The sequence below is a fragment of the Myodes glareolus genome, chromosome 7 (genome assembly GCF_982192425.1).
Source record: "Myodes glareolus chromosome 7, mMyoGla1.1, whole genome shotgun sequence".
Classification (NCBI taxonomy): Eukaryota; Metazoa; Chordata; class Mammalia; order Rodentia; family Cricetidae; genus Myodes; species Myodes glareolus.
Window position 1 is genome coordinate 58,824,802 of NC_142032.1, and position 69,866 is coordinate 58,894,667.

At 52.9% G+C, this 69,866-nt stretch overlaps 1 protein-coding gene across 2 annotated transcripts; it reads left to right on the top strand.

Moving 5' to 3' along the window:
• The first annotated feature begins 17,603 nt into the window (after positions 1-17,603).
• Tpcn2 (two pore segment channel 2) lies at positions 17,604-47,753 on the top strand. Of its 2 annotated transcripts, XM_048458260.3 has the most exons (25): positions 17,604-17,712; positions 21,346-21,410; positions 22,215-22,291; positions 22,643-22,820; positions 23,793-23,909; positions 26,933-27,039; positions 27,731-27,806; positions 30,908-31,007; positions 31,772-31,837; positions 32,689-32,753; positions 33,260-33,360; positions 33,828-33,909; positions 34,051-34,137; positions 39,058-39,177; positions 39,306-39,365; positions 40,274-40,402; positions 41,134-41,183; positions 42,847-42,946; positions 43,525-43,596; positions 44,158-44,231; positions 44,597-44,678; positions 44,803-44,885; positions 45,401-45,482; positions 46,196-46,290; positions 47,138-47,753. In XM_048458260.3, the coding sequence occupies exons 1-25, from the start codon at positions 17,655-17,657 to the stop codon at positions 47,214-47,216; spliced, it is 2,205 nt and encodes a 734-aa protein (XP_048314217.2). In that variant the 5' UTR covers positions 17,604-17,654; the 3' UTR covers positions 47,217-47,753. The 2 variants fall into 2 exon arrangements, with proteins under 2 accessions (XP_048314217.2, XP_048314218.2); XM_048458261.3 differs by lacking the exons at positions 21,346-21,410; positions 22,215-22,291 and having other exon boundaries at positions 17,616-17,712.
• The last annotated feature ends 22,113 nt before the right edge of the window (positions 47,754-69,866 follow it).

Here is a 69,866-nt window from a genome sequence, read left to right on the forward strand (position 1 = left end):
AGTTGTTCTGTGTGTATTGATTTGGGAGCTGGGTGGCAGGCTCCCCAAAAGAGTAAAGAACCCAAAGTACAAAGAAATAACCAACAACATGCCCATGTCTTTCATTTTTTAATTGTATGTGCATTGGTGTTTTTATACATGTACATCACATGTGTGAGGGTGCCAGGTGAGTGCTAGGAGTTGAACCTGGGTCCTTTCCAATCCCCTGATATTCCTGTGTATTAGCAAGGCTTCTAAATGGATTGTTTTGATTATTTCCTTTTAAAATTCTCTGTGTATGTGTGTGTGTGTGAGCGCATGTGCACATATGTGCTTGCATGCCTCTGTGTCTGTGCCTGGAGATTGCACCTGGGACCTCTGCATTTCTTGTTTTTCTCATTGCTGTGGCGGAGCACCTGCGAGAGGCATCTGAGCAAAGGGGGGTTGTTTAGACTCACGAGCAGGGTCCGATGCGTCTACAAAGTTCTCGATGAGCAGTCATAAGTTAACAACATTTTGCAATGTTTTAGGTAAGTCTACCATTTTGTATTGGGCTGCATCCATAGCTCTCTGTAGGTCGCACACATCCGATAGTGGGTGCAGACCATTGTGGAAGGGCAGGCATGGTGGCTCGAACAGTGGCTTGGTTTGTAGTGCTGGGAGTTTGCAGCAGCTGCTTCCATCATGGCTGTGGACAGGAAGCGAGAGCTGGGGCTGCAGGTGGGGAGAGGCTGAACCTCTCAAAGCCTGCCCCTCATGGTCAATATCTCCCAACAACTCCCCAACAGCACCACCACTTGAGGCCAAAATATTCAAACACATGAACATTTTATATCAAACCCAATAGTTCTCCTGGCCAGCTTTCCAGAAGGATCCTCCTGCGCATTTAGTTGGCAGGATGAGTTGGCATTCTAATCCACTTCTGTTCCTCTGCTGTGGTCTGTGAGTGCCCGTCTCTACAACTTTTCCTTCCCACTAGGACATGTTTTGCTCTCCAAGAGGAAATTCAGCAAAGCTCACAAATACCTTTGGTTGTTACAGGCGTAAGGGCTGAGTTCTGTGCTGGGTCATTATTTGCCAACTTGGTATAAGTAAGAGTCATTGGGAAGAGGGACCCTCAATTGAGGAATTGCCTTCATGGTCTGTTGCCGAGTCTTTGGGGGCATTTTCTTGATTAAGAATTGATCAATTAATGGAGGGAGGGCCTAGCCCACTGTGGGTGGAGTCATTCCCTAGGTAGGTGGACCTGGAGTGTATCGAAAAGATAGCTGAGCAAGCCATAGGGAGCAAGCTAGTAAGCAGCACGCTTCCATAGTCTCTGCTTCAGTCCCTGCCTCTGGGTTTCTGCCTTGAGCTCCTTTCTCAACTTCACTTTATGACAGACTGTGATTGGGATGTGTTAGCTGAAATAAGCCCTTTTTTGCCCAAGTTGCTTTTGGTCAGTGTTTATCTCAGCAATAGAAAACAAACTAGGGCCTGGCAGTGGTGGCACACGCCTTTAATCCCAGCACTTGGGAGGCAGAGGCAGGCAGATCTCTGAGTTCAAGGCCAATCTGGTCTACAAAGTAAGTTCCAGGACAGAGCCAGGACTGTTACACAGAGAAACCTTGTCAAAAAAAAAAAAAAGAAAGAAAGAAAGAAAGAAAAGAAAAAGAAAAAAAGAAAAAAGAAAAAAGAAAAAAGAGAAAGAAAACAAAAACAAAACAAACTAGGAAGAGCAGGCAATGGTGTAGCAACTTCTCTCGCATAGTCACATTAAGTTCATCCACACAACATGGTCTGCCCCTCATTTCATTCCTGTGTGTGATGACACATGAGGTGTAGTGTGGGCCTCAACAACATTACCTGGTCCTCAGTTCCTTGGGACACCATCCATGTGTGCTTTGGGTCTCTTCAGGCCTAGATAAGATGGGGCCTTCTGAGGGAGGAGTCTGAATTCTGCATTCCTGATTGCTCCTGGGAAGTGTTAGCATACGCTGAGTATATTAGGAAACAGAGGACCATCGGAGTTTGACCTGGATTCCTGGAGGCAGAGGCCACTGATTGATGTCATTTCAAGCATAGTGCTGTCCACAGCTGGGGGACAAACTGATGTAGCCATCCTAGCAGGAATGAGATATTCTATGATTGCTTTTCATTGTTATTGTTGTTTTGTTGAGACAGGGTCTCACTATGTAGCCATGGCTCTCCTAGAACTCACTATGTAGACCGGCCTGGCCTCTGGTCACAGAACTGCCTGCCTCTGCCTTCTGCGTACTAGGGCTAAAGGTGTCTGCCACCATCCAGATGAATGAAGATGTTTTAAAGAGATGTCTGTGCCCTATCCTTCAGCCATCAGCTATTGAAATGATGGTGACCAAGAAACTGGAATTTCTCCCAGAGTCTTACATTGGCAAGGGAATGGCTAAAGCCTGGTGCCAGCTGGAGGTGGTGGGAGGGGGCGGGGGGACGACAGGAAGAGGTTGCACACAGTCTGACAACTTGTCAAACCTCTTTACAGCAGAGACTGGAGCTAAGGCGATGATAATGGGCAGGACCACAGCTGGACCAGGACAGTTCAGCTATGCACACCTTCTGCCTTCTAAATATACCCAAGCCTCATATCAGGACCTCAGAGATGAACTTCAAGGGGGCTGCTGGACTCTTTGTCTCTCTTCCCAACATGGCCACATCTTCTTTCTCTGCTTTTCATACTTGTCTGTTTATCTTGCCTATCAAGTGAGGCTCGAGCCTGGTTTGCTAAGGGCTGGCAGGCTCAGGCTGTGACTCTGACACTGAAGATCCCACCTGCCCCAGGCGTGACCTGCATCGGATGGGGGTGGTAAGAACACCCATAGGTGGGATAGCTCTACCGCTATTCCTAAGATAGTATCCCTCCAACCTGTCCCCCAACCAGACAACACAAGCTCAGACAGGTAGCAGTGGCCTCTCCCTCTAGGACAATGGTTCTCAACCTGTGGGCTGTGATGCCTTTGAGGGGTCACAGACCAGATATCCTGCATATCAGATATTTGCATTACGATTTACAACAGTAGCAAAATTCAGTTATAGATTAGCAGCAACAAAGTAATTTTATGGTTGGGGTTAACCACAACAGGAGGATCTGTTTTAAAGGGGAGCAGTTTTAAAAGGGTGCAGCATTAGGAAGGTTGAGAACCACTACTCTAGGAGGTGGTGCTAAATTCAGAATTTTCTCCAGAGTCTCTGTCTCCCCAGCTCCTGACATGCTCACCCTGTGCCAGTGTCCGACAGGCAGTCAGGAACACAGTTCTGGGGCTGACCCAGTCGTCGTTCCTGGCTCCTCCCTCCCCCTCACTATTAGCATCCGACTGTGTGCAGGACTTCCGAACTAAGAACACACTTGTGTGAGGGGAGGGGTTCTGACTTGATGATGCAGACCCTCTCCTCCCATCAACTTTCAAGACAACTGACTTTCCCTATGTCCCCTTCAGTGTCCTCCCTCCTGGATGCTCCTGCCCCACCCTGGAGACTCCTGTCCCTTCAGTTCTCCCTCAGCAGCCATCACATCAGTAAGTTCCCAACTAAACAAGCCATTTGGGTGTCTCCCCAGATTCCCATTACTAGTGTCATGGGTAAAGGAGCCCAAAATAGCACGCACTGCCTGGCCTGGCTTGGGAAGGGTTTGGCTTTCCCAAGGGCTGAGTCCTCAGGGGCAAGGGTCAGTCCTTGGGTCAGGTATGTATGGGTTGCTACCAACACCCTGCTTTGGGTTCTATGCCCAGCCTACATGCTCTCCCCAGGCATAGGCTAGGCAGTGTGTCTGCTGAGCCATCATGTGAAGCATGGGGACATCTGAGTCTCAGTCTCCCCAAATGCAGGAGATGGATCATCTCTGGCAACTTGTAGGGGTGGTTTAAAGGCTGAAGTGAAACAGGGCACTAGAGAAGGGAATCTCTTTGTTTTTGAGGCAGGGCCTCAGGTAGTTATAGTGATATTTTGTTTGTGTCTTAACAAATAAAGCTTGCCTGAAGATCAGAGCGCAGAGCTAAGCCACTAGAGGCCAAGGAGTGGTGGCTCACACCTTTAATCCCAGCATCAGGGAGGTAGAGACAGAAAGGGATATGGTTGGGCAGAAAGGGGAATATAAGATGGGAGGAGACAGGAGCTCAAATGCAGTGTGAGGCAGCAGACTGAGGATTAGTCAACACAGCGTTGCCCCCTCAGTGTGAGGATTCGGTAGAGGTGAACGGTCTCCCTAGTGACTGACTGCTCTGCTTCTCTGATCCTTCAACTTTCAGCCCCTAATATCTGACTCTGGGTTTTATTTACCATAACCAATTAGAACTTGTCCTACAGGTGGTCAAGCCTGGTCTTTAACTCCCTGTGTAGCTGAGGATGACCTGGAAGTCCTCATCCTCTGGCTTCCGCCTCCTAGCATAGGGATTATAGTGTGCACTTCACGCCTGGTTTATAAGGTTTTGGGAACTTAAGCCAGGGCATTTTGCATGTTAGCTAAACACTCTACCAACTCTATCCCCAGTCTCTGTTTTGTTTCTTTTCTTTCTTTTTAAGACTTATTTATTATGTATATAGTGTTCTGGCGTGTACCCCTGCATGCCAGAAGAGGGCAACAGGTCTCATTACAGATGGTTGTGAGCCACCATGTGGTTGCTGGGAATTAAACTCAGGACCTTGGAAGAGCAGCCAGTGCTCTTAACCTCTGAGTCATCTCTTCAGTCCCCCACCCCCATTTTGTTTCTTTGCTACAGAGTCTTGGTATGTAGACCAGGCCTGGAACTCATGGTAATCCTCCTGCCTCAGCCTCCAGAGTGCTGGGATTATAGGCATGTGGCTTGAGAGTATGATTTTAGAACTCCTCATGACTGTTTGCCCCAAGATGGGTGTGAAGGGAAGGAGGTGGGGAGAACAGGCTTAGAGACCAAGGCCTCTACTGTTGTGATCCCCAGCTTATGAATGCAGAATTGAGGGTCCTCAAGTCATCAGGCTGGGGGTGATAACGGCCCAACTTTTCCACTCGATAAGAAGTGGTGATGTATGCTTTCTCCCAAATGAGTTTAGAATTCGCTTGATGCTGTTCCGCTCTGCTTGAACAGAGTATAGGTATTATTATTCAACAGTGTGTTGGGATTGTTCTTAGTGTGCAGAAGGTAGGCGCTCAATAAATGAAGGTAGGCACATATAAATGGAAGAATGAATGAACGAAATCATAAAGCTACCTGTTTAAATCCGTATGGGTACATGCTTGCTGCTCAGGTCACCCATGAAACCCGGCTCTAGTATGCAGGAGGCCCAGTGTACCTGAGAGGGGAACATCTGGAGCAGCCACGATGACCTCAGCCTGTCAGGCCGGGTCATGAGGATGCTTGGGTCCCTTTGGAAGGACCCTGCAGGGTGCAGCCTCCCTGGATCCCTCAAGCTTTCTCTCTCTCCAGGAATACTGTGAAGTTGGTTGGGGGCGAGTTGGGGCTTTGGTTCCATTTCTGGAGGGTTCCTTTAAAACTCAGGGGCACTGAGGGGGTGGGCATGCTCCGAGTAACACCCCAGCAGTGAGGGGAGTCCGAGGGGGTGTTTCTGACTTAGAGCCACTTTTGGCACAGGGCTCTTGGGAGAGAAGACTGACACTGGCTGGGCAAGATTCCTGCAGGGACTCTGGGAGGGTAGGAGTGTCGGAGGGCCTGAGTCCAAGCCAGTGTCTCCACCAAGAGGTCATTTCTCTATACTGCAGGATCCAAGACCCAGGTCATAAAAGTACCTCACGGGCTGTGTGCAGTGGGAGTGACAGGGTGCACTGTGTGGTGCCCACAGGGAAGCAGGGACTCTGTCCCAGCCTGAATCTCCAGTCTGTTTGCATGCCTGGGGGGCAGGGAAGGGAGTTTCCAGCAAGGCCCTCTTTCTCATCTGTACCCCGAACTCCTGGTTCAGGCTGTTTGAACTCTTCCTCTGGCCCTGCACACCGACGGGAAGCGTCCTGCTGCGACTCTGGACAGCCCTTTCTGTTGAGCTGGGAGCAGCTCGCCTGCTGCGCTTGGGACTGTGGCCTGAGTAGGAGGTAGGCTGCAGCTGTTGCGATCCAGTGATCCAGCCTTGGCAGGGAGCCTTACAGCGCCTCTCTGTCCTCAGTTTCCTTGTGGGAGCTCAGGAGGGATAGGCCCTTTGACCTCCAGTGTGGATGAGCAAACTCAATTCCCCTGCCTCTGCCTCCTGAGTGGTGGCATTGAGATGCCTCTGTGCCCAGTGAAACTTTATTTACTCAGCCTCACTCAGTTATAGTAACACGGACTAGGACAATTTCCAAGAACCCCTGTGTTAGAAATGTATTCACAGGCTGGGTGTGTGGGTACATACTTTATCCCCGCACTTGGAGCCAGAGGCAGGTGGATCTCTGAGGTAGAGGCCAGCCTGGTCTACAGAGCAAGTTCCAGGACAGCCAGGGCTACGTTGAGGAACCTGCCTGAGTCCCTTTTGAAGGCAGGAGCCATTAAGCTGTATTGTTAAATGTAAGTGCCTATACTCTGTGAGGGCTCAGTTGTCCTCTTTTGCCTGGAACCTGACCTTCCCCAACCCATGACCTGGATGCTTTTGAGACTACCCTGACCCTCTCTGACCCCTCTCTAATCATATAGTGGGTGACCACATGATGTTTTTATTTAAAGATTTTTTTTCTTTTTTGTATTTCCTTATTGCTCCATGTCTCCCTTCTGAAAGACTATTGGTGATTTTACTCCTTAAAAGGGGCCCAAGAGGTGGATTCAGGGCTGCTCTCTTTATCCCGACTTAGGAGGCAGTGACTGGCCAGCTCTTGAGTGCACCCCAATAAAAATCAAGCTTGCTTCAACTTTGGCTCCAATTGGGATTAGCAGTGGGCTGGATCTGGCCCAGAACCTGGTGACTTGCAACTAACCACAGGACACAGCGAGAGTGAGGGATACTGCTTCTTTGACTAAGTTATGAGGGCTATCCTTCTGTCCTGCTGACTCTCTCTGATGACAGAGCTGGCTGTCTTGCTGGGAGCTGCTTATGAAGAGGCAACCAGGCCTTCAGCGGACAGTTTAGAAGGGACGCAGGATAGCCAGTCACCTAAGGGTGTGAGTGGAAGAGGGCCTTCCCCAGAGGAGCTGCAGAGCTTTGCAATATAATAACATGTATTTGTCTCATGTTAATCTGGCTCCTGATTTCTGACCTGAACAACAGGCACAGACACCTTCAAGTCTGATCAAGAAACCTTGGAAGTGTCAGGAAGGTGATGTGTCTTGAGAACGCACAGGGCCCCGTCAGACCTCATCTTCTGGGCCTCTTCCTTCCAGCTGGGCCAGACCCTGTGCTTTATAATAAAACCAACAGTAGGAGTTGGTGAGATGGGTCAGTGGCTAAGAGCACTTCCCACTCCTGCAAAGGACCTGAGTTCAGTTCCCAGCACCCGTATCAGGTGGCTCACTAGTGTAACTAGTCTCAGGGGATCTGATGTTTACTCTGGTGGTCTGATGCTCCTCCTGGCCTGCACTCAGGAGCACATATACCATGCTCACATACACATGCAGTTAGATATTATCTTCCTAATTTCTGTGAGCCATTCGAGCTTTTTTTTTTTTTTTTTTTAACTTGAGAGTGGGTAGTGGGCACCCTCTGTTTATAACCAGTTACCTTGAAGTCTAGGGAGTCTTGCTCTTAGCATGGGAAATGATAGTTTGTCGTGACTGAGGTTTAACTTGTGGATTCTATGCTAGGTATAGGCAAACAGTGTCAGAATTGAACTGTTTTAGGGCACCATTGGGCATCCAGGGAGTATAGACTAGTCCCTGGTCAAACCCTGTGGGCAGCACTGCCCACACTGCCCATACTGCTGTGTCCTAAGCCAGGGCTAGCAGAGCCATCTATAAGAATGGCCAGGAAGGAGTCTGCCACCACCTGTGAGGACTCCAAGACTGACTTCCTGGATGCCATCTGTCTGCACACCAGGGACACTCTAGCTGAACTAGGAACAGGACACGCTGTGTCTGAGACTCAGAGCCCTCTTGTGGTGCCACAAAGGTCCTTGTAGTTTATTTCTGTGTCCTATTTGTGACAAAGCCTCTCTGTGAGCCCTGCTGGCCCCCAATGGAGGATGACTAATGGCAGCCACTTCCATTCCAGCCTCTGGGAGTTCTGGAAGTACCTAGAAAGTTCTTTTTTTATTTTATTTTATTTTTTTGGTTTTTTCGAGACAGGGTTTCTCTGTAGCTTTGGTGCCTGTCCTGGAACTAGCTCTTGTAGACCAGGCTGGCCTCGAATTCACAGAGATCTGCCTGCCTCTGCCTCCCGAGTGCTGGGATTAAAGGCGTGTGCCAACACTGCCCGGTTACCTAGGAAGTTCTTTAGTTGCAATAGACATTTTCCTGAGGCTGTGTGAACCCATTTCCTTTTCCAAAACAAACAAACAAAAAAACCAAAAAATAAAAAAAAACAACCAACCAACCAACCAACCAAACAAAAAACACCAAAAAAACCAAAAAAGCTAGGGCCGGAGAGGTGGCTCAGTGGCTAAGTCCTGTGCTCCACCCCCAGCACTGAGTAAACTCGGTGTGGTAGCTCAGACCTGTGATTCCAGCACTTCAGAGATGGAGGCTGGAGGCCCCGTTCAGGGAGAACTAGGCTATACCGTGAGTTTGAGGGCAGCTTGAGCTATGTGAGACTTGGTTTAAACCAAATTAATAATAAAATTTTCCTTTTATCAGGCATTATTATGCATGCTCTTGTTTAAACAAATCAAACCAAACAGATAATCTTGAAATTATGGTTTCTTTCTACCTGCCCTGGGATAACCACAGCCCTGCCTTCAAGAACTGAATCACCCCATGTCTGCTGATGGGCTCCATGGAATCAATTTGCATGTGTGTATTCTAATGAGGCAGAGCTGCCTGGGGTTGGGGGTTGTTGGGGGATTATGCTGGGTTCAAATTCAGCGGCTTATGCATCCTGGGCAAATGCTCTACCACCGAGCTACTGTCCAGCCTCTTGCTGACATTTCTTTTCTTTGAGCATCTTGTTCATTGGGCCATCCTATCTAGGGACAGTTTCATCTTTAAACTTTATTTCTGTGCCTGAGTGTTTTGGCTGCATGTGTGTGCACCACATGTCAGTGCCCTCAGATCAGAAGAGGGTGTTAGATCCCTTGGAACTGGAGTTACAGACGGTTGTGAGCAGACAGGTGGGTGCTTGGATCTGAAAGCACACGTGTTTGTGCTTCTCAGCCATCTCTCCAGAGCCCAGAAAATTTGATCTCTAAAACTATTACATTTATTTTTTGTGTGTGCACACGTTTGCCGTGTGTGTGTGTCTGTGTGTGTGTAGAGGTCAGAAGGTAATTTTCAGGAGTTGGTTCTCTCCTTCTTCCACATGGGATGGGATATGGGTCCTAGGGATCAAATTTGGGTTGTCAGGTTTGGTGGTAAGTGCCTTCATCTGCTGAACCATCTCATTAGCCTGGACTACATTGAAAGACCCCCGAAGGATGTCTTCCTAGCGAGAGAGGCCCCAAACCCACAAACCTGACGAAGCCACACTTACGGATGCAAACTGCAAGAGGTTTATTTGAATACACAGGTACCTGGGGCGGCAAGGTCTCTCGGAAGATTTGCGCGCCCCCAGGTTGGGGGTGAGGGGTTCTTATAGGAGAGCAAAAGCGCGGGTACAGAAGCAAAAAAGCGTGGTTATGGGGACTCATTTCATTGGTCAGTTTAAATAAGGCTAAGCTGAGTGGCACATTCTTGACCTTTCATCTAAATACCAAGGAGGGGGTTGTCCAGACCCACCTGGATACCAAGGAGGGGGTTGTGCTACCTGTTTTTCTTATCTCTTCCTGCCTTCCTAGCTGGAGACCTGATGGTGGACTGTAAACATCCTGACTCACATCCCGTCACAGGACAAAAGGCTCCCTTCCCCTCCCTTACAGCAAGGGGCCTGAATTGTTTATCTCTAAGGCCCTGCATTCCAGCATCAAAGGGTGGTATATTTCTCTTTTTCCTTTTCATTTCCCCATTTTTTTTTTTTTTGAAAAAGAACCTGTTATGCAAGTGTTTATAGGATCTCTGTTTCTCTTTGGTTTACTCTTTGGTATTGACTAGTTAAGACCAGGGCTTGAACAACCGAAAGTCTATCCTTAACAAATTGAATCAACCGATTTAAAATGTAAGGGCCGAACGTAAGAATTAACATTAAAAGAATTATGGGTCCCAATAAGGAAGAAATTAGGGTGGTGAGCCATGGAGATCGGTTCCAAAGCCCTTCGTACCATGTCTGCTGGGCTTCAAACTCTTTTTTACGTTTATCTAGCCTTTCCTTTAGTTTATCTAGAGTTTCAGTCACTACACCGGTTTTATCAGTATAAAAACAACATTCTTCCTTTAAAGCCGCACAAAGGCCTCCCTCCTTTAGAAAGAGCAGATCTAGTCCTCTTCTATTTTGTAGTACCACCTCTGACAGGGAAGCTACTGATTCCGTCAGGGTTCTAACCGACTTCTCAAGAGCCCTCAGGTCCTCATTCATAGCTTGATGTAAAAGCATATATTGGTCCGTGCGCACTAGAGCGGCGGCCCCCGTACCTACCCCTGCAGCAACACCCCCCACCCCTAGGAGTATGGCCAGGGTCAGGGTAATAGCTTCCCGTCTTTCCCTCCGGGGAAGGTATTCATAATATTGGAGGACCGCCTCATCTGAGTGGTACGTGATGCGCGGCCAAATTTGTACCAAGACACAATATTCATGCGTTTGGTTGAATACCATTGCCGAAACACAGGGGGTTAGGCCGGTACTACAGGCCCAGAGGGTCCCATTTGGTGGGACTAGATAATAGTTTCCCTTGATAACGGGCGCGGTTGAGATGCAAAAGGGCTGGCCAGACGCAGCTCCTATGCAAACTCCAGTACCTGTCACCTGGGTGAGGGTTAGATGATGGTTCATGCTCTGGCAGATGGGGGGTGGCGAGGTGACATTGCTATAGTTGCCCCTGAGAGCTATCCCCTCATAATATGGGGGACTTGGGTTAAGGCAGAGCCAGCAATCGTGGGCCCGATCTGGGTCCGAGTGATTCAAGGCCTGGTACGCCCCCCTAATGAGGTTCAAAAGACGATCTCCTGTTCCTCCCTCCGGCTCTATTGCGGCCGCTAGGGGGGCAAGGGTGGTGGCGGGAGCGGTAGTAAGGCTAGTCAGTCCAGGGGTAGCTGGCGCTTTGGGTAAAAATGGGGGTCTCTGATTTGCCAGGACCTGGTTGGGTCCTATCGCCCGGGAAACTATGGCCTCAGCTTTGAGCTGTATTTTGAAAGTCAACCCTCTGTCTGTCGAGTCCAAGTACCATCTGAGCCCCCAAGTATACCCTTGTTGCCATTCAGTGGCCTTTCTACCTTGTTCAGTGAAGGTGATATTGAGGGGCAAACATTTTCCATTAGTTCCACATTTGGAGAGCTGACAATACTCTGTAAAATACTCCTCATCCCATATCTCTCTCTTCCAGCCGCGGGTCACCCTGATCTTATCCCAGCTGGAATGGGGTTTCCAGTAGGCATCCCCAGTCGTTTCACATCCCCAAGCCGCACAGAACATTTCATTATATCCCCCACATTTGTAAGCCGTAGCTCGATCTCGGCCATCCCGGGGGCAGACATAAAAGCTAGCCTCTGCTAATCGACATCTTCGCCCGGGGTTGGAGCAGCCTACAGATCCTCCCCCCGTTGGCTGCATGTTTCTCGTTAATTGATTATAGTCGGTGGTGGCTATGTCCCAAGAGTCTAGTCCCGCAGCTAGCTGACAAAAATCCGGGGTGAGGGGAGGCCACCAGGTATTGAGGGCATGTTGGCCAGTCGTCTTCCAGACTACCTCCCCAGTCTGGGAAATAATCTGCCAAGTTAAGGAATAAACTGCGTGGGGGCTTCCATTAGGAGCCCCCATGGATCCCAAGATCAACATGGGAAAGACTACTGCCCATAATATCATTTTCGAACCAGTCTTATCTTTAAGGGGTTTTGGGAGCGTTGGATCTTCCATCCTTCCTTTTGGCTGGCTGTCTGTTGTTCTGAGCTGGCGGCTTTCACGTGTGAGGCGTGGATCCAGGCAGCAATTCCGTCCACCTTGAGCGCCGTTGGGGTGGTCAGGAGAACAGTGTATGGTCCCTTCCAGCGCGGTTCCAGGTTCTTAGTTTGATGTCTACGGACCCAAACAGTGTCCCCGATCTGGTACGGATGAGGTGCCACTGGCTGGTTAAGGTTGTCTTTGTAGGCGGCTGCTAGGGGTTTCCAGACCTCTTGTTGTACCAGCTGCAGGGCCTGCAAGTGGGCTGCAACCGTAGTGTGATCCCAGTCAGGCCTGGTGAGAGGGAAGGCGGCATCGACTTCATTGGGCAGCTGGGTTGGCCTTCCATCATCTCCTAGGACCTGCTTCCGTGCCTCTACGAGGACTCTTTGTTTCTCCTCAGAAGTGAGGAGAGCCTGTAAAAGCTGTTGACAGTCGTCCCAGGTTGGCTGGTGGGTGGTCAGAATAGATTCTATTAGGTTAGTTAATACTATGGGGTCTTTAGAAAAAGGGGGATTGTGTTGTTTCCAATTATATAAATCAGAGGCAGAAAAGGGCCAGTATTGAAGTTGGCCGTCATTTCCCTGTCGCAAGGGAAATGCTCGGGAAGTTGAGTCTGGGGGAGATGGTTCACGCTTTCCCCGGAGCCTGCTTGCGACGGGAGAGGCAACAGGCAGGGAGTTCTGTGACGAGGGCGCCATAGGGTCGGCTTCACGATCTCCGGGCTCCTCCTGGGGATTATAGGGAGGAGGATCTTCGTCGGATAGGAGGTCTACGAGAGGGGCATTTGGGTCAGGGGGGAGGACAGACGGCTTGAGGGCCCCCTTCTTCGTCAGTGTAGGATAAAGAGAGGAGGCCGTAGGAGTAAGGGGTTTAGGTAGGGAAGGCAAAGGAGGGGAGGGCAAAGGAGGATTCGGGGCCGAGGGAATGAGGCTTAGGGAAGGTTGGGGTTTGTCTGGAGAAATAAAAGGAGCCACCCAGGGGGGTGGATCATAAGCCAAACTTTCCCAGGTGTCGATATAAGCGACCTGGTCAGGACGTCCATGGGGTCCTTTATCGAAGACCCGTTCTTTAACCTGCAAGATAATGTTTTTGTCAAAGGTGCCATCCCGCGGCCAGCCCAGGTTGAATGCGGGCCATTCCGAGGAACAGACAGTCCGCCATTTTTTCTTCTTGACCTCAAACGACCGATTGCTCGCTCGGTTAGAGACGTCCGACCAGTGGTCTAGAGTAAGGCTTAAGGGAGTGGTTAGCGACTGTCCCATGTTAGTATTCCAATAAATGAACAGACAGACCACAAAAATGAACAATAAGACAAACAGACTGACAATCAGACGCGCTGCGCGGCTTCGGCGAAACCCCGAAAGCAAAAATTCAGACGGAGGCTTCAGAAAAGGTCCGGACGATTGACCTCCCAGAAGAACCACGTGACCCTCGGACCAGGGGGGCGACCCAAAAAGTCCGGCTCTGGTCGCGGGTTCTGACAGATGAGCCCCGAAAAATCGGGCTCCAGACAGACCAGACACCCTCGGAACGTCTTCCAGGGTTGCGGGGGGGAAAGTTCGGACCCGTCGGTCCCTTCCGAGACCCGCCAGATACAGATACAGATCGACCCAGCTGAATCAAACAGAGTTCAAATTCGCAGCGCAACATTCAAACACAAAAGACGTGAGACATTCATAGGACATACAGAATGCTGGCCAGCTTACCTCCCGAAGGTGGTCGATGGTTCCTGGGTGGGGGCCTCAGACTTCCCGGCCAATGCACCAAAATGAAAGACCCCCGAAGGATGTCTTCCTAGCGAGAGAGGCCCCAAACCCACAAACCTGACGAAGCCACACTTACGGATGCAAACTGCAAGAGGTTTATTTGAATACACAGGTACCTGGGGCGGCAAGGTCTCTCGGAAGATTTGCGCGCCCCCAGGTTGGGGGTGAGGGGTTCTTATAGGAGAGCAAAAGCGCGGGTACAGAAGCAAAAAAAGCGTGGTTATGGGGACTCATTTCATTGGTCAGTTTAAATAAGGCTAAGCTGAGTGGCACATTCTTGACCTTTCATCTAAATACCAAGGAGGGGGTTGTCCAGACCCACCTGGATACCAAGGAGGGGGTTGTGCTACCTGTTTTTCTTATCTCTTCCTGCCTTCCTAGCTGGAGACCTGATGGTGGACTGTAAACATCCTGACTCACATCCCGTCACAGGACAAAAGGCTCCCTTCCCCTCCCTTACAGCAAGGGGCCTGAATTGTTTATCTCTAAGGCCCTGCATTCCAGCATCAAAGGGTGGTATATTTCTCTTTTTCCTTTTCAACATAAAACTCTTACTCCTTATGATCCTCTTTACATTAGGTTAGATGGTTTTTAAAAAATTAAAGAGCTGGCTGGTGTTGTACAATATTATTTTACAATGTGTTACATTTGTTTATGCTGTGGAACATTTGTTTAATGATGCAAAGATGTGTTGTATTCTTCTATGTTGCATTTGTTTAGCTCTGTGAAGCTGTGTTACTGTGCCTGTCTAAAACACCTGGTTGGTCTAATAAAGAGTTGAATGGCCAATAGCAAGGCAGGAGAAAGGATAGGTGGGGTTGGCAGGTAGAGAGGATAAATGGGAGGAGAAATCTGGGAAGAGAGGATCGAGGAAGGAAGGAGAAAAAGGAGAGTACACCAGGGGCCAGAGGCTGAGCTACACAGTCAGTCACGGAGTCAGAGTGAAAGTAAGATATACAGAAGTAAGAAAAGGAAAAGCCCAGAGGCAAAAGGTAGATGGGATAATTTAATAAAAGGTAGCTAGAAACAAGCCAAGCTAAGCCCAGGCAGCTATATTTAAGAATAAACCTCTGGCCAGGCGGTGGTAGCACACCTTTAAATCCCAGCACTCAGGAGGCAGAGGCAGGTGGATCTCTGTGAGTTCGAGGCCAGCCTGGTCTACAAGAGCTAGTTCCAGGACAGGCTCCAAAGCTACAGAGAAACCTTGTTTCGAAAAAACGAAAACAACAACAAAAACAACAAAAAAGAATAATTCTCCATGTGTGAATTATTTGGGAGCTGGGTTCTGGGCGCCTAAAGAGTAAAGAGTAAAAATAACCAACAACAAGGTGGAGGTGGTGCCTCTCCACCCAGCGCTCAGGAGATCTCTTAGCATGTGAGGCCAGCCTGGTCTACAAAGTGAGTTCCAGAATAGCCAAGGCTACACAGGGAAACTCTGTCTGAAAAAAACAAAAAAACAACAGCAAAAAATTACACACACACACACACACACACACACACACACACTGTCAAAATGAATAAATAAACAAATAAATTTTAAAGAGACAGAGATTATCTGGATTTAGGCAGGAAGATTATAAGTTTGAGGCCAGCCTGGGCCACTCAGCAAGATGGTTTTTAAATGAATACCATTAAACTATAAAATCAGATTGAGGACAGTGTAGAATGTCAGTATCTCGAGATGAATGAGGTCTAAGAGTGGGATGACCCTGCACAGTATTGTGAATGGCTGGCTCTATACTACTGCTGTGGACTTGTGAACTTGAATGTGGTAAACTTTATGAAAAACTGTTTTGCTTTTGAGGTTTTTTTTCTTTTGCTTTTTTTCTTTTCTTTTCTTTCTTTCTTCTTTCTTTTCCTCAGCTTTTCAAGGCAAGATTTCTTAACCCAGCTGTGGTGGCACACACCTTTAATCTCAGCACTTGGGAAGCAGAGGCAGACAGATCTCTGAGGTCTCTTGAGGTCAGACTTCCAGAATAGCCAGGGCTACACAGAAAAACCCTGCCTCAAAAACAAACAAACAAACAAACAAACAAAAACAAAAAACAAAAAACCCAAACAAACAAAAAGAAGAAGGAAAAAAGACAGGTGTGTCTTAACTGCCCTCCTCAGGGAGCCAACTTGCAGAAATGGGTAAATGGTGAGTCAGAGGGCTGTAAGGTCTTGTGTCAAATGAGAAGTGATGTATTTGGAAACTGAGGATTCAGCCTGTGCATGGATATAGTGACCCAAGGAGCTAGGAGCCACCCCAGGCACCCCAGTCATACATCTAGCAAGTGAGCATGGATCTTACCTCTGCCTGTCTCCGGTATGAGTCCAAAGTGGATTTCCTCATCTCTGAAGAATATCCTTGAGTGCGGGTGAAGACAGGGTCCCCTAGTGAAAGGTGTTGGCTGTGTAGGTGTGGTGACACCCCAGGTTCAGTCCCTGGAACCAGAGGAACACTTGGAAAGGAGAGAGCTGATTCTGGAAAGTTGCCCTCTGACCTCCACATGTGCAGTGTGGCATGTAAGGGCATATCTACACTGACGTACACACAGTGACACACATCACAAATACACACCACACACACATCACACACACCATACATCACACATGTCATACAACAGCAACAAATAAGAAGAAAAGAAAAAAAAATGGGAAAGATCCGAGCATGGTGGCCATACTTTGGTTTCAGCCTTCTGAGGCCCCAAGAGATAGAGAAGAATTCTGTCGTTGGACTTCTGACCTCTGAGGTTGACAGGCAACAGATGACAGCTGTCTCTGTCTGCAACCCCTCCTCCAGAACTAGCTAATAGCAGATGGTTCTTGAACTGGCATCAGGCATCAATCCTCGTCTCTGCTGCTGGAGTGACTGGATTCCAGCGTGTCCAGCTTTATGTCTTTCCTTCCTTTCTTCCTTCCTTCCTTTCGTCCTTCCTTCTTTCCTTCCTTCCTTCCTTCCTTTTTTCTTTTTTTCTTTCCCTCTCTTTTGCGCTCTCTCTCTTTCTTTGTTTTTTCTTTTGGTTTTTTGAGACAGGGTTTTTCTGTGTAACAGTCCTAGCTGTCCTGGAACTAGCTCTTGTAGGCCAGGCTGGCCTCGAGTTCACAGAGATCTGCCTGCCTCTGTCTTCCGAGTGCTGGGATTATAAAAGTGTGTGCCACCACCGCCTGGCCCAGCTTCACGTTTTCAATTTTACCCTTAATTATATTTGTTTTTCTTAATTTCAGAGGAAAAACGCAAACTCCTTTGGGGTGGGGGTGGTAGTGGTAGTGACCTTTGTGGTCAGTCTCTTGTACACAATACTCACATTTGTCAGAGTCATACAAAATGCTAGCTTAAACACCTCTGGGTTCGGTCGTAGCTAGAGGGAGAGGGCTTGTTTGGCGTGTTATAAGGACCTGGAAATAAAAAACGAACAAACAAGCAAGAAAATCTCAAAACAAAACAAGACTCCTGGGTCCAGCCCAGGGAGTTGGACGTTCCTAGAGCTGGAAGAAGATAGCAGTAATTTGCACTGGCAAAATACTTCCTTAGGGCAGGGCGGTAGTGGCGGCACACGCCTTTAAACCCGGCACTCAGGAGACAGAGGGACAGATCTCTGAGTTCGAGGTCAGCCTGGTCTACAAGAACTAGTTCCAGGACAGGCTCCAAAGCTACAGAGAAACTCTGTCTCAAAAAAACAAAAACCAACCAAACAAAAATACTTCCTTAGAGCTCAGCTTCCAACACTTCGGCCCTTCCCTTCTGGAAGCGGAGCTCCACCCATTGGGGGCGGGGCTTGTTCCGCCTCCCAGCACGATCCCTCCGTTCTCATTGGCTGTCGCTGGGAGTCATCACAGAGCGGTCGCTCCTCCTCCGGAACGCCGGGCTCGGTGCTGGGGCCAAGTCCTGCTTGTGTTGGGATGGCGGCCGAGGCGCAGCCCCTTCTGGTCAGGGATCGAGGTAGTGGAGCCCGCTCTGGTGAGTGAGGTGGCACTCTCATTTTTACTTTTCTTTTTTTCTCCTAACTTTTTGAGACAGGATCTCAAGTAGCCAGGCTGGCTTTGAACTCCAGATCCTCTTGCCTACACTTCTCGAGTGCTGGGAGGGGGTTCCTGCACCACCAGTTCACCAGTCTTCCTTGTGGGGAAACTGAGGCTTAGAGAAGAGTTTCCCAACCCACGGTACCCAGGCCTAAGTGGCAGAATATCCTTCTGGGAGTGACTTTGCTCTGGTTTCTAGGGACTGAGGCTGGTGTCCCGAGCCCAGGATAACTTCCTTTCTTTTCCCCTTAAGTGCTGGGGGCCCCTTATCCTCTCTCTCCTTGTCTTCCCTTCCTGTGGCCAGGAACATTGGTGAACTCAGGGAGAGTGAGGCCATCCTCCCAGCCATCTTCAGAGGGTAGGTGATGAATGACTGAGAGGCAGAAGGTTCTTGTTCTCATTTTCCAGATGAGGAAACTGAGGCCAAGAGAGAGGGGAAAGGAGAGGAGCCTCCCCCCCCCACCCCTGACCTACATAAGGTCACAGTCCGGCCATCTGGTGTGGTCACTGCCAGTACACTGCCCTGTGTGTGTGCAGACCTGGCCATTTAAACTTCCCTTTCTGGACCTCCTTTCCTCTTCTGTTTGGGAGCAGACTAGATTGGCACAGTGGTCCCTGCCTGCCCATAGCTCATGTCTAGCCATTGAATAATGAGGCCACGGATGGAGACAAATAAGTTAGAGGCTGAGGTGACCACACATCTAACCCCCAACCCCCATCCCAAGTGTTGAAGCATATGGTTCAGGGACACATGCTTTGTGTTGGGACATCTGGAGACCTTTCTGGGTGTGGGACTTTGGCAGGTTGCTTAGCTTGAGTCTCAATGTAAGGGGGTAGTAATGGGCTGGTGGGGTGGGGGACACATTTTGGGCATCCAAACAGAGATGCTGTAGTCTTGTATGTGGGTCCTGACAGATGTCCAGAACAGTAACATCATGATGTCTGTAAGTTCTGGCCCTGAAGAATGGACAAGTGACAGATTCAGACAAGACTCAAGGCTGGGCAGTGTCTCATGAGAGACCCTGAGGGCTCTTTGTCTAAACGCTGTGACTTTGGCTGAGGCTGTTGAGAACCCAGACAACACTCTTGGTGTTTGCATCTCCTGGGCTGGGCTGTCCACAAGAATACATCTTTAGTCTCCACAAAGCATCCTGTGGGTGAGAGATGGTCTCCAGGCTCTGGGTTTGGCTGTTTTGTAATTAGACTCTCAGAGCCGGGAGCTGTTGCTACAGGCCTCCCTAAGGACCCCAGGGGTTCCTGCAGTTGTGACCTGCTGAGTCAGGCCTACCTGACTGTCCCCCCCCCCCCCCTGCCAAATGTTACATAGAGTAGTTTTGTCTTGTTCCTGGACCGTATGAGAAAGGACGAGGGTGCTTATAGACTTTGTGGGCTAATTGCAAAGCTGGGGAACTTTTGTCGTCGGATCCTGCTCGGAAGGGTTGAGAGGAAACTGCAGAGAGGTAAGGGACCTGTCCAGGGTCACACAGCATGCTAGGCAGGGGTCCAGACTGGTTGTGTAGAGTCTAGAGTGAGAGGCAGAGAAAGCCTAGACCTGGCTGTCAGGAAGTAGGTATCCATAGGTATTGTGGGGGACACAGTGTCTGCGCCCCTGTCATCGTCCCTCACTTTGCCTCATCTGACCCTATGTGCTCAGGAGAAGTCCCCTGGCCCTCGTGATTGGAGTTATAGGTAGCAACAGGTGATTGCTGCCTAAGTTGATGAGCTCAGGGCAGGGCAGGTAGCCCTGGGGGAGGCTCTGAACCCTCAGGTTGGAAGGGGATCCTCTGGCAGAGACAACAACCTGGGCATGGGCTTCGAGGTTCTGGAGAGCCAGGCCTTGACAGGGTCAAGTTCAGGATGTGTGGCATGGATGGGGCAGGGTGGCGAAGCAGCAGGAGACAGGGTGGGTGGGCAGAATGGGTTCCCAAGTGTCAGGATGTGGTGGAGTGTGGACCTGGGGCATCGGGGACCCCCAGAAACTTAAGACCTGCTTCCTAGAGCTCGTGACAAGCTTCCTAGAGCCGCAGGTAGGAAGAATGCTGATGGGAGCGGACGGGCCTTCTTCAGGCCCCTCCTTCCTGAGTGAGCTCAGATAGCGAGACTCAGAACCTTCCCACCAGCAGGCAGAAGCTAGATGAAGGGTCCCTGTTACAGAGCCCTAGGGTGCTGACCCACACCTGTGATGGCTTGTCTGCGTGGACATGAGTCCTTATAGTCGGTTCTGGGCCTCGGCTAGTGTCTTGTCTGAGAAACTTTTGTGGTTTATGGCTCTAGGTCCAGGATACACTCTCTAGGGCATGACCGGGCTTCCAGGCTTTACCAGGCTGCCCTCAGCTGCCTTTCTCATTGGGCCAGTTGATTTTCAGTTCTGCCATGCAGGGAACACAGCAGTATGGCTTCTTCTTCATAGCCATCCCAGGAAGCCTTCAGGAGTGCCAGTACCCACAACCCTCAGAGCTTCTCTGAGAAGCAGTTAGGGTGTCCTTAGGATAAGCCTCAGGGGCATACATGTGGGGAAACAGATCCTGGCTGATAAGGTATTGTAGCATGGCCAGGACAGAGCCAGGAGTGAGATACATCTCCGGTCATCCTCTGGGGTTTACTGCCCCTGTTCTGTGACCCTAGACGTGAGCCCCAAGAGCTAGAGCAGGTGGCTCTCTAGAGAGAGGGCACACTGTGTAGGCTGCCACTGGGGCTCCGTACATGGCTGTGCACTGCCTCAGGGCTTCTTGCTGTTCTGAGCAGGGCATGGCTCCTGCGGGTCCCAGGAGGCCAGATTTTATAAAACCCAGAACTGCATAGTGAGATAGCTGGATGGTTCACTCTGTTTCAAGTCTGCTGTGAACCGTTGGAGCTGTGCAGTTCCCTGGTTCCCCTGCTCGGGGTTGTATTCGGGAACCACTTGGTCCTGAAGGTGGGGAGGTCCTGAAGGTGAGGAGGGCGTGAGAGCTCTGTGGTTGTTGGCGTTGGCGGGAGAGTGAGCACGATACCTTCCATTCTAGCCGTAGCTCCCCATTTTGGAGCTATGTGTTCCAAATAGCTTAGTAAGGAAATCTTGTGTTCCTTGGATAGAGATTACCCCGACTCATAGTAGAAGATTCTGATTGAACAGGAGGTGGAGGTGGCATGGGTGACGATGGCAGCCCCTTCTCTGAGCCCACTTGCGCACCAGGGTCTCCTGCACCATATAACATCCACTTAGGAGCTAAGCAGGTGGCCACTGGCACGCACTTGACAAGGGTGACCATTCCTGTTCTTTCCATGTAAGTAGATGGGGGCGGGGGCTCTGAGCCCTGAGTATGGTGCCAGGGTCCTGCAGGTCACTACTGCCTCTGTGTCCTTGTGTGTGCTGTGCCCTGGGCAGCGGTGGTCATGGGGTAGAGCTGTCTTTGCTCTGGGCCTGATGTCTTCCACCCATGCCATTTTTTTTTTTAAACCTGCTTGACGCTCTGGCTTGGACAGGTACCTGCCGCAGAATGGAGGGTCCAGCTCCCTTCCTGCATGTGCTCCTCCTATAGAGCTGAGGCTGCCATGTTCCATTGCTCACCTGCTGTGTTCCCTCTACCTGCAGGTGCCACAGCCAGACAGGAGCTCTGCATAGACCAGGCTGTGGTCTTCATTGAAGATGCCATAAAGGTGTGTGTGTAGTGCCTGCCTTGCTGACCAGGAGTCTGCCCTGTCCTTTTGTTCCTTACTGTCTTGGGGCAGGGGCCTTCATTTAGGACAGACACAATGGCAGGTACCTGGACCCAGCTCTCCCTTGTCCTCTGATGGAGGCCGTCACCTTAGTGCTGGAGTCATGGTATCGTTGATTTAGTATGTACTGAAGCCTGTCATGGGCCACCCTGTGCTAGGCCCGGGTCCGGGAGACATCTGCAGGATGGATACAGTTGTATTGGAAAGTGGAGCTGGCCTTCCATGCACAGCCTTAGCCTGTGCTAAGGGAGCTCTTGTACTAGGCAAGCTCTGTAGCTTGTACTGGTCTAAGCCTGAGACTCAGTGAGGGGCTGACACAGACTCGCTGCAGCACACTTAGATTAGGCCTGACTCTGGGAGACTGAATCACTGGATTGGGCCACGTGTGGTATGTGGGTACAGTCAATGGACTGTGGGTACATATATGTATGAGCCACACATACACATATGTGGCATTAAGGGAGACCCCTCTGACACCCATATGTGTGTGCCACTGAGGGGAACCCCACTCAAGCCCAGTGTGTGCAGCACTGGGGAATCCACTCACACCCCTGTGTGTGATGTGCTGAAGAGACCCAACTCAAACCTCTTTGTGTATAGCACTTGGGGAGACACTGGGCCAGGACCCTAGTCCCTTCCCTGTGTTGTGGCACCAAGGCCACCCTTTCGTTCTGCTCCTTTCACTCTGGGCGTGGCTGTGTTGCGAGAGGGCCTGTCTCATGCTCATGTGCCCTTTGTTCCCAGTACCGCTCCATCTACCACCGCATGGATGCTGGCTCCTTGTGGCTTTACCGCTGGTACTACTCGAAGCTGTGCCAACGGTGAGACTGCTTCCCAGTGGAACCGGGCTGTGCAGACCTACTTGGTGGGGTTGGACCGACCCTACACTGTCTTGGGCTAAACGTGCTCCCAATCCTCACGGACATAGGTGATCCGTGGTCCCTCTTCCACAGAAAATTATTGGTGGTAAGGGCTTCCTCTTCAGAATGCTGGGTCAGCCTAGCCCCTGAGTCTTGGGCAAGGCTGTGTTACTTGGCCAAGCACGGTAGCCCCAGCCAAGAAATGCCAGCTGCTGCCTTCTAACCTCTGGACCCCAGTGCACCTTCCAGTTGACTTCCTGGCCCAACAGGCAGCAGCCCTTTACTCACTGACAGTGTTTGTCTCCTTCCCAGAGTGCTGGGCTTTACCATTTTCTTGATCCTGGCCTTGGCTTTTGTGGAGTTCCCGTCATCACTCACAAGAACGGCGGATGTGCGCTATCGCTCCCAGCCCTGGCAGCCACCCTGTGGCCTGACAGAGGCCATCGAGGCTCTCTGCATGCTGATCTTCCTGGTTGACCTCTCCGTGAAGGTGAGGTGGGTGGAATCAGGTCCTACCCACAAAGCTCCTGGTGTTGTCCAGATGCCCTGCTTGGGAGTCCTGGCACGTGACTGAAAGGCGTGTTGTGTTGTGCTCTCTTAGGTTGTTTATATCTGTTCGTGTGCGCGTGTGCGCACACACGCACACACGCACACACACTCATGATTGGTGTGCTCAGGGTGGTTTCTTGTTTTTTCTGTCTTTGCCCGTGATGTGATGGCAGCTCTAGGTTTTTATTTTTGTTTTTTTTTTTTTATTTGTTTTTTGAGACAGTGTTTCTCTGTGTAGCCCTGGCTGTCTTAGAACTTGCTATGTAGACCAGGCTGGCCTTGAACACACAGAAATCCACCTGCCTCTGCCTCCAGAGTGCTGGAATTAAAGGTGTGCACCACTGCCGTCTGCCTGGTGCAGCTCTAGGTTTTAACTGGTAAGAATTTGGTATGCAAAAAAAAAAAAAGCCAATTTGGTATTCACTGGTCCAAATGGCCTGGTACTTGAATGTCTTCTCAAGGTGAAAGAGAGCAGAGACTGTTATCTACCCTGGAGGCAGGCGTGATGATGGGACATCAAAAGGGCAGGATGGGCAGGACCCCACCTCCTGCGTCACCCTCCTGGAGTGACTGTCAAGCCCACCCGGTGCATGTCCTTTTGTCCTCCTGTCTTGGAATGCTCTTTTGTGGCTTAGACAGACAGAGCTGGTGGGACCCGTGATACCAATGAGGACCCCAGCCAGAGAGGCTGAGTGCCTCCCCTGAGTCACAGCAGCGAGTCACTAGCAGCCTTGGCAGGAATGCATGCTTCCTGACCCCTGCTCAGCTCCTCACTCCCGACCAGCAGTGCATGGAGACTGGACTGTGAACTCCCCACTGTCGCCCATGGCCTTGGGTGTGCACCGGTGTCCTCTGCCTGGCTACAGACCTATGTCTGCCTGGCTTGCTGTTCACCCTTCCCCGTCTCTTGCAGGGCTACCTGGTGGGCCAGGCCCAGTTACAGGAGAACCTGTGGCTGCTGGCCTACTTTGTGGTGCTGGTTGTGTCCGCGGTGGACTGGACCGTTTCACTGAGCCTGGCTTGTGAGGAGGTAGGTGGCGTGTCAGCTCCGAGACCGAGGCAGCCCTGTGGGTATGATGTACAGGTGCAGCTGAGCCCTGAGCCTTGTGTCCATCTGCCCGGTGCTGTCCATGTCCTGGAGGGCCTTAGTTTCCCCCATCGTATGAAAGTTACTGGGGCTTGACAGCCAAGGTTTCCACTGTGGGTCCCATTGGTGCTCTCACCCATTGGACCTGGGAGCAGGGTCCAAGTTGCTGTGGCTCCTTGTCCTTCAGGTTGCAGTGAACTCTCCTGGTCATGTCCCTTATAAGAGAGCCCTCCCAGGGCAGTACTGTGCCCGTAGCTGTTTGAGCTCAGCCCTAATAAGCCTCATCCACTGACTCAGCACTGACCACAGTGCTGTGCTTCCGAGGACCCTGGGAGGTGGTGTGGGCACTGAGGCAGGGGCAGGCTGGTTGGGCCTTCATGGATCTGTTAGTATGTGATGGGAAGATGGGTGGGAACTGAATAGAGGGACTCAGACTTAGTGGAGCCTAGAGGACTGATGGGAAACAACAGTTGGAATCCCAACTGCAGAGCTGGCTTGTCCTCTGTCCTGTGGGTGAGTCCTGCCTGATAAGGACAGCTGGTGATGGGAGGGAAGGAGGGAAGCTTGTTTCTCACCACCAGCCTGCAACCTCCCCTAGGCCCTACAGGGAGCCGATGGGAGAGAGTGGTGGGTGGTGAGTCCCTGCCCCCCCCCATACCCAGCAGATACTGAGGGGCATGGAGGCACAGTTCTACAGCTATTTGGCACCTTCTACTTCCTGTGTGTCGTCTCCCCCCCCCCCCCATAAGATGCAGCTCCTCTTCTGATTAAGGAAGAGGCACCCATGCCTTCCTGGAACAGGAGGGAGATGGCCCTACAGCCATCGTTTCTCACTGAAGCTTCCCATGAGTCTCTGCACCTGACTGGTTCCTAGCTGTACTTCTACCAGGGGTGCTTATGTGCTGCCAGGAGGGAGGAAGATGAGGAAAAGAAGCTCCTTGTGATACACAAAAGAGTCCACCCAGTAAATGAGCCAGGGTTGAGACACAGAGCGGCCTGGCCGCCCACGTAGTCTTTATCATGTCCCTCGGCAGCCTGCTCTTGTCACTGTGCCTCATCCTTGTTAGCTGGTCAGGTTTGTCATGGATACTGAGACCTTCACCCCTAGGGCTAGATTCTCTAGTTCTGCCCCCCCCCCCAATAGCTGGAGTGCTGTGTCAGCCCTTCCAGGGCCTTGTGCATACTGGGCAAATGCTCTCCCGCTGAGTCACTCCCGGGCCCCACAACTGCAGTTTTCCCTGGAGGACTTGGGGCCTCCTTATCCCTCCTGAGTCCAGTGTCCTGTTCTGTGCCCCGGAGTTGGTTATTTGCCCTTTGTGGTGGGACCAGTGTGTGTTCTCGGTGGCTTCTGCCTTTGGAAGTGGGTACTTCCAGACTAACAGGGCCCAGCATGGCAAGATGAACAGTAGACATGTGGTCACTGAAACCCAGCTTCATGAGCCTGAACCCTCCAACTCTGGATCCTTCCTGCAGGCTCCAGATCTGGTAGTCACGGGACAGGAGGGTTCCTGGGCCTTGCAGTGGCATGTGTCATACTGAGGTAGTGAGACCTGCTCACTGGGCCATTTCCGGGCTCTAGGGTGGGGGTGCTTGGCGAGACACCGTGGACAGAAGGGCAGAGTTTAACTGGCATAGCTGTCTGTCCAGGGATGGATTGATGTCCCGCATGGGAAGGGCACAGTGCCACCTGTCACCAGGAGCCATGTAGGGCCTTGTGGTAGGCTCTGTGTCGTCGGCCCCAGGTAGAGCCTTCACCCCTGTCCTGGTGACTGCTTCATGTGTAGCTGAGGTCAGACGCTCAGGGTGTTTGTAGGACCCGCTGAGTTGATGTGCTGGTTACATACTTCCGGAGCCGGAACCCCAGCACCCCGTGCCTGTTTGGAGGGACCTGTCCCCATAGCCCTCCGAACTCCTTGTTCCCAGTCCTTCAGCTTCCCATGACATTCTCTGCTCTCAGGAATCATGTTCAGTTAGCAGGACCCCTGCCTGCCACCTTTCTGAGGGACTTTCCCACCAAAGCTGTCATGTCACATGAGGTCCATCTCTGGTTAGGTGGCTGTGTGACTCAGAACCTCTGCAGCTATCAGGGCCCTCTCGAAGCACCCCCACAGATGCCGGGTGGCTTGATGGGGAGGGCCAGGCACCTGGCCTGCTTTGCCAGACCAGGTTTGGCTTCTGCCCAATTAAGTCCTCATGGTGGAAGGGTTGGGCGACAGGTCTGCTAGGCACTAGCAGTTGTGACTGCATGCACTGTCTATCGCCGGGTGCTTGCTTCTACTCTCGGATCTGAATTCTGATTCTCAGTGTCTCCATCTTTGGAGATGGTCGCTGTGTTTTCTCTCATCCTTAGTCTGTGGCATTGCTAGGCCCACACAGCCAGCAAGACCATAAGTAGCCTTTGTGTCCCCGTATGACTGGAGGGGTAAGGAGTGACCGGAGGACTAGAGATCTGGGCCTGCCAACTATGGGTGGTATATGGTGGTCCAGGGAGCTGAGGGCACTGACCTCTCAGTCACAGGAGCCAGGCAGGGCATCTGGGTTGGACCAGAGCCCTGAGCAGTTTTCTGGCTGCTGTGGTTTCTGTTGCTCTCTCATTCTGTTCCACGCTCTGGGGCCCTTCTGCGTGAACGCAGCCCAGGAAGACCAGCCAGTCCTCACAAGGGTCCCTTGGGAGCCTGTCATGTGTAAGTGTGCGTGGGCCATTGTCCTGTGTTACCAGGTGCTAGAGAGAGGCTACTGATAGGCCTGTGACAGGTGCTGTGATGGAGAGGAACCCAGGACAGTGAGCAGAGGACGGGAGGCATCAGGCCAGGATGCAGGAATGCTGTGAGCTGTCAGCTGTGGCCAGCGGGCCTGGGATGGCTGGAGTGATTGGCAGGACTACTCACTCCCTTCTCCAGGCTCTGGGATCCCTGGAAGGAAGGGATGCGTGGTCCTGGTTCAGCGGCTGGTTTCTTGTCTTCCAGTCCCTGCGGATACGGCGGTCACTCCGTCCCTTCTTCCTGCTTCAGAATTCCTCCATGATGAAGAAGACCCTGAAGTGCATACGGTGGTCACTGCCAGAAATGGCCAGGTAAACACTGGGGCCGGAAGCTGCAAGCTCTGCCAGAGGGACCAGGACGTAGGCCCGCTCCTATGTGGGTATGGTTGGGGCAGCCCTCTGGGTACTCCCAGCCCAGCATCCTGCAGGAGTCAGTGGGCTGTGTTTGGGGTCCTGGTCATACCTGGTCAGACACTATAGACTCATACCTACCACACCCATTGCTGAGTTGAGCAGATGCCTCATTTTTTGTCTCTGGGGTCTCCCATTGGTTGGCTGCCCTGCAGCTTTCGTTCAGTTACTCTTACATTGTTTGCTGCTGTGCTGACCTGGATCTTGGGTTCAGCGCTGTGTAGCTTCAGTTCCCCAGTCCTCTGCCAGCCCTCTTGGCTCCTGCCAGAAAAAATACCATCCCTGCCCTTCCTCTGCTTCCAGTCCCTTCCCTGGTAGGGCACTTGCCTGTCTGGCCCCAAAAGATAGAAGTGACCTCTGTCCTCTGTCCTTGTCCCTGGCTGGCATGCCCCTCAGGTTGTGTCCCACCACAAACAGAGGATCTAGGGTAGACCTGGCTTCAGGTCCCTGTCCCAGGGCTAAAATTATTCAATGTCTCCAAGGAGAGGAGGGAGCACTGTGCTCCTACCCGAGGGCATGGGCAGGATGGTGCCATGCCTCTTGGGATGTGTGGCCTGTGCCGTGCCAGGCTGAGCACTACCCTTCTTCCCAGTGTCGGGCTGCTGCTGACCATCCACCTGTGCCTCTTCACCATCATTGGGATGCTGCTGTTCACTATTGGTGAGAAGGTGAGTATGGCCTTGGCCATAGGTGAGGCTCATAGGCCCTTGTCCTGCAAAGTCTGCCTGGTCTGGAGTAGCCAGGGTGACCAAGGGTGACAGACCAGGAAGTTCCTGGCCTGCCCAGCTGCAGTTGAGACTTTGACCCTAGCAACTTGATGTCATGGAGAGGTGTCTACCTGTCTACCTGTGGGGACATCTGCCTTGGTTGCTCACCTACGAGTTCTGTATGTCTCGCCTCACATCTAGCAAGGGTTATGTCCAGGCCAGGTCACTGTCCTCCAGCATGGTCTATCCTGCATTTCTGCATCTGCTGGGGGGTGGCTGGTGTGATCACAGCTGGTCACCTCGTGACATTGAGGTGACATAATGGAGTTGTGCTGCCAGGGCGGGAGAAGGCAAGATAGTGCCTTCCAACCATGGGGTGCTGGGGTGGTCCCATGTGTTCCTGCATGTGAGTGTCTCTGTACATGTGTGCCTGTCATGGCTGCAGGACTCTCTGGATAACTCTTGTCTGTGGGCGTCTCAGGATGTGTAGTGTGGGTGTGTCCGGGTTTCCCAACCCTGTGACTTCATATGACATCCGTGTCTTCCACCCTTAGTCATTTGTGGCATGTGCATGTCTGTGAGTCTGTGTTTGTGCCGTTTGTATGCCAGCCTGCCTGCATCCCATGTGTTGTGTGTCTATAGATGTCTCTCTGTGTACATGTCTGTGAATGTCTCTTTGTGTGTATGTGAGTGCATGTCTGTGTCTGGGTGTGTCTCCGTGTCTATGTATGAGTGTGTTTCTGTGTGTCTCTCTGTGTGTACATGGGTGTGTCTGTGTGCATGTCTTGGGTGAATCTCCATGCATGTATATGACTATGTCTCTATGTACAAGTCTGGATGTGTTTCCATGTCTGTGTCTTTGTGTTATTTCTGTGTCTTTGTGTAGTATGTCTCCATCTCTGTTTGTAGGTGTCTCCATGATGTGTCTAGCGAGTGCCTGGGTCTATGTATCATGCCTGTGGTGGACAGGGGCAGGGACTGGACTGCCTTCCACATCCCTGAGACCTGTGTGTGACTGTCATATGACTATGGTCACTGCTGTTTCTCAGAGCCCGGGCTAAGCAGGCAGGCAGTGTGGGAGGCTGGCAGTGGCTAGAGTCTCAACCTCAAAGTGAATGTGGGGGCCTTTCCCCAAGAGTGCTATATCTAGAGCTACCAGAAGATTCCTCCTACAGACTGGGTTTCTGACCCAGGAAGGGGAACCAGGCTGAGCAGGATGAGGGTTGTGTAATTGAGGGTGTCTTCCTGTCTTTGTCTTGACAAGCATCCCGTGATCTTGACAATCATCCCATTCCCTGTCTTCTGTTGTAATGGGGAGGATGTGAGGACCGACCCATGCTGAGTTCCTGTACTTGGTTATCTCCAACCTTGCCAGCCTGGCCTGGGGAACAGGTTGAAAGCCTGCTGCATGTTCCCATGGCCCAGCCTGGTGTCTCCAGGCTTTAATAGCTGAGGACACAATAGCTAACCTTGTCTGAGTCCGTCTGTAGGCCTTGTCTATAGCTGGCTCGCTTGATACCCACATCTTCCTCGCCACATGGTGCTAGATTTGGGGCATGTTGTCCCTAGCAGCAGTGCTGTCATTGTACCTCACGGGCTGTGTGCCCCATCAGGGCTGTGGCCATGTGCTGGCAGGTCCCCATAGCCAGGGTGCTCCCTCTGCTGCTGCAGGCCCATGGCTCAGAAGAGCCTACACAGCTTGTGTAAGGAGTACATTTGTGGGGCTGCTCTAAGAGACCTGCTGGGGAAGGGCCAGGCCCGGAGCTCCTGCCTTGGAGGTTTCTCATTCCCTTGTCCCCCAGCCTTAGTTACCTTGTCTGGAAACTGACGCAGGTGCTAGAACCTTCCTCAGCCAACACGAAACCGTCCCTGAGCTCACTCAGTGAGTTAGGGGATTGATTCAGGCCCTGGAGGGCTACGTCAGTCTTCTGATACTGTCCCTGGCTATGTCCCTAGGAGATGTCCTGTCCTCTGGGTTCCTTAGGGAACAGTGTTTTTGAAGGTGTTTGCTGTCCTGTCCTGAACCCAGGTGGGGCTCTCTGGTCCTCTCTGTGCCCAGCATGTCAGCATGTCTCTCCACCTTGTTGCTTCTTGTGACATTCATGTCCCCTACCTCTGGTCATTTGTGGCATCTGTCACCACTGGTCGCTCATGGGCGGCAGTGCTGTTTTGTAGAGGAGACGAGTGGGTTCTATGGTTAATGCTTGTCCTGGAGCCTGTGTGGCAGGAAGACTGCTTCAGGTGGCTACTTGCTGGGCTGTTGGCGGAGCTGGCCTTTGGGTGGCAGGAGGAACTTGTCTTTGGAGTTGTTTTAAGAAAAAGTTGGTTCTGTGTGCATGTGGTCTGCTTCCTGTATGTCACCGGCCCTGTTTGCATTGCCACCCATTTTCTGGCTGAAGTCTGCAGCTTGGTAGGCACAGGGTAGCTCTAGAGGACAACCCCGAGTTTGGGAGTCTGGAGTCGAGGTTTCCATGAGGCGGATACACTGCCTGTATTTGATGCCCTCTGTGTCAGGGAGGACAGAGGCTGGGTGTCCAGGCATGAGTACCCCTGCTGACAACTGCGGTAAGCCACAACTGTGTGGATAAGGCCTCTGAGTGCCGTGAGTGACCAGGAGCAGTGAGTCTCTCCCAGGGGGTCCCACCCAAATCACTAGAGACACCCCACCACCCTGTGGCAGCTTCCTTAAGGCCACACTTTTCAGTCTGGGTCTTTGCTCATCCCGCCCCCAGCTCTTCCTCACTGTACACACAGCTCCAAGGAGGCTGACTGGTCCTTCATGTTGTTGCTTAGCTGCCAGGCTGCTATGCTCAGCTAGGCTGGCTCAGGGTTTCCATTGAGCTTCTGGATAGACCATGGTGATCAGAAGCCTGCGTGTGTGCCTTCAGGCCCTGAGTTCAAAGCCTGCTGGGAAGTGATGGGCAGATGCAGGTCAGGGGTGCTTACCCCTCTCCTACCCCGGACCTCTGTGTGGTCCTGGCTGTGGGTCTGAGGGGGAGCTGTGTCAGACTAGACCTCAGCTGGGGGACAGAGGTCCAGGTGACTCCCTCATCTGCTCTTAGGATGAAGCACAGAATGAGGAGAGGCTGACCTACTTCCAGAACCTTCCAGAGGCGCTGACCTCACTCCTGGTGCTGCTGACAACTTCCAACAACCCAGATGGTATGTGTGGAGTGTGGGAGCTGGGGAGGGGCAGAGGGGCAGAGAGCCTGGCCTGGGAGGATTGGTTGGGATGCTGAGTTATGGCGCCTGCCCTGAGTGTGTGAGCACTTTTCATTAGCATGGAGATATGATACTGGGGTCTCCCTCTCTACCTTTCCTCTCACCCCTTTGTGTTCTTGGTCCCTTCCAATCCCTTCTCTTTTGGTTCCCTTTGTCTTTACCCCCCGGGGACACTGGAAGTGTGTGGCAGTATGTGGTGCGGTGGCCTTGGTCAGTGGTTCCTATGGTGGCCTCTCTGGGGCCTGGCCACACTTCCTCTCACCACCCAGGCTTGCTGTGAGCTGTGTGCCATGCAGGAGCACCAAATGTGAGAGATTCCAGGTCTTACCTGGCAGTGGTTGGGTACTGCCAGGTCCTCCAACTACTCTAGCGTGGGCTGTGCGTGGATGGGAAAACTGCAGTCCTGGTATCTGCTGGTCTTATCCTGGTCTCTAGGAGACCTCCCCTGAGGGCAGCCTGCGATTCCCATGCCAGAAGTGCTGTGCACCTGACCCTAAGCCAGTCACTGTGGGGAGAGCTGTGTAGCTTGGGGTGTGGTCACAGGCAGGCCCTTCAGTGAATGGGGGAACGTCTATCCCAGAGGGTACCAGTAATGGAACATGAAGTCCTCAGTCCCTCTGGGAAGGCAGATGATGCAGGATCAGGGTGGAAGTGGGGCCAGGGGCTGCAGTGTGTGGTTAGCCTCTGACTTTCCTTTATCTCAGTGATGATTCCTGCGTATACCCAGAACCGGATCTCTGCCCTCTTCTTCATAATCTTCACCTTGATAGGTAAGTGCAGGTGGGTCTGCGTGGACACCAGACACTCACCCATGTGTGACACGATCCCCCTGCTTCTCGGCTTGCTTCTTCCTGGAACTTTGCCTCCGTCTGCCTGCACCCTGTAACTTCCTCTCCCCCACACCCCTTAACTTGACTTTAACCTGTTTTCACCTTATAGCTTTACTGCAGTTCATCCCCTACACCTTCACCTTCAGCTGACTTCTGTGTGTCCCTACCCTGTGATTCCACCTCAGCCTGTCCTGCCATAGCTTCACCTCAGCCTGCTCCCAACTTATCCTTCATCTCCGCTTGTCCAGTTGTGGCTCCATCTCAGCTCCCCACCCTGCTATCATTACCTCACCATGCTCCCCATATAGCTTCGTTGCTCTGTCCTGTCTCCTCAGCATGGCCCCTCTGTATACCGCTGACACATCCTTCATCCCAGCCTAGCCTATTCCTGTAGCTTCACCCCAGCTCCCCATCCTGCACCCGCGTATGCCCCCATGCCACCTGTAACTTAACTCAATCTATTTCTCACCCCAGCTCCAGCTTAGCCTGCCCTCTCTGCTCTTCCCCTGATATGTGACAGTTGCTGCCCCTGTCTGTCTTCCTATCCTTGACTAGGGATGCTTGGCCTTATCCCATTGGGTGGACACAGATGCAGGAGTCTGGGGTTGTATGTGTCCCCTGTTATGAGGCAGAAGGGAACTCTGGGAAGTGACCGTGGTTGCTCATCTCCTGCTCCTGACCACCATGTCCAGGCTGGCTGAGCCCCTTGAGCCTGGGGACGGTTGTGGCGTAGCCGCTGCAGGCTCTGCCCCGCTGGCCTCTGGTCAGGTGCTTGTTTTGTACTTTCACAGGAAGCTTGTTTCTGATGAACCTGCTGACGGCCATCATCTACAATCAGTTCCGTGGCTACCTGATGGTGAGCCACCCTGAGCCCTGCTGGGCTGTGCCAGAGCTGGCCCCAGAGGCCAGGCAGGGTTGGGCCCTGAGTCACCTGACCCTGTGGGACAGGGAGCTGGCTTGCCACAACTTGTGGACCAGCTCAGACACACTGTCTCTGCTATGGGTCATTTCAGGAGCAGAGGTATTGCCATAGCTACCCAGGGTTTCCTTCCTTGCCTTTTCACACCAAGAGGAAAACACCCCGGGGGTTCAGCTCCTGGGGTGTCTGATCTGCACCCTAAATACACAGAAAAGAAATGCAGACCTTGGAGGCTTCTATAGTGAGCTATGGTCAGCAGCCATCCCTGCCTTGCCTTGGCTGGGCTCCGTCCTTTGAGGACTGTTCCCTATAGTGGTGCCCAAGGAGTGAAGGGCTGGCTCCCTAGGCTCCCCCTTAGCCCACTGCCCAGGGCAGGGTGGACGAGGATAGAGATGTGTGTGGGAACTGCCAGAGCTAGGTATTCAGAGCCATTCTCTTTACAGAAGTCTCTACAGACCTCGTTGTTCCGGCGGCGGCTGGGGGCCCGTGCGGCCTATGAAGTCCTTGCATCCACGGCAGGGCAGACTGGAGCCACCCCTGAGGCGTGAGTGCTGGGTGGGGTCCTCCTTCTGGGAAGGGGAGCTGGGTGCTCACTAGGGGTTTCCCGAGTAGCCCCTGCTGACTGGCGCCAGACTGGATATTCCATTTGGAGCTGTGTAAATGCCAAGCCCTCAGTGCTTCCGTTGTCCCGTTTACCCTCGCCGGTTAGCCCACTTGTGTCTAACGCAGGCATCCACACTGCCAGGTGGGCAGAGAACGGAGACAGACAGCTCTGGTGTGTCACTGAGAAAGTTCTGGGCTTGACCGCTCAGTGGCAGCACAGCCTGCTGTCCCTCCTTCCAGGGGCGTCTCCAGGGGATCTCAGGTGGGGCCTGTAGGACCCTTCAGCTCACCCCACGTTGGCAGCTCACCAAGTCTCCTTTCCACTCAGCAGGGTGGATTCATAGCCAAGTTCAGGCCGGGCCAACAGATGCTGGACATGCTCACTGGGGTGGGGTTTCTTTGCCACAGAGTTGGGGTAAATCCTGAGGACTTTCTGCGAGTACTTCAGAAAACCCAGCTGCACAGAATCTTCAAAGAGGCCATCATGCAGGTTGCTGCTCCTCCTGGGTCTGCCCCAGCTCTTGTTGGGTGGGTCGTCAGCCCAGTGCTCACCACCCACAGGTCGGGAGGGGCCCAGACATTGGGCATTGCTCTCCCATTGCCAATGGCAGACCTGGCTTTTCTTCTACAGAAGGTGCGTTCCTATGAAGGCCGCCCGATGCTGGCTGATGAATTCCAGAAACTCTTCGATGAGGTTGACAAGGGTGTGATCAAGGAGGTAACTAGGTCTGGCCCGTGCCACCTGTCCAGTCTGGGCTAGTGGGGTCTCTTTTCCCATTGTTTCTAATGACCCCTGCCGGGACTTGCCTGCCCTGGGGTTCCTGGATTGGCAGTGGGAATCCTTTGACTCTTGACAATTTGGGCTGAATTTGTTGGCTGGAGACATTTATCATTTGGGGAAATGGCCTGGGCAAGCCTGACCAGAGGAACGTACCACAGCATTCTTCTGTCTGACACAAAGCCCTTTGGCCATTCCTCTGGGAGGTCTAAATGCTGGCCCTTTCCAAGGCCTTTGCCACTCAGTCTGGACGCTTGTGCACTGTCCCTTGGGAATCTTGGCTTCCACTTCAGCCCCAGTCAGAGGAAGAGAATGTCTGCACGTTCCAGTGTGGGTTTCTGGGGTGAGCGGCCTTGCCAGGCATAGCTCAGGTACCCAGGCAGGCAGAGGGACTACTGTCCCTGCCAGCCAGCCCTGAGAGGACCAGGCAGGGGCCAGATGTGTCCTGCTGCTTGAAGCCTTGACAGTTTCAGAGCTGTGTGACCTGGCTGCTCAGCCTGCCTTAGGACACACCTTAGCCACAGCAACAGACATTTAATCCCTCACGTCCTAGAAGCTGGAAGCCTGAGATGAGGCATTCCCGGACCAGTACCTCTCAAGGCCTCTCCGTGTGGCTGGCCCATGGTGGCTTCAGGTGGTCATCTTCTCTGTGTGTGTCCCCAAATCATCTTCTTACAAGGACATAGTCAGGTGGAATAAGACCCTCCCCAGCACCCCACCTTCACACGGTCAGTCACCCTGGAAAGGCAGTATCTACAAATGCATCACATTCTCTAGGAATAGGGCTGAGCTTGGGTGGAAAATTCCGTGGCACATGAAGAATCAGCCCATCCTGTTAGCTGCTCTGGAGGGTTGTCGGCTTACGTGACCTGGTCGCCCTCACAGATCATGTTTTTGTCCTCAGGCCTCCCCAGGCCTTCAGGAGGCATGCCTTTATTGCTAATGTCCTTGGGGGTGTTGCTTCTGCCCCCACCTTGGGACACAGGAGTCTGGTGAAGGTGATGTATCAGCAGGGAGCACTGTGTATATACTCTGCCATCAGCCCTCTCCTCGGACCAGGTGGGCACTGAGGTGTCAGAGGGTCCCCTCGATTTGAGGCATGTGAAGCAAATGCTGTTGGATGCAGACTTGCAGCGATTAGAGCCTGGGAGGCTCAGGTGCTGTTTTCCAGCCTGGGAAGGAGGTCTGCTGCCTCAGGAGGCTGCTGTGAGAATCCATACGGGCTAGGTTTGCTGTCCTTCAGTCTAGGTACAGTCAGACCTGGCAAGAGAACTGTCTCCATCTAGGTTCTGTTCCTTGGTCTTACCCGGTACCTGCTGGGCTGCCCCTTCTCCCTATGCCGGGGCTTGCCAACCTCTGGGGAGCATAGCAGATGTCAAACTTGACTCCTCTCTCTCCCACTGCCAGGGTATTCTGTCATCTACTCATGAGGAGGTGTTTCTTGTCGCAGTGCTGCCAAGGAAAGACACACAGACTGTGTCTAGCAATCGAGGTTCAGTAGAGCAGGTTCAGGCAGGGGACAGCCTAGCACTTGAGCCATATCCCTCCTCTGGCCCCTTTCCCAGCTACTTTTTGGATTCTTTGAGATGGAGTCTTCCTGTGTAGCCATAGCTGTCCTTGAACTTACTACGTAGCTCGTAGCTCGGGCTGGTCTCGAACTCACAGAAACTCACTGTCCTTGCTCAAAAATGCTGGATGGAGTTAAAGTAATACACGGCTGCTCGGCTTTCCCAGTGACTTACCTGCTCTGTGTCCCATGCTCTTACTGGTGGTCCGAGATCTGAAGACTAGGATTGGGTCTTGAGACGTGTGCTCGAATCTGGAAGTTTTGAGAGCCTTGGGTCCTTGCCCTGATAGTATATACTGTCTCTCTTCCCTCCAGAACTGAGTGAGTGAGTTCAGTTATTTGGGGATTGCTAACTTTAGGGGCAGCCCCTTCAGAGGTGGCCTGTTGTAGGCTGGTGCTGTGGCAGCTTGCATGATCTGCTTGTCTATCAGCAGAGGGCTGAGTGCGTGCTGGTGGGTGCAGGCGCTGTGCAGCTTCCAAAAAGTCCTTCAGTGAGTGTAGTCACCACTGTAGATGTGAAAGACTAGAAAACCCTCTTCACTTCCCTCCCCAGAGGCAGCCTCTGTCACGTGGGCACTAGTTGGTTCAGCTCTCAATTGCACAGGGGTGTATGGCTATGTTCTGCTAAGTCTGAACATGATGGAGGTGCTGAACCTCTCTCAACAAGGTGTCAGTGTGCTTGCAGTCAGGCGGAAACCACAGGGGAGTGTAAACAAGGCCCCATCCCTAGGAGGAAGTCTCAGAGGTGATGAAAGACTTGTGTAGAGAAGGAAGAGCCCTGGGGCTGAGGGACAGTGCCCGAGCAAGGATGATCTTAGAAGGGGACCTTCCCCAGCCAGACTCAGGCCTCGGTGGAGAAGTGTGGCTCATACCTGTAGAAAGAAGGTGGCCCAGAGCTCTTTGGGGAAGGTTTCCAGACATCGGTGGAGAATGTGGCCGAGATTCCTGGGCAGAAGATGACCCAGGTCTCTGGGGAGCAGACCTCTGGCCTGCCTGAGCCAGCACCGCTCTGTGGGCCATTGGCAGCTGAGAGCATCTGTACTGGGAGCTGCAGGGGCCGGGGTGTGCAGAGCGCTAAAGGGCCTCTGGGCAGCCAGCCCCTACACACCAGCTCACTGTCAGTGGGTCAGGCTGAGGCTCTAGGGTGCCAGGACTACATGTCTGCAGAGTCACCAGGTGTCCTGATGCCACACCACTGCACGATACCTGAAGCTGCAGGGGCTGCGCACTGCTGTCTTGTCCTGTTGAGAGCCACCCTATGCGTGCTGTAGATAAGCATGCTGACAGGCACTGTATTCACGGTGGAGCTGGTGCTGACAGTGAATCAGAGCTGAGAAGTAGCACCTGCCTTTTGAGGACCCTCCCCAGAGGAGTCATTCTGTTCAGCAGAGTGTGTTGGCATCTTCCCGTGGACAGCGCCCTCTGCAGTCCTGGGCATGCTTGTCCCTGATAGGGAGTTCAAGTTTGAGATCTTTTCGTGCAAACCACTCTTGGTGATGAACTCTCTTTCCTGCACCCTGCTGGTAGCCTTAACCATTTTTCACTTGGAACTGTCACGTGAAATGTGGCCTTTGCTAGCCACGGAAGAGGTCAGTGGTTCCGTTTCATAGAAACTTATGGTGTCTGTGTGGTGGTATTCCTACCCCTGGGTGTAGGTGGAAGTTTCTGTCCTACCAGCTGCTCCCAAATAAACTCACCGAGGCTTATATTAATTATAAGTGCTTGGCTGATAACTCAGACTCTTGCATTTAAATCAACCCATATTTCTTATCTACACTCTGCCACGTGGCTTGGTACCTTTTCTTAGTTCCCAGTTTGCTTTTCCCTGCGTCTGCTGGCAACTCCTCTGACTCTGCCCTTCTTCATCCCAATATCCTTAGTTTGGTTGTCTCGCCTATACTTCCTGCCTGGCTACCAGCCAGTCAGGTCTTTGCTAACCAATGAGAGAGTCACACATACTCACAGCGTACAGAAGGATTATCCCACAGTGCCCGGGGAAGCGGGAGCATCCTCTCTGCCTCCTCAGGGTGGACTCGCGCATATCAGACCGCTCCTGTGGTTTGCTGCATCAGTCTGCTGTGCCACCTCCCACTCTGTCCCTGTCCCTGTGCCAGAGGTGTCACAGGAAGTCATGGACCCCAGAAAACACTGATCTTGTGAGGCCGCCCTCCACTGCTGTCCACTCTGGATGACCACAGTGCCCCTGGGTTTGTCATTTTGCTGTCCTAGCACTTGGTGAGCCAGCTTTAGGAATGTCTCACAAAGTATTGCCCATTCAGTATGCCTTTAAAATTTTGGTTATTTGTTTGTTTATTCATTTATTCTTGTTTTTCAAGACAGTGTTTCTCTGTGTAGCCCTGACTGTGCTGTAACTCGCTCTGTAGTCCAGGCTGGCCTCGAACTCGGAGCTCAGAGATCCGCCTGCCTCTGCCTCCCAAGTACTGGGATCAAAGGCGTGCGCCACCACTGACTGGTGCAATTTTAATTTTTACTGTATTTTATGTACTTTTTGTGTAATGTATGTGCGTACCACAGTGCATGTGTGGGTCAGAGGACAATTTATAGGAAGCTGTTCTTTTCCCACATGGGTCCTAGGGGTAGATAGAGCTCAGGTCATCAGGCTTGGTGACAAGGCCTTTATCACACATAGTTTATGTGCATGAGGGGTTTGTCTACATGTATGTGTGGATACCACTTGTGCGCTTAGTCTCTGTGGAGGTCAGAAGAGGGCATTGGGTCATCTGGAACTGAAGTATAGATGACTGTGAAGTACCATGGTGGTGATGGGAACCGAGCCTGGATCCTCTGTGTTCTTAACTGCTGTGCCATCTCTCTAGCTCCCAAGCATGCATTTTATTTTTTAAACTTTTTTTTTCATGTGTATGGGTGTTTTGTCTGCATGCATATCTGTGCACCATATGTGTGCTGGTGCCTCCAGAGGCCAGAAGAGGGTGTTGTATCTCCTAGGACTAGAATTATAGATAGTTGTAAGCCACCAAGTGTGTACTGGGAATTGAACTTGGGTCCTCTGGAGAACCAGCCTGTCCCCTTAACCACTAAGCCATCTTTTCAGTGCCCCCTCCCCCTGCAAGCATACATTCCAAATGACTAATGTGTCATGGTTACATACTGGGCGTTAGAGATTTAGATCATTTAGCTATATAAAGGTCACTGTGATTAGGCTCTCATGTGTTTGGGATTACTTCTGAGGCTAGATGGGGCAGAGCAGGAGGTAAGGTTGGAGGATGTCACCTGCCTCACCACAGCTCTGAGAGTGTGGCTTCCCTTTGTAGCACCCGCCGAAGCCCCAGTACCAGTCTCCGTTTCTGCAGAGCGCCCAGTTCATCTTCAGTCACCGCTACTTTGACTACCTGGGGAACGTCATCGCTCTGGGAAACCTCCTGTCTATCTGTGTGAGTGGGGCTTACCCTGTGGTGGTGTGGGAGGCCCTCTCCTGCAGCCAGCCTTCCCTTGTGCCCGCCTCCCCGCTAACACTGCGACTGGCCACAGTGGTAAGCCGACCTCCTCTGTGGCTCTGCAGGTGTTCCTGGTGCTGGACTCAGACCTGCTGCCCGGGGAACGTGATGACTTTGTCCTGGGGGTGAGTTCAGGGGCGTCTGCTGGCCTGTGGAGCAGTCAGATCTGCCAGGGACTGAGCAGTGAGGAAGAGGAGCAGGGCGGAGACAGAGTGGCTGAGTCCAGAGCAGAGATCCCTCATGGGGATGGAGGCTCTGGTTAAATGGGCAGAGTGCCTGGGTGGGGACTCCCATGGGCCCCTGCTTAGAGGGGTGGGAGGCTGAGGGTCCTGGGTCTTGTAGAGAGGAGAGACCAGCTGGGCTGCAGTGCTGACTGGATCCTGTGGGCTGTATGGCTTCAGGCTTTGGGCCTTGCCTCCAAGAATTAACCGTGATCTCTTCTGATGTTAAAAGGGTCTGTCAAATCCCTTGGGAATTGAAACGTTCCACTTGGAACTTTAAGCAGAAGCCTATTGTTTGTTAGATTCTGTTTGTGACTTTGAGGAGGCTGTCTCACAGTTCAGAATGAACAGAACTGTATACACCTGGGGAGTGAGCCTCCCCTTGGTCTGTCCTGTGTGTGACAGAGTCTGTATGACTCCCTGTAGAGGAAGAGTTGCTTGTGTTTCCTTCCTGGTAGAGGCCATCTTCCTTGGTGAGCTCCCACCCCAAGCTCTCTGTCCTGTTGGGGAGAAGCTTCTGCAAGCTCAGGTTCTCCAGGCAAGAGCTAGCCTAGAACGTTTCCTTTCATTGCCCATTGGTTGGGGAGGCCCGGGTCAGGTGCAGATCTACATTCCTGGGGTGTCTGTGAACCTCAGAAATAGGACAAAACAGGAAGCAGAAATACCAGCGATGCCCTAAGCATGGGGGATGGGGTCCCGGAAGGGCAGCAGCGGAAGTGGGGGGAATGCTGTGGCCACAGGCCTTGGTGTCCTAGGACGAGCTCCAAGGATGCAGCAGGTAAGGCTGGTGCTGGGTTCTTCTGCCTCTTCAGATTTTTGACTACGTCTTCATCTTGTACTACGTGCTGGAGCTGCTGCTCAAGGTGTTTGCGCTGGGCCTGCGGGGTTACTTGTCCTACCGTACCAACGTGTTCGATGGCCTCCTCACCATTGTCCTCCTGGTAAAGTCCATGCAAGCTGGGGTACCTCTCCTGGCAGCTGTGTGAGCCTGGCTGGCAGTTTTGTCTGGGCCCTTTGGGTTTCTAGTGTAGTATAGGTATATCAGGTAGTACTGTGGACTATCCAGGAGGAAGTGGGGCTCCTGGCTTGAGGGATCTAGGGTAAAGTGCGTGATTGGATGCGGGAACTTTGATCCCATTGTGTGCAAGTGCTGCAGGGGCTGGACTTCCACTTCTCCTCCTGAGGGAGGTCCAGCAGGACCCAGCGCTGTCGGCAGCTAATGCAGCCCCTGGCACAGTGCAGCCCGGGAAGTGAGTGTCAGGGGTCTCAGCTACCCAGGATGCCCTTGAGAATCCATGAACTTTCTTTTCCCCACTTTCTGGGAGTGAGGGGCTCACACTTGGTGTGGGTATTACAGCAGTGACCTCAAGTGACATTTCGAGAACCAGTGGCCCCTGAGGACATGCATAGAGAGAGTTATTTGAGCCAGGAATTTTGGTCCATCTATGAATAAGTGGCTTCCGAAGTCCTGACTCCAAAGCCGGAGTGTTCTGGCTGGCAGAAGTCTGACATCTGGATGTATGGGGCCAGGCCTGAACTCTGAGATCCACTGCATGCCCAAGAGATGCACTAAAGTCTTGGGATTCTGTTGCATGCTGCCTGGGATGGCACTGTTGGAGGTGCACCCTGGGTTGGCACTGCTGGACGATGCCCCCTTCTCTCTGTGGTTTAGGTTTTGGAGATTTCTACTCTGGCTGTGTACCGATTGCCGCACTCAGGATGGTATGTGATTGCAGAGAACCTGGGGATACCACCTGAGCAGTGACCTGTCTCACTGCATCTAGGTGACAGATTTCAGTCCCACACAGAGCCCCTGGACACTGGCATGTGCCATTCTACCAGTCGGGCTGTTGGACTGTCGGCTGAGTCTGCCCTGCGTGGGGGACAGGCAGAGATGGACACCGCCCCTCGTTCAGGCAGTCCCCTTTGCAGTGGCTTGCTAGGCAGTGGCTGTCCCTTGTAAGGTATTCTAACTAGTGACCATGTCCCTTTTCCCCTGCCATCCAGCATGGAAAATGTGGCCCAACTCAGGTCTGGGGAGTCTGGGGTCAAAGACTGATTCCTTTGCTGTAGGATGGGAAGATCCCCTTGCTAGTACCTCCCAGCATGTGGCCTTGGTTCATTCCTGTGCTCTGAGTGTCTGTCTATTTTTTGTAAAAAGGTGTCCCTGATTTCCTGAGGTGTTAGGGCATTATTTGAGCCCACTGAGCCCCATTCTTACTGTACTGACAGACTTCTGGGTAGGGTCCCAGGACTTTTGGCATAGCCAATGGGTGTTAGGCTTATACCAGTGCCTTGGTGGGTGAGGCTGCCCTGTGCCAAGGATGGCACATTAGATTGCTATCAGAGGGAGCCAAGACTTGACTAGCACAGGCCTGGGGCCACTTATATCTACTTTGGATCCCCGCCCTACCTTGACTTAGACAGTGACACAATTGGGAGAAACTTCTTAGGGCTGGGGGTTGCCTCTGGGGTGTCTGCTGGGATAGCTTGGAAGATGGGCAGGGACAGTCCGCCCACGTTGCCAGGCAGGAGCCGTGAGAGAGCAGTGATCCTGTTTCTGATGTGAACCAAGCCCTTCTCAAGCTTTGTCCCATCACCTTGGGAGTTGTGAGGGTGACTTTTGGGGTGAGAATGGCTTCAGAGAAACCATAGGGACACTGGAGTTGGGGGATCAGGACTAGATCATAGGATAGGAGGTTGGGCCAGAAGTCATAGGCCCAGATGGGACAGGTCAGTGATGGGACAGAGCCAAAGGTCAGATAATAGGTTGAGGTTGGGACAAGCTTCCTGTCAGTTCTTTCGGAACTGATCTCGACAGATCTGGGACCTGGGCATTGAATACCATCTCTGCCTTCATGCTATGGGGCTGCTCTGGGAGGTGTGGCTGTGGCTGTGCTGGGAGGTGTGGCTGTGGCCGTGGCTGTGCTGGGAGATGTGACCGTGGCTGTGCTGGGAGATGTGGCTGTGGCTGTCCTGGGAGGTGTGACCGTGGCTGTGCTGGGAGGTGTGGCTGTGGCCGTGGCTGTGCTGGGAGATGTGACCGTGGCTGTGCTGGGAGATGTGACCGTGGCTGTGCTGGGAGATGTGGCTGTGGCCGTGGCTGTGCTGGGAGGTGTGGCCGTGGCTGTGCTGGGAGGTGTGGCTGTGGCTGTCCTGGGAGGTGTGACTGTGGCTGTGCTAAGTATGGCTGTAGTTACGGTGTGGCTGTGGCTATGGCTACCTGGGCACTAGGTGTGAGAAGGGTATGGCCAGGCTCAGTCTCCCACCTCCTGGGAGCTTTTTCTGCCTAGTGTCCATACAGTTACTGTTGCTGTCTGCTCGCCCCGCTACCTAGCACCTCTGCTCCCCTGGACCTCCTAACATGGCTCCTGTGTCTTGCTAGGAAGCCCAAGCAGTATGGCCCACTGTCGCTGTGGGACATGACACGGCTGGTGAACACACTGATTGTGTTCCGTTTCCTACGCATCATCCCGAACGTGAAGGTATGCACACACACACACACACACACACACACACACACACACACACCGTGATCTGGGATGGGGGTACTCATCACCAGGGAACACACCTTCAAGCTCCTTTAGCGTTCTTGAGCTGCTGGGGTGGGGTCACTGGATCAAGAGCCCATACTTCCATTTCTTTTAGCTTCTGGGTCACAGAGATGCAAATCATGTCTCCGTGGGCCGGCAGTCAGAGGGTGGCCACAGGTTCTGGATGCCAGGCTCTAAAAGGAACCCGTGACTCAGCACCCCCAGGAGGCTGGGCATATTTGGGGGATATGTGAGCTTGTGTGTGGGTGTGAACGTGTATGGATATGTAGGGTTTCTATATGTGGTGGATGTGTACAGGACGTATGTGGTGTGGGCGTCTGAGGGAGTGTGATATGTGTAGGAGTGTAGATGGCCTTGAGGTGGTGTCCAAGTGTAGATGTGTGTGGTTCGCTATGGAGTAGCTTGTTGGTGCCCCCTGCTCTCCTCATCAGGGTGAGGGTGTGTGTTGCGGAGTGCACTGTTGTCTCCGGGGCAGGAGGAGTCAGACTAAACCCTCTTCCTACCCACAGCCAATGGCCGTAGTAACCAGCACCATCCTAGGCCTGATCCAGAACCTGAGGGCATTTGGTGGGATCCTGGTGGTAAGTCCTGGCTGGGTTGCCTCTGTGGAGTCTAAGTGGCATGTGTCTGGCCTGGCTTTGCTCTGGTGAAGTTCACAGCAGTGCCAGGATGCCAGACTTAGTCCCTTCCTTCCAGAGAGGACCTGGGGTTACTATCCCCAGGGTCCTTGTGGTAACTGCCCGGTCCCTCATGACTCCTGGGTCATGTACCACAGTGAGAAACAGTGAGAAGATCACAAATGGCCTTTTCAGGGCCCACACAGCCCCCATAGGCCTAAGCTTGAGATTTTGAAAGATGCTCTTTGTAGACATATTTCAGGGCTTGTAGCCATGTGTGCCAGGCAGAAGCCGAGATGTGCCTGGGCCTCAGCTGAGGCCAGATGGCCTGGTCTGTCCTCTCTGATAGCAGGCCTACAGCTGTGGAACTTGAGAAGCACCTAGACCTTCTGGAGAGCTAGCCTGGTGCTTCTGGTCTCCCCGGCTTCCATCTTTTAGGACAGGGTCGTCTGTGTGCTCCCCTGACTCCCCTCCTTTGGCCTCAGCCTGGCCCTGTGGCTACACTGACAGCGGCTTCTCCTCCAGGTGGCATATTACGTGTTCGCCATCATTGGGATGAACCTCTTCCGAGGTGTCATTGTGCCTCCTGGCAACAGCAGGTAAGGGACTGACGGTGCCTGAGGGCGTTAGCCTATGGGCACCTCTTTGGGCCCTTTCCCTAAATATCTCTTGTAGGTGTCCTGACCCGGGTCTCTGAGGGTCCCCTTCATGAGGGTCTAGGCTATGGTGGTGCTGCCGTGGGCCTGGGGGTAGAGTACCATCCTCAGAACCTGGAGTCCAAGATCGCAGGAATGGGGGCCTCTTGGGACATGGTCATATACTCTCCCTGTGTGGCTGGAAAGTGGCATCTTCCTTTGCCTTTCCCCTGGGACCTAATAGTCCATGCTGGACTGAAGAGTGGGCCAGTGCTTGGTTGCACAGGCCCCTGGCTACAGCTACTAACCAAGGGACATTGTATCTCCAGCCTGGTGCCTAACAACAGCTCAGCCCCGTGTGGAAGCTTCGAGCAGCTAAATTACTGGTCCAACAATTTTGATGACTTTGCTGTGAGTCCTCTGCCTTGTCCCTCGGTCCAGCTCACCTGGGACACCCCTCTGCCTTGCCCGTTCCCTGGGTTCCTCCTGTGCCTTGTCCTGGGCCCTACTGGACCCGACCTCTGTCGCTCCGCAGGCTGCTCTGATCACACTGTGGAACGTGATGGTGGTGAACAATTGGCAGGTATTCCTGGACGCCTATCGGCGCTACTCAGGCCCGTAAGTCTGTCTGCCCCGGCGCTGGCTCTGAGTTGGGCAGACTGAGAAGGGAAATGGTCCCTGATCTTGGAAGGCTGGCCAAGCCGTGTCCTGGCAGGCTTCAACCTTCATCCACACTACACTGGGAGATAGCCAGAGTCCTGGGCTTATGCACTCTGGGGGTGCCAGTGTGGGAGCAATAAATGGTGTATATTATTGTCTGGGGATTCTGGGGATTTCCATGGGGTGGAGTCCTAGGGGAACAGCGAGGTGATTCATTTAGCTCATAGCTTGGAGAACTTTGACCAGCTCAGCAGAACGGCCTGGGTTTAAGTCTAACTTGCATCTCATGTTAGGCTTCCTCTGGTGTCTCTGGCACCTCCAAGTCCTGGCGTTATGGGGACATTACTACACTCTACACTGGAGTTAGCAGCAGGTCTGATGAGGCCCTCACCGATGTGCGTTGGGAGCTGTTTGACTTTCTGGAATGATCTCACCCAACTCAAAATGGGTCCTGGCCTCCTTGTCCTTCACAGGTGGTCAACGGTGTATTTTGTGCTATGGTGGTTGGTGTCCTCTGTCATCTGGATCAACCTGTTTCTGGCTCTGCTTCTGGAGGTACCAGCTATCTCTGTCCAGGCCTGAGATTGCCTACTGAGCTGTCTAGAGTCTTGGTGGGAGAGTCCCACTACCCATCAAGACTACAGGCGGAAGGGAACCTGGCTGGGGGCCTCTGAGCTGCTTGCCCTGGCTCATCTGTCCTAGGGTGTCTATTGCTACAGCAAAACATCAAAAAACAGGTTGGGGAGGAAAGGGTTTATTTGGCTTACACTCTCAAATCACCGTCATCACTGAAGGGAATCGGGACAGGAACTCAATCAGGGCACGGATCCTGAAGGCAGGAGCTGATGCAGAGGCCATGGCTTGCTCAGCCTGCTTTCTTAGAACCCAGGACCACCAATCCAGGGATGGCACTGCCCTCCATGGGCTCGGCCCTCCCCCATTGATCACTAAATGAGAAAATGCCTTACAGCTGGATCTCATGGAGGCATTTCCTCAGCTGAGGCTCCTTCCTCTCTGATGACTCCAGCTTGTGTCAGGTTGACACACAACACTAGCAAGTACACAGTCTTGGGGTTCTCAGGACCCCAAGCATTTTTGCGGATGGAGTCGGGCATCTTGTTATTTCACGGGTGTGTATCTCATAGGCTCTGCATCCAGATGTCTAGGGTTGAGCTGCTCCCCACAGTGACTGGACTGTGACTGCAGACTGGGCAATGGGTTCTGGCTCCGAAGCTGGTGCCGTACTTATATCTTTCTTCTTGCTCCAGAACTTTCTCCACAGATGGGACCCTCGAAGTTATAAGCAGCTCCTTGTTGGTACCCGGCAGATCACCTATCAGATGTCTGTGGAGCTCATGTTCAGGTGTGGGCCTTGGGAGTGTGCCTCCAGGCGTGGAGCTGACTGGGCGGGGGTTGGGAGAGAGCCTCCATCCAGTCCCCTGGGCTGCCGCTGAACCTCCATCCAGTCCCCTGGGCTGCCGCTGAGCCTCCATCCAGTCCCCTGGGCTGCCGCTGAGCCTCCATCCAGTCCCCTGGGCTGCCGCTGAGCCTCCATCCAGTCCCCTGGGCTGCCGCTGAGCTGGCAAGAGATGCTCACAGCATAACACAACTGTGGACACTTGTGCTTCCACCAGGGACATGGACTCTGCTCTACTTGGGGTCTAGCATGTAGCAGGGACCATCTACCCTCCGGTGTCTTATAGCTTCTTAGATGCCATGGGACACAGCCAGGTAGCCTGAGGAGCCACACCTTCTCCTTTTGTGGCATTATGGAGGTTGTCCTCTGCCTGTATAGAAGAGTGGCTATTGTCCATGGCCATCTGTCATGGACTCCATGTCCTTTCACCAGCGTTGGCTATGTGCCAGCTGCAGTCATGCCAGAGGGTGTGAGGACTCTCGAGGCTTCCAGGCTTTCAGTTAATTCTCTTTGGTGCAGGGGTAGAGTCCAGGCTGTGTACACGGTACTCTCTACATCGAACCCTCCTTAGCCTCCTCTAGTGTGCTCATCACTGCACACAAAGGTTTTAACATCTGCATCTTCCTGAGGCAGGACCTGTACGCCGCTGTCCCCATGCCCTGCCACAGACTGTTTTGAAAGTACCTCCTGGTTGGGGACTGAGTCCTGGGCACTCGTAGACCATGCCTGCTGGCTTTGCTTGCACATCTCTCTCTCTCTCTGAAGCTTTTGTGTGACTGTCCCTACCCTGCAGGGACATCCTGGAAGAGCCCAAGGAGGAGGAACTGATGGAGAAGCTGCACAAGCACCCGCACTTGCAGCTGTGCAGGTGACATCAGAACGGCCTTCCAGCCAGGGTGGCAGGACAAAGATGCTGACCTGGGGCCCATGCTGTGGAGGCAGCAGCTGATAGAGACCAAGCAAGAAGAGACGATGATACCTGGGACAGACCACTCGGGGACGAACCGTGGGTGTTCAGCAGTAGCCACTGTGCAGTCTGTGGCCTTGGCAGGCTGGTGGTTGGCACTACAGGGCAGCCTCCCTTCAGTTGCTGCTCTCCCAAGATGCTCTGGTGAGACTAAGGAGAGAGAGAGTGATTTTGCAAGGGACCTCAAAGCCCAGGAAGTGAGAAGGCTCAGCTCCCCTTGTCCCCCATAGGCTGTCTGTGTCTTCAGCATCGGTGGCCTTTGTGAACCCAAGCCTGCACAGGGCCTGTGGAGGGTAGCTGGCAGGTCTTCGTGGCATCAGGATGGTTTCACACGTCAAGAATGCCTCCGTTTTGTTTCACAGTGTCTGTGAATGCGGTCGGGTGTGCCTGGGGGTGGCGGTGCCAATCATCTTCTGCTTTGTAAAGAATGAGTTTGTTCTTACTCTGTCCTTGCTTCGCTCTGTCCCAGGGCTGTCGGGTAGGGTTGCTTAGTTTGTGGACTACACAAGAGCATCAGGTTGTGTGAGACGTCTCTGTTAGTGCACAAAGTCTAAGCCAGAGGTGGTTCTGTTTTGTGTGTCGTCAGAGTTGTGGCAGGAAGGTAGGAGAATCCGTTAACTCAGGGCACTAAACTGGCCTTTGGTTTTCTCACTTCAGATGCCAGCTCTGGTGGTTGGTGATAGAGTTTGTTGGGGTCTCCAAGTGATGTCTGCCATGGGCATTGATAAGGAATGGGGGCTTGGGTACTACTCTAGGGGCTGTGAGCCCCTGGGTTTTCCCATGGTCGGGAGAAGAATCTGAGGGAAGTGTAATTGAGGAATCTTCAAAAAAGCCAGGAAAGCACAGTACTCAGGCCGTGAGTGCTGGAGAGAGGTGCTGGCTCCCTCCCTGCAGGAGGCTCAGGGTACCCTAGCTCAGGAGTGACTTGGAAATCTTGGTCCTTTTCCTGACATCCTCAGTGTGGGGCCTTTGGGACTCCTGAAGACAGTCTGAGACCTGCCCCTCCCAGAAGGCTGGATTGGAGAACACACCCAATTGTCCTGAGCTGGACCAGATGGGCCCCCTGTAGCAGTGGTGTCTCTGTTCCCGACCTTGACTCTAAGCCTTGAGTGCCACCTGCTGGTGAGATGGCTCTGCTGATGCTACCAAGGCCTGGTGGCCTCTGGGACTCCCCAGAGGCTGCTCCTTGGTCTTCCAGGCCACCTCACAAGTCTCCAGTCCCCTGTCCTCACCTCAGAGTAAGCCTGGTCTGGTGTCTGCCGAGTGGATGGCAGTGCCCTGGTTCTGCCTCTGCTGTCCAGTGCTGCCCAGTCCTCCCAGTACCACCATCCTTGCTTTTGTACAGAAATCTACCCTGCAGGTCATTTTAATCGGGCAGAGCTGGATGCAGGGAGATGATTTCCACTCAGACTGCCCTGCCTGCGGTAAGGGTAGCTGAGATGACGTCACTGGAGTGTGTGCAGAGGGAGCGGAGGAACCCCAGCGATATTCTGGGGGCCACCTTGGCTCACTGTCCTGTCCATTTCAAATGCTGCAAGTCACCAGTGGCCTTTTGGGGGCTTTGTGCAGCACGGGTGGCCATGGGGGCAGCCTGTTTGAGGAGTGTAGGCTTGTGCTTCTCAGGGAGCCGTCATGGTGGCTCTGCAGGCTCCCCCCAGCTTTCTGTGGTCTCCTCTTGGTACTGGGTACAAAAGCTGCGGAGCCTCAAGCGCACAGCTGGTGTCACACACAGAGCTGATGTCACGCACAGAGCTGGTGTCACACGCAGAGCTGGTGTCACACGCAGAGCTGGTGTCACACAGTGTCACACATAGAGCTGGTGTCACACGCAGAGCTGGTGTCACACGCAGAGCTGGTGTCACACAGTGTCACACTCAGAGCTGGTGTCACACGCAGAGCTGGTGTCACACGCAGAGCTGGTGTCACACGCACAGCTGGTGTCACGCACAGCTGGTGTCACACACAGCTGGTGTCACACGCAGAGCTGGTGTCACACGCAGAGCTGGTGTCACACGCAGAGCTGGTGTCACACGCAGAGCTGGTGTCACACGCAGAGCTGGTGTCACACGCAGAGCTGGTGTCACACGCAGCCCCGATGGCTGTCCAAAGAGAAGGTGGGAGTGGGGGATGACTGAGGCCAAAGAGCCTGGCGCTAGGGTCTGAGTCCCACTAGGGGCCTTTTGTCCCTCTGGCCAGGGCATCCTGGGGTCAGCAGGAGGCATGTATGATGAAGACAACTGACCCTGGAGGCACGGGAGGCTGAGCCTGTCAGAGCAACAGTGAGCTCATGGTGGGGTAGAGTGGGCACCCTTGGCCTGACAGGGTGGGCAGTTTGTACTGCCCACACTTCAGCAGCGCACTGGGTTTGAGTTGTCAGACATGTCTAGTGCACACTGGGAGACAATGAGGGGACCTGAGGACACGTGGAGACCACATCCACCTGGGTGACTAGGTCCAGCTAGTGCTTGCGACCTGAACACTGAGACATTTTTCGTTTTCTACACGGGATCTCTTGGGCAGTAACTGATACCAGGGGCTCCTGCAAGTCCTTGACACCCATTCCCAGGTCATGTTGTAAACTTTGCCAGGACTTGTGTGACTGTGTGGCTCTGCCTCCCTGGCTTTTGTGGAGCCTTCCAGGCTATACCTTGGGACCTGTCTAGGTCCTTGGAAAAGCAGCCAATCCTCTTCACTGCTGAGCCATCTCTCCATCCTAGCACTTCCAGGGTCAGCCCTACACAAGGAATCTTCTGGTTTCTTCTTTCTCCCAATGGTTGCCAGCCTCCTCAATGTGTGTCTCTGAGCAATTTCAAGGACAGTTAAGCAGTGACCACTTGCTACTGGTTCCTGTCACTGCCCACTGCCTACACTCTCCCTTGCAGAGCTACCCCGCATTGTTCTTGGCTCAAGTGTCATCCTGGGGGGGTCACATCAGCCTCTAAAGGTGGCCTTGGGAACTTTTGTCTCCATCAGCAGTTCTCAGCTTGCGTTCAGACATCCTGCGTACCAGATATTTACATTATGATTAATAAATAACAGTAGCAGAATTACGGTTGTGAAGTAGCAACAAAACAATTTTATGGCGTCGGAGGGGGTGGTCACCACACCATGAGGAACTGTGAACCATTGCTCCGGATCTTCACTGAAGATCTAGAAACACCAGTACTATTATGGGGAGGTTTCAGCCGCTTCGTTGCTGTGGGATCACATGCTTTTCTAAATTATGACCAGAGGGGTGAGGTGGCACACACCTTTAATCCCAATATTCAGGAGGCAGAGGCAGGTGATCTCTGAGCTGCCATGTTGATCTACATAGGACAGCCAGGGCTACATAGAGCAATTCTAGGAAGCGAAACAAACCCCACCTCGGGAGAAGACGCTAGCCTTTTCTGTTTTATCTTTTCATTATTATCATAACTGTTATTTGACACAGGGCAGTCCTCCCTCAGCACCCACTTGCTGAGACACTGAGCCGTGGGCCCTGGTCTGAGACTCCAGAGAGCTGCTGGTAGTCCGGTCTATCTGTGTTGACAGTGCGTTGGACTCTGTGACTGGGTGCTCGGCCATGGCTTTAGCTCACGGTCACAAATATTTGAAGACTGACCTTGCCCAGGTCTTGCTGCTGCCCCACAGCATATGGTGGGCACCAAGTAAGCTAGGGTGAGCTGCAAATGTCCTCTCGATGTGGTCTGAAGTGTGCAGGCTGACATGAGAACACCGGATCACTTCTCGTGGATCTTGGTGTCCTGGGTGGGACCGGGGCCATCCTGGTGCCATACCCTGAGGCTACTGAGATGCCAGTAAACCTGGGGTCCACAAGAGAACCCCTGCCCAGGTGCCGCAGGAGGTGACAAAAGGATGCACTCATCTCTTGGGGAGATAGAGCTGGGGAGAAGGAGCCTTGGGTTCTTCAGGGGGTGACCCTGAAGGTGGCCCTCCTTGAGGGAGTATGGCTGGGGGGTGATGTGGCCATCCTGGGGTGTGTGTGTGGCTGGGGGGGTGACCTGGCCATCCTGGGGTGTGTGTGTGGCTGAGGGGTGACCTGGCCATCCTGGGTGTGTGTGTAACTGGGGGGTGATGTGGCCATCCTGGGGGTGTGTGTGGCTGGGGGATGACCTGGCTTTCCTGGGAGGACTATGGCTGGAGGGTGACGTGACCATCCTGGGGTGTGTGTGTGGCTGGGGGTGACCTGGCCCTCCTGGGGGGGTGTGACTGATCAGGGCTGTGGAACAGAGGTGGTGGCAGGAGAAAGTGCCGGGGCAGCATCTGGATGGGGTCAGGGTAGCCTGGTGGTGGTTGGAATAGGTATGTAATCCACTGCACTTGGGGTCAGAGCAGTGCTAGGTGGGGCAGGAATCCTGCTGTTCTCTCCAGAAGTGTCACCTGTGGGAGCAGATGGTGGCCACTGGGCATCTTCCCATTGCCTCCTGACATCTTCCTCTCGGTGGCTGGCTGGGATCCAGGGCCGATGCCTGATCTGTCGCTGGGGCCCAGAAGCAGGGCGTTTGATGTGGTCTTGGTCCGCTCCTCCTAGATGCAGTTGCTTCTCCCTAGACCAACCCGGATTGAGTTTCCAGCCTTGGAGATAATTGGCGGTTTTTATTCACAGGTTAGAACAGCACCTTGCTTCAGAAAGAAAGCCCGTGGGGCTTGGGCACACCACTGCTCTTAAAAGTTAGAGGAGGCGTGGGGCTCAGGTGACTCGCCTCACATCAAAGTGGCCAGCAGACGGAGGCAGCGGGCGGGCACTGCCCTGCCCTCTAATCACACTTTGGGGCCTGAGCTTTTCTTCTGGGTCATTCAGTCAGAGCTTCACTAGGCAGGAGTGGGACACACACCTGTGGGGCACCTGCCCTACAACAGTTGGCTAATCCATGCAGGGACCGGGGCCCCAGCAGCACCTGTCTCTAGGTGAGCCAGGTCTTTCTCCTTTCCTCCTCAGCCCTGAACCTTTGGCCTTTAATGGGAAATGGAGGTTCTCATATAGCCCAGGCTGGTCTTGTACTCACCTTGAACTTCCGGCCCTCCTTTCTTTGCCCCTCTAATGTTGGTGTTATAGTCCTGTACCACCAAGCCCAGCTTAGGTCGTGCTGGAATCAAGTCCAGGACTTCATGCATGCTAGACCAGTACTCCACCAATCAAGCCACACCCCCAGCTGTGGCCTCTTCTTTTGGAGCACAGCTGACAGATGCATTGCCTTCCACAGAGGACAGCCCAAGAACATTCTACCTAACTAAACCCAAGTCCCTGGCCTAGCACTCACCAAGAGGAGGACTGTGTGGGCATTGTTCAGGACCCTGCCTCAGAACTTCTGATTGAGGTGGTGGCCAAAGGGTCCTTCCTGGAGTGTGACTGGCTTCCCTCCTCCTCTGCCTCTTGCTTATTTTCAGCAAACAGAAGGAACGTCCACCGTTTCCACTGGGTTTATTCTCAGAGCAGTCTCGGAGAGGCACAGTTAACTCAGGCCCTTCCCAAGAGGTCAGACGAAGCAAATGGTTCGCTTGGGCAGTGGAACCAAGGAAGAGTGCTGCTGTGGGCCCCTCCCCACTGAGGTTGGGATGTGTGCCTCAGTCAGTGGAGTCCTAGCAGGAAACCATCCTCTATCACTTTGGCCGAGGATCTGTGTTCAAACCTCCCAGTTGTACATGGAGAACCTGGTTGGAGCATGTCCTGTGCAGGGACAGAGAAGGACTTAAGAGTTCCTGGGTAGAGGTTGAATCCCACGGCTTAGCCACTACCTGAAGCTACACGCTTGAGGTGGCCACGGCCTGGGTCCACTTGCTTCCTGCCGTGGTCTTAGACATGCAGAGCATGTCTCCCATCTGTCCCTCTTCTGGAGGAGGTGGTAAGTGGTAGAGAAGCCCATCCTTGATCAGGGACTTCCTGTGGGTGGTGCCTGGGTCTCCAGACCTTGGTAATGGGTGGACTGTTACCATCCCTGATGTTGGTGGGGGATGCTGGGGTCCACTGTCTCCCCAACTCCTACCCTGGGCTGGAAGTCATCAGTACCAAACTGTTCGCTTGTGATTAGAGCCCAGGACAAGCCAGGCTGGCCAGCCAGGCTCTGCAACAGGGGTTATGTTACCCCACACCCCCTGGTTGCCTCTGAAGAGAACAAGGACAGGGCTGGGGGAGGCACCTGGTGCGCTTAGGGATGGCAGTTCTGCACCAACAGCTTCACCCAGAGCATCCTTTTATATGGAGCTACCCAAGAAACCAAGGTCAGGACCCTTGCTTTCCAGATAGGGAAGCTGAGGCCAGAGAGAAGAGAGACTGCTGATGCTGTGTGGCCCAAATGGGCAGGACCCTGGACTCTTTTCGGAGCTGATCCATGGTGGTCTCACTAGACTCGTGCTGGATGCAGAATGGGAGAAGCCCTCCTTTCCTCCCCCCTCTCCTGGTGACAAGCATGCTAGCTCATGATGGGAGTCAGGCTGCCCCCAAGAGCCTTAACTCTGTGAAGTGTGAGTTTTTAATCCCATTGCATTGTTTTTATCATGTTCTTCAGTGTTTGGGATGAAGCCATTCATACACAACCAAGCACATGGTCAGTGTGGACTCTATCCATTTGTGATTAGTGAAAGAATGGGACTCCAGTGTCTTGATATCTAAGTCCTGGAAAGGGTTTGTGTGGTTTGTGTGTGGGTGCGTGTGTGTGCATGTATATGTGTATATATGCATATGGAGACCAGAGGAAAACCTCAGACATCCATTCCCCAGGACTTATCCACCTTGTTTTTCAGACAGAATCTCTCATTAGGCTGGAACTCAACAAGTAGCCCCCCAGCCCCCTTGCACTGGGATTATAAATACGCACTACCATCCTTTAATTCCTTATTTTAACATGGCTTCTGGGATTGAGCTCAGGTCCTCGTGCTTGCCAGTAAGCATCACACTGCCTAAGCTATCTCCTCGGTCCTTCAAGGCTCTTAGTAAGACCCATGGCTGCTGCCTTTTCCTTCTTCACCTCCTGAAGCCCCCCTCCCCCAAGGGCAGCCCCAGTGGAACTGGTGGGAGGTGGTTTGGGGCAGAGGCTTTGCCGCCCTGGTGATGAAGATGGCAATGTTGACAGCTTCCTTTGGTACTTTGGGCTTCTCCCCATGCCTGACTGGACACTGATATAGTCCCTGTCTGTCTCCAGACCTGCTGGACATTCATGTTCTCTCCTGGAGCCTTTGTTGGGGCTTAGGATAATTCACTATTGCATCCTTGCCCTCGCCTCCCCAAATCTGTGCTCGCCACATTGACTGACAACACCCCTCCCCTAGCCTAGCCCACACTCCATTCTGCTGCTGCTGTGGTATCTCTGTTGCCAACAACCCCCTCCCTTAGCACTCTCTGGTGGATGAGGGGCACGGGAACCAGGATCCGGTACTGGCCTGTTTACTCTCTTCAGTCTCTCCCATCTTTCTCCTCTCTCTCTTCAAATTTTTATTACTTTGTGTGTATAGGTGTTTTGCCTAAATCTATGACTATACCATGTGCATGCAGTATCCTTGGAGATCGGAAGAGGACATTGGATTCCCTGGAACTGGAGTTACAGACATTTGTGAGCCACCATGTAGGTGCTGGGGTTCCCTGGATTTAAACAGTACTCTTAACTGCTGAGTCATCTCTACAGCCTCAGATTGTTAGATGCCAGAAGGCCCGTGCCTGGAAGAGCCACATCTCACATTCTGATGGAAATCCCAATTTTAAATGTATTTTATTGAGTGTGTGTATGTGTGTGTGTGTGTGTGTGTGTGTGTGTGTGTGTGTGTATGTATGTATGTAGTGGAGTAGGGGTGGGGGCATGTGCTTGTCACAGCATGTATGTGGAGATCAGGAACAACTTTTGGGAGTCAGTTAAGGCCAGGTCTCATGTTTAGAGCACGCAAAGCATGCTGTAGGCTGGCCAGCTCACAGGCTTCTTGCTGATTCTCCACTCTTGCTCCCCCGCCCCCATCTCTCAGTAGGAGTGCTGGTATCACAGATGCACACCGCCAGTCTGGCTTTCGTTCTTTCTTTTTCTTTATTGTTTTTAGCATGGGTTCCTGGGATGGAATTCAGATCATCAGGGTTGAGTAGCAAGTACTTTTACCCACTGAGCCATCTTGCCTGCTGCAGGAGTCTGCTCAGGTGAGCCACAGAGATGAGCCTGCCAGGCTTCCCCTGAGGGTAGATCTGCAGGCCCTTGGGCCTGGACTTGTGCTTCTCCATATTCTTAACCATTCAACAACACACTCCAAGTACCCAGAAAAGATGTTTGAAGGAATAGGCACCTCCCTCAAATCCTATCCCAACTATGACAATTTATGAGCTACTTTAGTGTAAGATAGAACATTCTGGATAGGATAGAGATGAGGACCAAAGCTGAGGCTTGTGCACTTTTCTGTGCCTGGGACCTTTGCACTCGGCAGGATCCCAGGTTCCCTCTTGGAACTGATTTTCGATCATGCCTCACACACACACAAGAGTGAATTCAGAATGTTGGGAGCACCCGGCAGCCTGATACACTGTCATATATGTAATGTCTGTTTAAGAGCCAGATGTGGCCACATCTGTCATCCCAACACTTGGGAGGTGAAGTGGGAGGGTGGGATTTCAGGGGTAAGTTCAAGCCAGTGTGGGTCACATGAAACCCTGACTCAGTGATGATGAATAATAACTATTATCATTATGTAAAAGTGAGGATGATGTTTTAAGAGTCGGCAATGGTGGTTCTGTGGTGTCTCAGTGGGCCCAGGGCCACAGCTGAGGCCGTGGATACTGTGCGCATTGAGGGGTGTTGGTGATACCATTTGGTTTTCTTGTCCAGGGTTCCTGGCCTCTGGGGACTCCAAGAATGTGCCAGCAGGGTTCTGACCTGTCTGCTGGACTGTGATGTTGGACGGGCTCCTGTCCAGTTCTTAGCCAGGGCTTAGCTTCCTTGCTTAGTAGTAGACTTGAGGGGAGGTGACCCGGCCACTCCAGGAGACCCATGCTGGTAGCGTTTAGATGCCTCTTGGGCAACTTTTTTTTTTTTTTATTCTGTCACAGCTGGGTGTGGTATGCCACCTGCTCCAGGAAAGAAACCCATGGTATAAGGCACTCACCTCACTGCCAGGCTCCCCCTGTGACAGCTGGGAACATGGAAGTTGTCATGGTCCCCTAAGCTTTAGTTTCCATCAGAACTCCTGGAGAGCTTGCTGGACAGATTGCTGGGCCCCACCCTCAATTTCTGGCTCATAAACCTGGTCTGGGAGTCCCTGTGCTGAACTGTTCCCCATGATGCACAAACCTGGGGGATGCACCCTGAGAGTGGCCATGTTTCTCTTCCCCCCTCAAGTAACCTCCAAAAGTGCCTAATCCCTAAGCACTGTGTGACCTTACCTGGGGACAGAATCTGCAGAGGTAGTTAAGATCTCGAGGTGGAGTCACAGTGGGTGCAGAGTCTGCCTCATACAATGACTGCTGTCCCTGTGAGGGGAGACCGAAGAGTCCTGTGGAGAGGGAGGTGGAATCACATGATATAGCTCTATCTTGAGGGAAGCCCGAGACTCTAGAAGCCAGAGCAATGAAAGGCTCCTCCCCTAGACCCTTCAGAAGGACAGGGCCCAGATGCCAACAAGCATGAATGCCTGGTCTTGTGAGCTGTGAAGGGAGACTGACTCTGGTCTGAGTTCCCCAGTTTGTGGTGGTCACAGCGACTTGGGGCAGCACAGCCCTCGGTGAGTGCCTCTTAGCATCATCTCGTGCTGAAGATGGACCCCAGGCCACCAAGACTCCTGGAGTCAGTAGGGACAGAGTGGCTTAAATGCTCTTTTCTGGCTGTGTCTCTGTGTAGTGATTCAGGTAAGCAGGTTCTGTCCCCATTGGCTTATCTCTTTGTTCTGAGGTGGTAGCACTGGAAGCTGGCTGAGCTGGGATCAGGAGCATCCGTGGGACAGAGGGCTGCTCTGTGGTGATTTGTCCTGAGGCTGTGTTGCAGTCTTGACCCGGAGTGGTCCCTGAGCAGGCACGTGCTGGCTGGTACTCAGCACTGCCTTCCTAGGTGGAATGTGTTCTGGGCCCCATGGGTCGATGTGTCTGTCAGCCTCAGGAATCTGCGGACCTCAGAAGATAGGCTATTTATCAGTGACTCTTGGGCAAGAGCTGGGGGGCTCTCCAGTCCAGGGCTCTGTTCTGTTATCTTCAGTTGCCTCTGTTTCCTAGTATTCAAGTTAGGATTGGCGTGATCTCTAGGGCTGTAGGCACTCTGGCGCTCTTAAGAAAGGCTTTTTATGGTATGTAGCATCACCGGGAAATGACTTTCAGAAGTCCAGTAGAATGGTAGAGGAGGGAAGGGGGTGCATTTCTCATGGGCTCTTGGCCGGTGGGGAATCTGACTACTTGTCATGGCAGTTTTGGGGCTCCTGGCAGCTCCTCCTTCCCCCTATGTCTGTATGCAGCCACTTGGCCCTGTGTTCACCTGTCTCAGTGAGTGGTCTGAGCAGTGTCCCTTCCCCAGCTGAGGTGTGCACTGGGGTGGCAAGCACCTGTGTGCAGATCCAGAGGCCGTTGGTGACTGAGTTAGTCCTAGTGGGGCCTAGGGTGGGCTGACATCACCTTGTAAACCATTTTCCTTGTAAACCCACAAGATGCCCAGAGTTGGCCTGGGTAACGGGATAGGTGCTCTTCATAGGGTCCAGCTGGTAGTATGAACTGGTGCCCAGAGCTGATTTGCATACAGGTGAGGCCCTGCTGCAGGCCTAGGTTGTCCAGGCAATGGTAGAAAGAGTCCCAGACCAGGGCCCCTGAAATCCCTGGCCTGGCCAGCAGAGGACAGCAGAGCTCCAGTGGCAATGGGTGGGTCCTATCCAGTACCCTCATCTCCCCACATTAGTGCTAGAATGGTGGTTTTCCAAGTGGTCTTCCTACTTTCATAAAGGCCTCCCTCTCTGGGCAGCTCTTGCTGGCCCCCAAGGCCCATGTCTATGTCCTCTCTACTGTCCCTCCTCCCGCATTTGCATATCCTTGTCCATCTTCTGCCTGCAGGACCCTGAGGACCTGTGTGGGTACAGGAGTATGTCTCCAGGGCTGGCCTGGGGCCACTGTCAGCTATTCCTGTGTGCTCTGCAGCTGTCCTCAGAGGATATGCAGGCTGTCCATCCATGTTCTTCTAGACTGATATGTATATTTGGGGTTCTGTGTCATGGACTTTCTTTGGCTAGAACGCAAACCCCACCAGGATAGGGCCATATTTTGCTTCTGGTCAAGTCTCCGGTGCCCAGGGAGGTGCTAGCATATAGAGAGATGCCCAGTAAATATCGACCAAACCAATGGGCAGATTGACAGATGGAGGAATGGGTGTATACTGCTGGTCAGCCACGTGGGGTTCAGTTTGGGGTGCAAATCTGGCCATGTTCTGACGTACTCTCTGTTCTCTGTGGACATTGAAGAGGGCAGAAGGCACTGGACCCTGAATGGGGAAATGGTTGGCCTTGGGCTAGGCCAGCGTTGGAACAGACCCTGGGATGACAGTGGCCACCATGGGGACTCTGTCATATGCAATTTGACATGCACAAGTGGATATCCTTATTTCTGTTTGACAGGAAGGAACTGGGGCTCAGACCTTTCTCGACACGTTCCCCAAATTAATGCCCCCTCGCTTCTATGTAAAGCTGATGCTTCTAGAAATCAACCTGGCGCTGACTGAGCATGAGCAGAGAGACTATGCTGGTGTTGATGTGATAGGCAGCTCACACGGAGGGCGGGGGCAGGGGGTGAAGGTGTGAAGTCACTGCCTCCTTCAAGCAGGGTTCAGGGTCCCTAGAGTCCAAAGCACTGCTGTAGTCAGATACGTTCAGCATTTTTGTGAGATGCCAGGAATGTGTTTGGAAGCACTAGGGACCAGATGGCCTTGCTTTCCCCTGGCAAGCCATTCTACCACATAACTAAAGGGCAGGGACTCCTCGTGACCACGGCATGCAGAGCAGTGATCTCTGCTCCTGCCAGTGCTGGTGGCTGGTAGCCAATGGAGGGGAACTCCAGGCCAGGCAGGAGTGGAGGAGAAGCTGGTGAGGGGTGGGGGAAGGAAACCCTCCTCCGCGCGCACTATGGTGGACTACCGGCTTCTGTTTTGTCTTCCCTTATCCCCAAGTGGTCACTAAAGTGACAGGGATGGGGTCCACATGGTGGGCAGCAGCTGACCCACAGGGTCTTGTTCTGACCTCCTGGGATGGCCTCTTTGAAACTGGGCAGGCGTGCGGCTTTACGCTGCAGAAACTCACCTTCACATTCTGAGAGCCTGAAGTTCGAGATCAAGGCGGGCTGGTGCCTGCTGCCTCTGAAGATGCAGAAAGACCTTTTCTAGCTTTGCATGTTGCTGGTGTCCCTTGGTGTATCGCTGACTTTGTTGCTATGGCCTGACAAAAGCAACTTAAGGGAGGAGGAAGTCATTGTGGTTCACGGTTTGAAGAGATTCAGTCCCTCGGAAGAGGAAGGCATGGTCCCAGGAAGCTCTGCTACCATGGGAATGGCTTGGGAAGCAGAGTGATAAACGCTGGTAACCAGCTCACTTCCTCCTTTTCATTCACTCTACAACCCTCACCCATAGGATGGTGCCCCCCCCCCCACGTTCAGGCTGGGTCTCCTCGCAGTTAAACCTCTCTGGAAGCCCCTTCAGACATCCATAGGTGTGTCTCCAAGGTGATTGTGAATCCAGTCAGGCTGATGACAGATAAGTCTTCCCATTGGACACGTAGCTGGCCAGACCTACCTCTCCCTGTGCTGTTGCCTGGCCTCCTCTTCTGCCTGGCATTCCCCCTCTTACAAGGATGCCAATGCCGAACTTAGGACACATCTTGTTCCAGTATGACCCCAGCTTGGCTGATGGCACCTGCAAACCCCTGATGCTCAGAGCTCTATTCTGAGGTGGGCTGTGGATCTGTGGACATGCTTGGCTCAGCATGGCTCAGCAGAGGTGTCTTCTCCAGAAAGCACGGTCTACCTGCTGGCAGATCCTCTGGGCTCACACGAGGACCCCTGCCTCCGGCACTGTTATGAATGGACATTTGCTAGATGTGGCAGGTGTGGGGAGGACAGACAGGAGAGACAACAGGACAGGGTGACTGTGGCATCCCTTCTCAGCTCCAGCCCTGTCTGCTGCTTCATAGATGGTTGGCCTCAATGATGGTTGGTGCAGATCTCTTTACCAATCTAGCCAGTTGCTGGTTCATAAAGAAGATGGAGATAGCAGACAGCTCCTGGGGGACCATGGGCAGCTTGGTTCAGAGGTGGCCAAGGATTGCTATTGGGTCTCCTCTGCCGGGTGGCTCACGTGTTTTTTTGTACTTTTGCAGTCATCTGTAGATGACAGATAGTGGCTGCCCCTCCTCTGAGTGTCAGACCGTGTCTTCTGAAGGTGACCTTCTTTTCTCTGAACCCTGGTCTGCCCCATGATGCCCCATTAGTACCCAAGATGAAACTGGTCATTGCCTCCATTTCCTGCTACATCATAGCTGGTGCTGGCTGCAGCGCATATGAAACCAGCAATAAAAAATTTAGGGTCCTCATGCCAACAACACCCGGGACCATTCTCCCTGCTTCTAGCCAGCAGGCCAGGGGACCTAGCAGTGTTAATTCCAAGAGGTCGCTAACAGTTTGTCTGTGGTAGGGAGATCACCTTGAATGAGTGTAAGACCATGGTAGCTAGCCCTTAGCTATGGCATTCACAGCGGGCATTTTCTTGTGCTAGGCCTCTGCCACCTTGGGGTATGTGGGATTCCCATCACTCCCCTTGGGTCTCCTTGGGCCTTCATGGACAGTACCAGGTCAGCTAGCAGGGCTGTGAACTCTGAAGCTTTCTCATGTCCTTGGTCTGGGCCCCTCTGGCACACAGCTAATGATCCCCAAACAAGTCGGGCAGTGTCCTCAGGGAGTGCCCATTTGAAGGGGCCCCACCGTGGGTCTTTGTAACACGAGCCACAGCCCCTCGGGCCAGGGTTCCCATGGATCAGAGGGGCACACCTGTGGTCAGCCCCCCTCCAGCCCTGAAAGACAACCCTAGTGTTGCCTAGCCTGCAGAGTGCCACCCGCCCCCCTCACCTGGCTCTCAAGCCAGTGGGAGCCCAGAGAAGGACTTTTGATCTTAGGAGGGCGGCACTTTTGCCAAGAGCCCCAGACACGGCTGCCTGGCCCTGTCCCAAGCCCGCTTCCTTCGACAGCTCCTGGGAAACACCTCTGAAAAATGGCTCTAGGCAGCTAGCTGTGGGGTGGCAGACCTTGCTCTGGCTCTTCCTTGGCTACTAGCCTGGGTCCCAGGACGCAGGGCCATATGGCAGGTTCAGAAGTGAAGCCAGACCCTGAAATTCCTGTGTGAGGGTCCTGGAGGCCAAAGTGCCTCCCACACACAGGCCACCCTGTCTCTGCCAGCCTGGGGATCTCATGAACTCACCCTGTCATAGATCTTTGAGATGGGAGGGGGTACAAAGGCTTCTAGATTTCCCTCTGGAAACTTTCCTGAGTTGTCCAATCAAACAAGGGGTCTCTCCCAACTGTCTGTGCCCTCCTTGGTTTAGGGATGATCCCCTGAGGCCACCTAGCCTGGATGGGTACTTTATTTCTGTCATGTTCAGTCAGGTAGTTATCTTTAATAAGGCCATCACGGACATTTCCTTGTAAGTTCATTTTAAGGAAATGTTTGTACGGTATGATTTTCCCACAGCCAGAAGACAATGCCCCATCCCTTGCCAAAGATCACATTTGCCACCCTCGGCCTTCCCAAAGCTGGAAGGTGAGTCTGGAGCCCGGCCAGGAGGGTGCTGCCAAGGGCTCTCATTGATCACTATCAGGGTGCATTTGATTAATATACCACGTGGACATGGGCCGTGCTTGGATAGCCCCCCTTAGCATCCTGCTGTGGAGGGGCTCTGGGAGCGGGGAGGGGGAGGGAGCGGCTGGTGTGCACAGTGGCTCCAGTGACCGTGCTAGAGCTTGGCCTGGGCCTGCTCTCAGCTCTCTGAAGCCCTTTCTGTGCCCGGCTCCGCGTGCCCAGTGCAGACCTTTGCATTTCCAGTTTATCCAGATCCACAGTACAAAACCACATCACCCCGGCCCGGAGCCCTGCTGGCCCTGTCTCCCAGGCCTCCGTGGGAAGATGCCTCCGGGCCATCCTCTGAGCCTGTGGGCACAGAGAGGAGCAGGTCCCAGCCACCTGTCCTCTGAGATGGCCTGGTGGGGACAAGCCTAGGTGCTGCCAGGGTGCAGCTCTCCCCTGCTGTGTGGTCCCAGGCAGGTGAGCACCGAACTGTCTCTAAGGGAGGCACAAAAGAACAGGATGGAGCAGCAAGGGACAGTGTAGGGCTTGTTGGTGACCCCAGCTCCTGACTAAAGGGAACCATGGGGAAGGAGGAGGGAGCATTCGAGGCCTGGGACCACGGCTGGGGAGGAACATCCAGTGGACTATGCAGATCTGGGCTGTGGCAATTGGGCTGATTCCTGGGAAGTGTAGGCCACCCATGTGAGCTTTTGGTGTGCTGTGACCACTAGGTGACTCCGGCAAGCAAGTATGCTCTCCAAACGGCTAAGGCTCTGCTTTACCGGGTTGGGGAAGCCTAAAGTGGAGGGGGCCTCTAGAGACCAAGGTGTGAGGCTCTTGTGGCAGGAAGTCTAGCCCCAGCATGGCAGAAGCATGGCCACACTGTGGAAGGAGGCCTGGACATCCCCATAGTGAAAGCTTATCTGGGGCAGATATAGAAAGCTCCCACACGGTCTGGGATGTAATATAGCAGGTGAATGTGCTATGTTAGGAAGACCCTAATGCCCAGCTACCTGTGCTACGAATCTGCTGGGTGCTTGCCCTGGCTTCTGTCTCTTGACTCTGGCCCCATGAGATGAGAGTACCAGGGATCCAGGGATGTTAGGACTATCATCCATGGCCATGCCCACTCCCCCATTCCAGGAGAAGGGCCTTCCATGCCAACTCCTGTGCCAGGCCCCAGTGCCAACGTTGCAGCTCCCTCCCATGCCCTATCCTGTAGGGCTTGCTGCAGCTAGACCTCTCCCTACCCTCCCTGCCTGAGCCCCTTGGTCTGAGACACTCTTCAGTCACAGCCCCTGCCAACTCTGATTCCTCTCCTCCTCTGCCCTCTCTTTTTCCATGCCAGTGGATCACATCCCTCCCTGGTGTTCGTATTTATATTATGCAGAATGGGTTCTGAAGGAGAGGTGCTCCTACAGTTACACGTGTCTGTAATCCCAGCACTCAGGAGATGGAGGCAAAGGACGGAGAGTTAAGGCCAACCAGGGGTACCTAGGGAGGCCCTGTCTCCAATAGAAGAGAGAGGTCTGCTCAAGTCCTCACCCCCAGGACCCATGGTCAGGAAGGTTAACCCCATGATGGATTTTTGCCCATCCCCCGAGCTCATGGCTCCCATTGCATGGTGTCAAGAGCGGGAGGTGATCTTCGGTGCTTTATGGAACCTCCAGGGACTGGTTAGGGTCATATGAGGTCAAAGTAGGGACCTGAGAGGGAATTTTGATGGCCTTATCAAAGACAGATAGACACATCTACATGCACCATGTCTCTCTACAGAATGCCCTGTGCTACCTGGGGATGCCACCAGCAAGAGGGTTAATGCCAGGTGCAGCCATGAGCACAAATAAACCTCCCTTTGTAAGTCACCCAGCCTGTGCTGCTGTGTGTTTGACAATAGAAGATGGACACAGAGGAATCTCAGGCCGACACTCTGCATTGTCCTTGTTAGTCTGAGAGCCAATGACAAGTGTCCTCAATGACAAGACATGGGCAAGAGAAGGACACTGGGGGAGAGACTGAGAATGTGACCATGAGCCAAGGAACACAGGCAGCCAGCTACCAGAGGCTGAAGAGGCAGGTGGTGGGATCCTTCCTCTGGAGGGAGCGTGGCTCTGCTATGGCTTGTTTTCAGTCTGGTTGCCTCTGGGACTACGGAGGAATTTGTTGCTTTCAGACCATTGGGTGTGAAATTTGTCATGGCTGCCACTGCCACCGATGTGCCTTCCTTGAGCATGTCTGACGTCTCAGCTGATACACACTTCCTAATGCCTGTCTGGTTCACTGCGGCCCTTGGGGATCCTCGGTATAATTCACTCTATGCTTTTGCCATGGTCTCTATCCACTTCTGATCATGCAGTAGCAGCCCGAGACTACACAGGATGGTGCCATCACCTGCTTGGTGCACGTGTCCTCTGCACTGTCTTGGCATGGAGGAGAGTATGAGGTGCATGGCTGCCCACCTGTGGCTGGGTCTGAAACCAGCGTCCTTGGGCCCAGAGGGCATGAACTGTAGGTGAAGCTTGGATGCAGGATGTGGAGGGATGGGTGTCCTAGGAAGGAACTCTATGAACAGTGCTCAGAGGACAAACACGAGGCTGAGGGGAGACCCAGCCTTGTCCCTTGATTGAAATCCTTGTCCAGTTTTAAGGAGACAGTGAACTTTCTGGGGGAATGATTAATCTTCTCCACCTACCCATCCATATGCCTCTTCCCCACCTGTCACCCACCCACCGTCCTTTTCCTCCCTGTCCTCATCTGTCTAACACCCATCCATCCATCCATCCATCTCCCCAACCTGCATTATCCAACCCTTCTTTATCCATCCGCCCATACATCTCTCAAACATTCATCTATCCAACTTCCATCCATCCATCCATGTCTCCAACAAACATCTCTCCATCAACATTTATCCATTCATTCCTCCATCCATTTACCCCCCCATCCATCCAGCCATTCACCCACTACTCACCAACCAAAGTAATTCTTCTTTTCTCTCTCCCCTTCCTCCTTTCTTCCTGCCTCCTCCTATCTACCCACTACCCACCAACCAAACTAATTCTTCTTCCCCTTTCTTGCTCTTCCATTCCTCCCTCCAATCATCCTCTCTCCCCATCTCTCCCTTGCTAACACCCATTCTGTTCTGCACTCCGTTTTCTCAGAGAGTACAGGGAAATAGGATCTCATGGTCAAGATGGGCACCTGCAGGCTCTCAATACCCAAATACTTTGCTCTGGCCAAGTCAGCTGAAGGAACATGTGGGTCTAAAATTAGGCAGGTGTGAACACCCCCTGAAACTCCCATGGGCAGCTTTTTGCACGTCTTTCCCTGTCTGTTCATGGGTACAGTGTGTTCGGACCTTTGGAACATTCCTCAGCTTTGATTGAATGTGGGAAGAATCATTTATGGAATTAGCATATAAATTGACAGAAGTCAGCAGCTCTTACAGTAGCCGGCGCTGTCAGGCAGAGCAGCCGTGGGATGAACCCTGTCCGGTCCCCACACTCTTCTGTTGCTTCCAAGACACAAGACACACACTCGACTCTTTTCCCAGACTAGCAGCTTGGGGAAGGGTACATGTCCTCTTGGTGACAGCCATGGGGAGAGCAGGTCTTGGCCAGGGAGGAGCAGAGTACGTGGGAACCTCCTCCAGTGCAGTGGCTCGTGGTGGGAAGATCTTCCCACAGCAAATCTCATGGCCTGCATTCGAGTGCAAAGTTATGCAGAGGAGAAACCAAGGAATACTCATCATCCTAGTTGTCATGTCTGGCATGGTCAGGGCAGGCATTTTACACATTTTATAGCCTTGTGACTTCCAGGACTTCTGAACAGGGGTGACTAGTTGATCATTAACCGTTTGCTACGTGTGGCATTTCAAATTCAAGATAGCTCAGTCCAGCATCTTGATTCCGTCTATCCATTGGGCCATGGCTGAGCCATAGGGGTGGTGCAAATTCCTCTGATACCAGGGACAGGGCCCTTGGGGTGGCCCACAGGCTCCCTCGGGCTCTGAGGTAAGCTCGTATCTGCTTACCTCTACCTTTTGGAAGTCTGGCCTGCCCATGACCCTGAACTGCTGCCCTCTATTCACCCCCTCCAGTGTCCACCCAAGATGGGGTGGCAGCTAGATTCTTGCTATCCTTATGTCTGCACGGTCCCTGGCAAATGACACAAGCATTGCTATCTGAACATCCTTCTGGGACTGGGGTCCTCGCACCCTCCCTGGGCCTGGGGGCTTGGTTTTCATCCACTTAGTTGTGTTTCTCAGTGTTTGTCATCAGGTTTCTGACAGGCAACTTCAGGGATGAGATTTATTTTTGGCTCACAGATTGGTGTGTGTGTGTGTGTGTGTGTGTGTGTGTGTGTGTGTGTGTGTGTGTATTAGTCCATCATGGTGGGAAAGTACAGCAGCAGGAGGCTCTGAGGCAGTGGGACTACACGGCTGCTTGCTCACACCTCAGCAGATCAGGAAGCAGAGAGAGATGAATGTAGCTGGTAAGCTCACGGTCTCCTTATTCCTTCTAGAACTCTAGCACATGGGATGGTGCTGCCCACATTCAGATTTAGTCTCCCCTCTTCCATCACCCTTGCAGATATGAATAGGAGGTATTAGCTCCTAGGTGATTGCAAATCCAGTCAAGTTTGTGATGTCAAGCACCTCCTGTAATTCCCCCCATTCCCTCTGTGTGTGTGTGTGTGTGTGTGTGTGTGTGTATCACTGTATTGTCCAGGCTGGTCTAGAACTCATAGGTTCTGGCAATCTTTCTGCCTCAGGCCCTCTAGGTAACTGGGACTAGAGACACAACCCACCACACTCCCTACTAGTAGGCTCTTATTTTGTATTTATCGGATTTTCTATCAGACTTCCAGAAACTTTTTTTTTGGTAAAATTATAAGGCAACAAAACAACACTCACCCATGCACAGGCTTCTAGTCCCTCCTCATTCCTAACAGCCCTGAATATAAACTCCTTCCCTGGTATCCCACTCCCACTCAAGCATCCACCCTGCTTCCCATCAATTCCTCCTCTCTATTGTCTTCTCTCCTGGGGCAGGTAGCTCCTAGTGAGAACTTGTAAACAGTAGACTTCAGGCTGGGGCTGTAGCTCAGCTGGTAGAGCATTTGCCTAGCCTATGCAAAGCTCCAGGTTCTGTCCCCAGCACCACCTGAACAGATATGATGGTGCTCGCCTACAATCCCAGCACTTGGGATGTGGTATTAGGACAGTCGGAAGTTCAAGGTCATCCTCAGCTACATAGGGAGCTTGAAGCTAGCATGGGCTACGTGAGACTCTGTTTCAAAATAATAGTAGACCTGTTTTATCACTTTTCCTGGGCTCAGAATTCCTATGGCATTACTAGGTACTATATAAAAGATCCTGTTCAGCCAGCCGTCCCCTCCCCTCTGGACCCAGATGGCTTGGAGAGCATCTCACAGCTCCCTAGTCATGGCCTCACTGTTCCCTCTTCTGCCCCCTCACCTGCTGGGGAACCCATTCTGATGTCACTGAGGACACAGTGGGGGTGCCCGGGACCCCTTGTGTACCACGAAGAGTCAGCTCCAGTTTATATTGCTAATAGGTGGAAGGGGGAGCAAATGTGTGGGTAGGTAGGGAGGCACATGGGGATTGGCCCTGATTTTACTGCTAAGCAGAAAACAAAGGGTAGAAGGGGCCAGACAGACCTGGAATAGCCTCCAGCTCACTGCTGCGTGGCCTTGAACAAGCTTTCTAACCTCTCTGAGCCTGGCTTTCTTCACCGTATAAAACAGGTAGTCTGAGAACACTTTAGAAGGGGTTCATGGAGCCTGGGTCCTGTCTCCAGCCTGAGGCTCCATCATGGATGAATTCTGAATGTTATTGGGGTCATGTTATGAGGAAGGAGATGGTTTCTGGCTGTTGTCGGTTGGCTCAGCAGGAGGAGATCTTGAAGTGTGTGGGAAGGTGACCTTGTGCCTCTCTCTCTCATGAAGGACAAGCAGGATCCAGGTTCACGTCTAGATTTGCCTGCAGCTGGGAGGGCTGGGGACAGGGCTGGGCCTGGGGCTTTCACACTCTTGGAGTCCTCTAGGGGTTGTGTGCAGTGATACCAAACTTCCTAAAGCCACTTCAGAATGTTAAAGAAATGTATGTGACCTCTGGCTCCTGGGGACCTTGTGTCTTGCACTGCCCAGAAATTGGCCTTCTTCCAGAGTCCTATATGCACACATTGTGATTAGGAAAGAAAATACCAGAAACAAAGAGGTGAAGGAGGGGCCCACACTGGCCCTAGATAGGAAAGGTCTCCCAGCAGTGGGAAAAGCTCCCATGAAGTGTGCCCTTCGAGGGGTGCTTGGGGAGGAGCTTGGAGCAGCTACATTGTTGTAGCAGCGGGTGACAGATTCAGTGACATTGCCCCATGTTCAAGAAAACAGCATCATCCACCAGGCAAGGGTGTTTATCCAAACTCTTAGTCAAGAGCCGGCTCTGTGCAAGTTAGTGTTCAGATCTCACCTAACCAGCCAAATGCCCTACTCTATCACTCTGTCACAAAGCCCACGGTGACGCCCGCCACTTTCACACCATCCTGATGCGCATGCCAGAAGTAGAGGAGAGAGCGCTGCAGCTCAGTGCTCAGGGTAGGCCTGGATTTGCTCAAGGTCAACGGGGAAAGGGCTGCTTGGTTTCCTGGACCTGAAGTCTTTGTAGTGGACATAAAAGGCCCTCCCTCATAGCCTTCCCTAGGAAGGTGGTATAGTAGGGGCCACTTGTGGGTTCAGGGAGCGCTGTGGGAAGGTGGGCTCGGGTCCCTGTGAAGGCCTGACCTTCCCAGGACTCCCCGCCACCAGCCTACAGCCAGGGTCCCCGGAGGAATTCTGCCGAGAGAGAGCTTTTTCCCCTTCAAGAAATAAAAAGCTCACACACACATTCCTCCGAATCAAAGGTGTGTCCCGGGGAGGGCGGGCAGGCCCCTCGGCCGGTAGCTCCAGCACGTGACGGCCTTGGAAGCTGTTGGCACCAACTCTAGCCAGGCATTTGCAGTGGATGGCGGTGCCAGGAGAGGGATGGTGGCCTTTCACCAGCCTGGCACCTCTGCCAGGTGACAGTCTCCTCCCCTGGGGAGAGCCGGCTTTGTTCCATGCTGGCTAGGCTGTCCTGAAGGGCACTGGGGTTCACTGAGGTTTCTGGGTCTGGCTCCCCACCCTGGCCTCTCTGTAACCACCCTGAGCACCTGCCCTCCTAGACAGTTGGCAGGGGCAGGAAGTGGGTGGGAGAGGAGCTCCTGGCTGCCTTGCAGGCCTGAGCTGGGTAACTCTTGTGACTATTAATTAGTTAATTAAGTCAGGGTGTCATGTAGCCCAGGCTGGCCTCTGACACACTCTGTAGTTGAGGATGACCTTGAACTCCAGATCCCCCTGCCCCCACCTCTTTAGTACTGGAATGATAGGTGTGAACCCCGACAGTTTTATGTCTTGCTGGAGGTGGAACCCAGAATTGTGTGTCTGCTAAGCAAGCACACTACGAGCTCGGCTGCATCCCCAAGCCTACTTCTAATTTTAGGGTTGTTTTGTTTTTTCTTTTTGTCTCTTTACACAGGGTCTCATGTAGCTCAGGCTGCCCTTAAACTTGCTTTATAGCAAGTATGACCTTGAACATCTGGTCCTTCTGCTTCTACTTCTTCAGCACTGAAATTATAGGTGTGTGATACCAAACTCGTCTTTCACATGCCTTTGAAGAGTTCCCAGAATCACTGGGCATGATGGTGCATGCCTTTAATACCAGCACTCGGAAGGCAGAGGCAGGTGGATCTCCCTGAGTTTGA

What these genes read in the sequence shown, in the direction of transcription:
- Tpcn2 (XM_048458260.3), top strand. Translation starts at nt 17,655, where the DNA reads ATGGCGGCCGAGGCGCAGCCCCTTCTGGTCAGGGATCGAGGTAGTGGA. An exon ending in TGGTTGACCTCTCCGTGAAG is followed by an intron (nt 22,821 to 23,792) that starts GTGAGGTGGGTG and finishes CGTCTCTTGCAG; the next exon opens with GGCTACCTGGTGGGCCAGGC. An exon ending in CATAATCTTCACCTTGATAG is followed by an intron (nt 31,838 to 32,688) that starts GTAAGTGCAGGT and finishes GTACTTTCACAG; the next exon opens with GAAGCTTGTTTCTGATGAAC.